The sequence below is a fragment of the Sinohyriopsis cumingii genome, chromosome 7, assembly GCF_028554795.1.
Source record: "Sinohyriopsis cumingii isolate HCF-2022 chromosome 7, ASM2855479v2, whole genome shotgun sequence".
In the NCBI taxonomy this organism is placed as follows: Eukaryota; Metazoa; Mollusca; class Bivalvia; order Unionida; family Unionidae; genus Sinohyriopsis; species Sinohyriopsis cumingii.
The window spans coordinates 46363801-46435889 of NC_142967.1; the positions used below are offsets into that span (position 1 = coordinate 46363801).

At 36.0% G+C, this 72089-nt stretch overlaps 1 long non-coding RNA gene across 5 annotated transcripts; it reads left to right on the plus strand.

Moving 5' to 3' along the window:
- Positions 1–4979: 4979 nt before the first annotated feature.
- LOC149795140 (uncharacterized) lies at positions 4980–31636 on the plus strand. Of its 5 annotated transcripts, none has more exons than XR_016422265.1 (9): positions 4980–6067; positions 6581–6702; positions 11607–11721; positions 28504–28629; positions 28948–29064; positions 29917–30113; positions 30614–30771; positions 30967–31073; positions 31526–31636. It is a non-coding gene; the product is annotated as an uncharacterized LOC149795140 (long non-coding RNA). The 5 variants fall into 5 exon arrangements; XR_016422264.1 differs by having other exon boundaries at positions 28975–29064; XR_016422263.1 differs by having other exon boundaries at positions 28504–29064.
- The last annotated feature ends 40453 nt before the right edge of the window (positions 31637–72089 follow it).

Genomic DNA, 72089 nt, shown 5'->3' on the forward strand with positions numbered 1-72089 from the left:
AAGCGAAAGCAGACAAAATAGCCAAAGAAACAAACTTTGAGATAATAATGATACAAGAAACACACTATGGAATTAAGCCAGAATTCAAAATTTTAGTAGAAGACAAACTTAACGCAATAAAGATATGCAACAATTTTACAAACAATGATATTAGAGTGGGTTGCAACAATAATATTTTTTAATAAAACAGGCAGTAAGCTAGTAAAGGTTTGAGGTGGGGGAATTTTTTTAAGGGACGGTTGCTACATGTTAAAATGTTGAATTGCCATATTATAAATGTGTACATGCCAGCTAATAAAAATAAGAAACTAATTTTAAAGAAAACTTACATACCTACCTACAACAATATTCGATGGAAAATCTAATCATAGGGGAAGATTTCAACTGGGTAGGGGACGAAATTGACAGAACGGCTGACCTAACAAGTAACAAAATATACCGAACTGAAATGGTAAATTTATTAAATAAACACAATTTACATGACATTCATAGAAAACTGAACATTTTAAGAAGAGAATTTACCTTTAACTATAAATAAAACCAGTCTAGCAGGTTTTATAAATTTTACGGGAATTTTTATGATCCATTAATATATATTAATGCTGCAATAACCAACCAAAAACTATCAGACCATTTCATGTTCACTATTGACCTAAAAATGAAAAAAAAAATAATAGAAAAATATGGGCCAAATAATAAAAAAAAGAAAGAAATTGAAACCTTCAAAAATGAAGAAAATATTAATATAATAATTGATTGGGATGTTTTTGAAAAACATAATGAAAAGAATATATATTCAGTACTCAAATAGAGGGCGGAAAAACAGAAAAAAGACAAACACGAACTCAAATTTGAACTAAGCAAAACAACAAACGACGATGGAGAAAAAAAACGATTGACAGACAAAATTATAATCGTTGAAGAAGACGAAAATCAGGGGGGAATAATAAGGGCGGGAAAATTTATAGAGATCTACAACAAGGCAAAAAACTTATATAAACGAGAAGAATTTAGAAAAGGGGGTGATACAATTTTAAACAAAATCAAAATAAACAATGTAACCCATACTGTAAAAGAAGATATCCTAAATAATATTTCCCAATATTATAAAGAACTATACACCACACAGAACATATACTTCAGCACAATCGACAGCTACTTAAAAAATGTCGACTGTGAGATGACATCAACAGAACATAGAAACCAATGTGATGACGTCATCTCAGATCAAGAAATCACAAAAAGTATATCTACACTCACAACAATCGCCAGGGAACGATGGACTCACCGTGGAATTCTATCAAAAGTTCCACGGTGAACTGACCCCGATCTTAAACGCTTTGTATAACAATATATTTTTAAGTAAAAATAAAATGACTAAATCTATGAGGGAGGGAGTTATCACACTTATATACAAAGGGAAAGGGGATAGAGACGAGATTAAAAACTGGAGGCCCATATCACTTTTAAACACGGACTATAAGATTTTAAGTAGTATTTTAACAAATAGAGTAACGGGTAGGATAAACAAAATAATTATTGTAAATCAAACTTGTGGGGGAGGGATATACAAAACAAAATTTTAAACATTAAAACTATAATTAACTACATAAATGAAACATGTATGATGAGTGTTATGGTACTCTTCGACCAGGAGAAAGCTTTCGACCGATTTGAACAAAACTATATAAAGAATGTTTTTAAAAAATTTGGTTTCAGACCCAGTTTCTGAAATGGACCAAAATCCTACAAACTGGGATAATTTCATGTGTACAATTAAACGGGAAATGCACGAAATAATTTGAAATAAAACGATCAGTGAGACAAGGATGTCCACTATCAATGCTACAATACGTAATGGCAATAGAAATCCTAAGTCACACGATAAGAAACAACCCAGAAATACAAGCAGGGGCGTATTAACCATTAGGCAGACTAAGCACTTGCTTAGGGCACCAGGGCCAAAGGAGGCACCACAAAGTTGAGAAAAGGGTGAAAAGAAAAAAAAAAGCGAATGAAGATTTGTAAAAACAAATTGATAAAACTAGTGCCAATTGATCATAATGTTCTGTTTCTTGATCATGGTACACCCTAGGGTTATCTTCCCAGGTGTACGTTGAAAGGAGGGGGTCACCAAGATTTGTCAGTGCTTAGGGCACCAGTGAGCCTTAATCCGCCCCTGAATGCAAGGCATACAAATACCAAACCTAAAAAAGAATAAAAAATGCTCTAACATGCATATGATTGCACCAACTTTATAAGAGAGGGGAAATGCTATATGCATCTAGTAGAAGAATTTGAAAAATTTGGTAAAGCGTCGGGTTCCAAAATAAACCACAACAAGCACGAAATCTTAAAAATAGTTAACTGGAGGGGCAACCACCCTGGATTGCCCCCCCCCCAACACACACACACACACCTACTGAGAGACACGGTAAAGGCTCTAAGGGTTTACTTTGGTAAAAAAGAAAAGAAGCTGTAGAAAACTATGAACATATTATCAACAAAATAAGAGAAAATATGAAAATCTGGCCATGGCGCCATTACGTATCATGGAGCGGGCCCAAGTGGCCAAGACTTATTTATACTCAAATATTAACTACATAATTAAATCCATATATACGGATAATACTATTTTAAACAAAACAGACAAGGAAATAATAGATTATATATGGAATCATAAAATGCATTATGTAAAAAAAGAGACATTATATAGGGCCAAAAGTAAAGGGGGCTTGGGGTTGCCGAGCCCCCTACTACTATAATTAACTAACATAATCAATAGATTAAAAAATTGCAATCAGACCCGGCTACAGCGTGGGAAGCACTGTACATCTACTGGTTCGGCTTCACCTTGAGAAACCGACCAGAGATATACAAAAATAACAAATTAATATAAAAAATTGAAGTGCCACGCAAATTTAAATATATAAGAGAACTAATTTTAAAATATAGAGACAAAACAGATTTATGGAAAATAGAAATAAGTAAAAGTGACGCTTGGATTAGAGAGGAGGTAACCAAAAATATAAAATGTAGATTAGAGCAGGACAACTGGGGGGTAAATTGGACAAACACTTGGAAAAATTGGTGAAAATAAGATCTGTCAAACACAAAGTATAATTTTTTAAATACCTGCACAACACCTGGCTAACAGACGAAGAAGCAATCAAACGTCGTATGCTCAGGATAATGCCGAAATGCCCTTTATGTAAAACAGCGAACTTCACCAAACTACATACGATTGCCCAATGTAAAAAAACTAAACATAATAGGATAAAGTTAATAATGGAAATTTGCAAAAAAAATATAAGTATAACAAAAATAACATTTTATTCATAGATGTAGACTACGAAAACAAAATCGTTCTAAAAATGTATAGACTATATAGTAACTACGATGATATCCTGTGAACAGGTGATAAAGATTTTTAAATAGGATACGCCGTAAAAATAAGAATATTAACCACAATACGAACTCAGTACGTCTTACGACGAACAGATACTTACCGTCAGGCTGATATAACGCAATTTATGTTGGAATTGGGGGAGAGAGGAATAGGTATGACAGACCGAAGGGTCGCGTAGCGCAATTGCGAGCTGATGCCATACCCATACCCCCTCCTCGCACCCCACAACAGCCATATTTTAAAGAAAATTTCAAATTATATTTCAAATATTTCAAAGAAACCCATATAACTTTTTTTTTAAAGAGAAAAGGGAAGAAAGGAAGAAAGAAAACAATAAAAGAATTTTGTAATTTTTTTTTTTTTTCTTTCTATGAAAAAAAAATTCTAAAGACATATATAGTAAGGGATACAGGGAAAATATAAGGGGGAAGTAAATAGCGATGACATCATGGGGCTAAGTCACATGGCGCTAAGCGAAGTGGACAGGCCCATCAAAAGTCTTTGAAAACACGCCATGTAGACCATAAACAGACAAAACAGAGACACAAATACATACTGTATAACACTTAGTTTAAAACCCTACTAACTTCTATATCTTAAAATCCATACAGCTCCCGCACTGCATGGTTGACCACTGCACAATAATGTGGTCTCATACATACGTTTGGATCTTTCAATAAAGCATAATCAGATAAACTAAATGAAGGAAGCCTAATGCGACCCAGGAGAAACACATAAAGAATAAAGAAGCGTGAACCTTGGATCGAGCGTAACCTACCTATCAACATCTTTAAAACCTATTATGAGGAACGATCATATTATCACTCGAATAATAAAATGAGAAATTATTTTTTTTTTAAACAAAATCTAAATAGTACACCATTCCATCGTTAAAATTAGAAAACCATAAAACAAATTAAAAGATACAATATAACATCATAAAGGAAGAAATACAACTGGGAAAGATAGTTGATCTATACTTGCTGTCTCAAACATAAAGAAAATATAGCATACATACAATATAGCACCATTACATATAGCAAACACTGAGACCTAGGCGACATATAGCAAAGGTCACAAAATATTTCAAGGGAAGGAACTTCGAGCAAGGTGAGGGAAACCAGACTCGGACGAACAACCCTTTAGATAACACTATGGAAACATAAATACCCCATCAAAATATCTACAAACTAAATTTTTTTATATAAAATTTTGTTTTAAATAAAACATACAACACATCTGAGGGGGAAAGACACAAACATAAAATACTTTTTAATTTTTTGGAAATGGGGGGGGGGGCATATTTCCGGCGCCCCCCCCCCCCAAAAAAAGTGTGTTTGTGTGTGCGTGTGTGTGTTACTATACCCATTACATTACTTGCAAAATATATATGGTGCTGACATTTTCGGCAAGAGGGAGACATACCGATATTCTGCATATAATTATTTTAATGTTTGTCAGAGCGAGAGTATTGGGGCCTGATCAGTTCAATATATTTCTCAACTGATATAGCGGGTATAATAGAGCCCCCCCCCCCCCCGCGCCGAGTTCGCCACAGAGCGCTCGTGTAATATACGGTTTAATACAAAATACATGATCGTGGGCAGGAATATACAAATTTTGGTCGATATACATGATCGTTGTTATCTATTCAAACGAGGGCCATGAAATACATTAGCAAATCCCTACAGTATTTAAGGCAGGCGATTACGAATTATTTAAACCACATTCTTCATCTGTCACAGATTTTATAATCATTTTGAAGTGGCTGCTTTATCTCGAGGAAAACGAGCGGTAAGTGTTATATAAAACAAAATCTTAATAGCAATTTGATCACTTTTGCGTCATTTTACAGTAAGAATAGTAACAAATAGAGGATAATTTCTTTTCCTACGTTAGGCCTAATACCTGGTATGTTTCTTAGTGTGATACACACACACAAAAACCAAAACAACACCAACAACATTTTAAAAAACCCACAAAAACGAGTGGCGCGCCGAAGCCACGGGCTAAAATGTTTTTTTAAATATTTATTTATAGTATCAATCACAAATTGAAATATATCCAGTATTAGCGTTGGAAAAGAAAGTTTTATTTTTGATATATTTTTTTAAAAATTATCTCATCCTAGCGAAACACTTTCTGCAAATGACCTTAATAAAGGAAAATAATAAATTAACCTAAACCACTTTGAATGTCGACCGTAACTTGTATTTACACGGCATCATGCGCGGAAGAAAATACCAACTGAACCGGGATTTCAGACAGCAAATGAACTTGATTCATTGAACTTCATGAGCACAATCAAACAAATGCAACAGTGAAAAAGTGGAACTATGAAAAATCGAGAATGTTAGATTTGCGGAGGATTTATTCCGAATTATTGTCTGCTAATAAAGGATTCATGTCAGTTGCTGTGTCAGGGATGCCCACACAGCACGCCGTCCAAATGTGAAGTTGCGTCGTGCTGAAAGACATAACACTGTGCCATAATTTATCTTATGTCATGTAAAGAAGCTGCTTAAATTATAGTATTTAAAATTTTCTTCATTTTGTAAGAGCTCAAGAAATTAATTCTGGTTTGAAAGACAAGATGACGGTAAAACTCAGAAGACGTAGCTGTACAGTACCGTTGGTGTTTGAGACCTCATAAAAAAGGTAACTGCGTTAACTTCGCTTTTTGTTTGGTAATATGTTGGAGATCATCTTTTGCAGATCTTCTTTGAGCTTGGAGTAGCTTTTACATTCTAAACATTTTTATTTGCACTTATCTGCTTAACATGTATTGCTGGGATATCATATAGAATATGAAGTCAGTATAATGGTACTATATTTTAAATATTTGAATGATAAATTACTGATAAATGATATAATGATAAACTACAAAATAAATAATTTGCCCATTATCCAAAATATGTTAATTAAAACAAACATTGAATGTAAATTCAGATATAATGAGCAGTTGTAAGAAGTCAGAAATAACATTTTATCAATTGAACCAGTTATGTGTTATCATCATCAATTGTAAAATAAACACATGGAGACAAGTATGCTTAAATTCTAAAATGAACACACACACACACACACACACACACACATATATGGTATTTTAATTTAATACAGAAAAGGTGACATTGATATATGCAGACCAATAATTTTTTTCTTTTTCAGATACAAATTAAAAAGCCTAATTCTGAGAGTTTCACCTACAACATTCATGATGGAAAAGGGACACTAATTAAGAGCTGACATATGTGGAAGAAAAATACCATCCATGTTGAAAAGGGCTAGAGGTAATGTGAGAAAACATAATTTATCAATCTGAATTAACATTATTGTTGCTATTTTATCTCAACTGGTCAAAAGGCTAAGTGGGTTTATGTAATGGTCCAGAGTGTGTTATTTATTTCACATCCCTTCTGTCTTTCAACAGTAAGAAATTAGCTACTTTGGAGTCCATAGTTCTGATCAATTTGTTTATATAAAACTTGGTTTTGGGCTTAAATCAACATCTTGGATAAATCTAATAATGAGCAAAATCCAAGTTTTTTTTTTTTTTTTTTCTTTTTTTTTTTATTAACCCCGTAATATGTTGACCACTGGGTCGGGGAACCATCCCAGGATCACCTTACAATCAAACATTTCTGGTTATCAGATAATCTAGGGATAATAAATATAATCTACAGAGAAAGTAAAAAAGAAAAACACACACACACACACACGCATATACACATGCATATGGCCAAAATCTAGGTGACATGGCTTTTGTGATATTACAGTATTTTGTTCCTGTTTACCCTCAAGTCAGAGACAAGTTAAATGTTCATTGTTGAGGTCCATTTTTGAAGAAATTGGTCCTCTTTTTTATTTACCTTGGCAGTGTAATTTTCAATGTTCTTATGCATTGCAACTATTTGCTTAAAAGCAAAAATAGAAGGATTTTTCATATTGAATCTGCAAGTATAAATATAATATTTTGCCAAAATAAGCAGAAAATTATCCAAACTGTCCAGTTGTTCACTTCCTAAAAATGTTTCTTTTTTGGACAGATGTACAATATTTGGGCAAAAAGGTGCAAAAACTTCATTAAAACGGTACCAAAACTGTGAAGTAATACTGCAGTCATAAAAGAGATGCTCAATACTTTCAGTTTCACTCTTACAGAAAGTACATTTGTTGTCATCAAATATGTTAATTCTTTTAAGAATATCATTAGTAGCGATTATTCTATGGATTAATTTAAAGTTAAAAGAGATCAACTTGGTATCCTTGGTACAGCATTTTGCCCGGCTATATATATCAGACCACTCCTCACTACTTATATTTTTATTTAATACTTGCATCCAAGTTTCTTGCTTCGCAGTGTGCTGCCTTTTAGCTTCCTGTCAAAGATCTTTGTAAATAAACTTGAGTGAATCTTGTTTTCGCAAGTTCGTTATTTTATCATCCTGCTTATCAAAATTATTATGTACTAGGTGGTTTTTTATGGCATCTTTCCATGCTTTAGGAATTCAGCAAAATCCAAGTATATACACGAGGTGATCATGTATAAGATTAGTTGAGTTCTTTTAACCAACCTAAAAGCCATACTTCCACAATATAGACTAAAATCATTAAGTTGTCCTCGAAGTTTGATGAGTGTTAACCATTAATAATAATAAAGTGATCTTTCACCTGACTGAGCATGTTACCACCGCATGCAGTATTTATGCATATAGTGCAGTTTTTACTAAATTTAGAATACATGCTTATATAAATGAGATCTAGATTGAAGAAGTGAAGATGCATACAAATACACGAGGTTATAACCACTACTGCTGATTCAAGTTTGATCATACTTGGCCATTGGGCTTCTATAGTCAAGCTTCACAATGATGCTTATTATGAGTGTGATAAAGGTATGTTAATGAAGTGACCTTGCATCTGATTGGCAGAGTTTCTTACGACTTGCACAACAGTGTTTATGGTCAAATTTAGATCTGACTTGTTTAATTATTTGCTTGTATGTCTGAGGCTGTAAGCAAATTCTATGCAAATAATGTGGTGGTTCTACATCTCACTCGCCATTCTTGCTACTGCTCTTAAAACTATTTCTCATTAATTTTATCAGACTTGGTAAATAGATTTATCTCATCAAGATATAGCAAAGGAGCAATTTTGTAAAAAAAATATTCATTCATATTAAACTCAAATTCTGCATCTGATTGGTTGACCTTGCAAATACTATAAGGGCTCTATTTCTGACAAAAAGATTATTTTGATCTAATGTAGCAGAAATGCTTATATGATCAAAACATCTAACATATTTGATAACAAATAAGAAATAGTTTTTCATGTAAATTTGATAAACATTGATAAATCGGTTCATATCATTAAAAGCTTGGAAGAGTTTGATTACATGCGAGACCTTCACATATTAATCATGCTTTATTTAGAGAATTATTTTTGTCAGGATTTAGTAAAATAGGTAAAATCAATATGGACTGGTTTTGTTATGTACAGCAACACTAGTTGTTTACTGAGTACTGAGGGAATTGGAGTAAGGCAAGGGTACATTGTAGTAGGTAACCTGGTTGACTTGATAACAGGATTGTAACACAAACATTTTTATCAGGAGTCTATCATACATACCATTGATTCACTGCAGATCCTGCCCCCATTAGTTACCTTTTAATACATAAAGCATTTGGGTTTTTTATGTCACAAATCCCATAGGATTAAAATTAACATCATAGGTCTCACTGGATAATTTTGTATTTTGACATACACCTAATTTTTAAGGTAGAAGGCATGAACCTAATTATCACAAGCCTAGCATTTCTAAATTCACACATAAGCTAAATCTATAATGTGGTTTAGATTTACTTTGAGTTAGGCATGTAAATAGGTTGGCTTGTTAGTGACTGCCTGTCACAGTTAGATGAGCATTGGAGATCAAATGCTTGATCTGCAAATGAGCTGCTGACCTTGATGTGTGTCTGCTACAGAGGCAAATATAAAAAAATCTAGATGGTTGAGGGTTGATGAAAAAAGTATGCTAATTTGTTATAGTACTAGTGAACTTTATTCATGCATAAGCCACATACTGATTCTTTTAGCTGCCTTGTCACAGAAAAATATTGAAAATAGCTATTTCTTGTCAAAAATGAATGTAAAATTTAGGAGATGGTGGCAGTGATGGTTCAGTATAGAAATCAATAGCTGCATCAGGAATTAACCTGATTACTGCAGTCAAAATCTCACATGTATGCTTTCTACAAAAATCATTAGTTTGTTTTTGTTAGTATCTTCAGTGTAAAATTATTCTCATTTTTCTGTAATTGGTCATTGTCGGATGAAAATTCACCAGATAAACTGTCCAGTGAGACCATAAAATACACAATTAGAAAATAAAATAAATTTATTCTAGAAAGAAATATTGCATGCAACTCTGTGACACAAATGAAATTAATGAGAAAACACTTAAACAAATGGCTAACATTACTCATCTGGCTTATATAACTTAACAGTTGGCCATTTCACTGTGGAGTAGTCAGGTATATCTAGTATTGTAAGAACAGAGCCTAAACAGTAATCTCAGAACTTTTATCAGATCAATTGCATACTTAGGTTTGGAAAGTATTACATGGGAATTATGTTAATTTTTAAAGATCAAAATGTACCTGCATGTTTTGACCCTACCAGAACCAAACTAAAAGCTCAAATGTGTGCAGTGCTTTTTGCTCGTCACAACATAATTGGGATTATAACTGCTAACCCTACCCTCTAGCACACATTTAAGATCTTTAGAGTTTTTAAATACAGCCTTCTAATTATATAAGTTTCATTACATTGGTTAATAATTAGTCACATGTGATGATACTTGTAACTAATCAAACCACAGCCACTGAGAGCAGACTAAGCACTGATATTTATGTGGTACAGTGGCAATATACAGTCCGTCTGCTGCACATTTAGTTACCTGCCCATTAAACTGACAACACATGAAACAAACTGGACAATTCTGAAAGCCTTGAATTTGACTTTATTTATCTGTATGGTAGAACAGAACATGAGTTGAAAAGCTTTTAATGAAAGACCTTGATATCAAACCTAATAATAACTGCAGGAGTTATATTATGGATAATTAACCATTCTCTCAGTTTCAAACTGGGCATTCCATCCCATGGGGTTCTAAATGTAAACCAAGTGTAACTGATATCCTAATGAACTGTAAAGACCATAGCAGCACAACAGCAGGGGGCCAGATATGTCCAGATCCAGGAATCATAGACCAGTTTCAAACTGATAATGAGCCACATAAAAATGACACATCTGCTAGAACTTATGTGATGAAGATAACTTAAACTGCATTATTATTAATCCTCCTCCTCCACATCATCATAATTGAGATGCATCATATATGTTTTATTGTAAAATAGTTTATGCAACATAATTCAGTGAAGACCTTTACTGCCAATTTACCAGTGAACCATTTGTTTCAATGAACATATTTTATGTTGTAACAAGGAGCATCATTTAAACATTATGATACACTTATCATACCTGTATATGAAATCTTAATACTAACACTTATACTTGCAATACTACTACTAATAAAAACACCTGCACTGATAATTTGATTATGTTCAATTGGACTTGTATCTAAATGATCACCAGCTGTATGAAAAGACATATTTTAATATATAGATATTGGATGGAATACTAGTTACCACAATTGAATAGTCATATGATAAATGATATATTATTATTTTAAACAATTTATATTTGCAGTGAAACATACTTTTACATTATCTTCCCATAAATTTCATTTATAGAGCAGTATACTCTGCATTCATTAAATTACTGAAATGGTTAATAATACAACAACAAATACTGCAACTTCCAGAACCACAAAAATCAAAAGATATAAACAAAAACTTCCCTACATGTATCAACAGTTGTCACTTTATAGACAGAACCATGAAGATTTAGGACAGGATGTTAACAAATTAGGTATTCAAGTTAAAAAGAAAAAAATACCAAGTAAGCTTACTACCAAAAAAATCAAACATTAACAGTGAATTTTAGTACATTCCCAGGAAACAGAATATATAATTTTTCTTAACTTGATCTGATACATCTTAAATCTATAGAAAATGATTCATATTGTATGACTAAAATATTATGTAAACAAAAATTCCATCACTTTTTTCAGATGCAACATGCATACCCCAACCCATCCTTCTTGATCATAAAGTATACCAGCATTCCACTATAAGATGGGGAGCTGTAGTTGCTCAGTGGTTAGCTTTCTGGACCTGTGAAATAAGGTAGGTTCAAATTCTACCATCGGACCAACCTGGGTTAGCTACCATGGTGCGTCCTTGGGCAAGGCACTATACTTAAAGTGCCTTGGCACTAAATAACTTACTTGTGTTGCTTTACCATAAAAAGCCAAACCAAACACAAAACAACAACTTTAAAATATGAGTTGTGTCACTACTAAGTAAAGGAAAATCATACTGAAGAAATGTTTTTGTTAATACAATTTAATGGATCTAAAAATCTCTTTCTTCTGCAGGAGTTTAAAATGTTAAATTAAAAAGGTCATGGTACGCATTGCTTTGTTCGTACACATCAGGCTCCGTATCACATATCCAGCTAAAATTTTCAGTAGAGTCTGAATAAAAAATATTTTAATCTGGATGATAATATTCTTTCTCCATTCATATATTACACCAGCAAGATTGATCCAGATAAGATTACATTTTACTATAACACTGATGATGAGTATGCCTCATAACAACTGACAAATGTGGAGAGAATGGAGTTAAAATGAACTCTGATTTCTTTTCAGCCATAACACAAGATGATCATTTATTATGAAAAAACCTGAATAAAGTTGGAGTTCATAACCATGACAGTCTTGATATAATATAAATTCAATATATTATTGTTGTCTTGAGGTATAGTTCTGTATATTACAATCTCACACAAGATCAGGGTATATTTTAGTACCATACAGTTAGTTCAGGATTGTATTAATACCTATTCTGGTGAATGAAAACTGAATAAGTTTTACTATTTTGGAACCAGTTGCAATAAAGTTCACTACACAAGAGAAAATATGACTTTACTGTAATATCTAAAATGTAAAATCTGCAAACAGAATACTCGCTTGACTTTACACTTCAACTATATCATAATATTTATTTGAAATGAATTTATACAAATGGCATTAAATTGGGTTTCAGGCTGGTAATGACAATGGTCACACTGACTTAGACCCAGGGTGGGCAACCTTGTGACCAATTGCCACAAGTGGCAAATTGGCCATGTAAGTTTGGCTCAGTTGTGGCATCGTATGATGTTTTTCACTTCTCATTCGCCACACCTGTGGCTACATTGAAAAATAGTTTGCCCACCTCAGACTTAGACAACTAGTAAATTATGAAAGAAAAATGTCATTAAATTATGCTTTTCTGGATTGCTAGATTAATAAGTTATTGTTGACTTGAAGTTAGAATATTATGTCAGTGAAGATAACACTCACAGTGACTTTGACATTTTGAGCTTTTTGTGAAGACATTGGAATTATGTGTGTGAAGTGCTAGATTAAGTGTGTGTGTGTGATTTGGATTTGTTACATTACAAAAGAATGTAATGTAATTTAAAAAATTACTAGTTTAAAAAAACCTCAATCATATCATGGATTAAGTAATGATTAAATTGTATTGCAAAGATCAAATCAGCAAGGATAACACTCACAATGACTTGGGTATTCTATATCCCTAAGAACATTTTTGGACCTATACTGTATAAGAAATTGAATCATGTATTGCAGCATAAGAAAAATTTCTCAGGCATGGAATTAGAGTCTTAAATACAGAAAATCAGTACATACACGTGTTGGTATGTGAAGATAACACTCACTTGACAATATAGCCAAGTTCTTATAACAAATGATATAACTATATGTAGTTTGCTTGTAAAATAAGTTAGGAATGAATATTAATTATATAATTTAGAATAGAGAAAAGCACATTAAATTCCATCAATAAATATTTTGTGCTTAAATAAAATCTTAAACAAAAATGTACAAGTCCAAAATATTTTGTTTTAGTGCTATGTCTTACTACCCAAATAACGGCCATGTATATGTGTTCCAATGTCAATTGTCATCGGAATGAGTAGTCCAAGTTTCAGGAATAGCTCACACACTTGGCAGCCTATATCGACACTCTTCCACTAATTTATGTGTAATTAATATACTTGCAGTGCTGTCTTTATCCTGGTGGAGTGAAAATATGACACTAGCAAATGGACACATTTTCATGTTCCATTGACATACATTTGAATTTGTTGCAATGCAATGGTAGTCGAGGTACGCCAAAGTTTGTTTAAGTAGGTTCATGTGGGGAATATGTTTCTTGAATGAAACAAAACATTGCTTACAGTTCCAATAGGCAAAACATATTTTTATTTGTTTCCTTAAAGAATAATGTTTCAGCTTAACCCGATTTTGGCATTCCTGACTTTCATCGCTTTCCAGCCAACTGAAATGTGGGCCAACAAAACTTGAAAACAGGTCCGGTTCTTTTGTGAGAATTTGAATTTATTAGAGAAAAGACATCAGGATAAGTGAAGTCTGACAAAAACATTATAACTTTACTTTGTAGAAATGCATTGTTATTGGTTACCAGTTGTGTGTGATATTTCAGAAAATTTGACTTTCATTACACTGTTAGTCGACATCAAAACGCTCCACACAGCACCCTTCGTTAGGCAGTAAGACCCATCAGCCCCCCAACAAATATATTGGGTGATGTGTCTTATGTTATCGGACTAGTCCAAAATATTGCTTAAAGTTTCTAAACTATATACAGAACAGTAAGAAACAGCTTAAAAAAAATAAATAACTTTTAAAAAAGCTCATAGTAATTGCAATATTAGTTAGAAAGCTGCTGAGCTGTCTTCATACATGCAGCCCACAACACCTTATATACTTATGACATATTGCATAAAAACCCCAGCTTGTTAGAACCTTTAAACAAACATGGGACTTAGTATCGCAAAAGTACATTTAGTAAATCTGCACAATAATTATATTTAAAAAATTACCAACTTAATAGTTTACACATTAGTACCTAATGATTTTATAGCCAAGAAGAAAAAAAGTTGATTTCTAGTGGTACATGCCATGTTTACTGCTGCTGCTCATAGCAAGAGTTCGAAACCTGTGTTAAGCTATGCACTTTTACAGTATGATCGAGATACACCACATGACAAGATTAGTCAGCATGTGTTTGTATCAAGTGAAATAAAACAGAGAAAATCAAAACTTAAACACAGTGACATACAGAAACTTAATATTGGTATAAACACATTGAGAGTAGTGAAGTGGGACGATATAGCCTCAATGGGACTTACCATTAAAAACCACCCTGGGACGATATAGCGTCAATGGGAAATTTAACATTGTGGAAACCCCTGGGATGATATAGCATCAAGGGGAATTTAACATGGGAATATGGGACTGTTTAGCGTCAAGGGGAATTGAACAGGGTGGGACTGTATAGCGTCAAGGGGAATTTAACATGGGCAAAAAAAAAAAAAAATCTTGGGCCTGTTGAGCGTCAAGGGGAAATGGAGCAGGGTCGGGACCCTATTTTAATAAGGTCCCGACCTGATGGGTCTATGGAAATGGAACAGGCGAAAATTGAAACAGGGAGGGGTCTCTATTTTTTTTTTTTTTTAAAACAAAAAAAAAAATAAAAAAAGGGTAGGCAGTGAAAGTCAAGATCTTTTCGAGACCTATGAGTGGCCCTGAAAAGGGCCTTTGGGTTTATGTTAATATGCCCTTAACATAAAGGGCATCTGTGACTTCTTCTTGTCCTTAGGCTTCGCCTGACTGCAGGACCATAGACTAAAACTCTTTTGAGACATCCTTGCCTCTCCACATAGATCCTACGTATCCATAGGCTGGTATCTGTCCTATGGACAAGTGTCCACTTGGATCGGACGTACATCGGTATGTCTGTCCTGAACATCATCGAAGACACAAGCATAGAAGATTGAACGTTGGTCCACATGTTGAGGCGCCGAGAACAGGTGAAGGAATGCAGTGAACTACACTTATTTATAGGGAGAGGAAGGATTGAAACGGAGTTCACTGACCAATCCAAACACGCCCACATCCAATCCGAAGAGAGCAGTCTGTGACGTCATGTGGTCTATATAGATTTGCTAGCACCTGTGTGCAGTCAATTCATGCGACAGTTTTTCAACATGACGGAAACTCAGAAAACGATAAATTGGGGTGCACCAGCTGTGGAGACTACCCAAGGGAAACCGGACTTACTTTCAGAAGAGGTGAATTGGGATTTTGTGGATTTTCTTACCTCGCAAGAATTTGTTCCGGAACCTTCGTCACCTTCTCCTTCATTACCACACGTGGAGAAATTTAGACAGAGACAGAAAGAAGAATTGGAGAAATTTATACAACAGCAAAAGGAAGCGGAACAAGCTTTTCTCCTACAGCAACAGCAGCAAAAAGAAGAGGTAAGAAAAAACAAGAAGAAGAAGAAGCAGCAGCAAAGAAACAAGGGTGTGAAAATCAAATGGTCACGGTACTGTTAGACATTTTAGCGGAGTTAAGAAGTCTGAAACAAATGTTATCAGACTTCTTTATTACGACCAAAGAGAATACGACCTTCCCAAGCTAAACACTCCAACCCTGTGACTAAGCCTCCCGTGCCACCCTTAGTGATTTCAACCAAATCATCATCATCAACACTACGCAGTCCAGAAGTAGGCCTTGGCCGTGGCAAAGGCTTAAGGCAGTTAAAGTTGATTGCTTAAACTCACCCCTACACCAAAAAAGGCCCTTTTCAGGGCCACCCACGTCTGTCGAAAAGAGATAGACTTTCAATTGCCAACATCCATTCAAACTATAAAAAAAAAACATTTTACCTCTGTAGTACGTGTGTATGAGTGTGTGAGTGTAGGTTCTTATTTTAAAATCAAAACCCAAAGACACTTACCTTTTAATACCTAATTTATTCTTTTATAAATATTTACAATCCAATTCACAATTCACAACAGAGCACTTTAAAAAGTTCATAAACTTCTTCTGTCTCATTGTTCACTCTCTGAGTTTTTTGAATTTCTTCACCACCACAGTCTTTTCCTCCTATTCCTCCTCACTTTCTTCTCTTCTTCTTTTCTTCTCCTGTTTCTTTTTCTTCACCTGTTTTCTTCCTCTTCTTCCTCTGAAGAATCCCTCTCTTCTTCTGACTCCTTGTTTCTTTTTTGGGCAATCTGGAGACCAGTGTCCTTTTTCTTGACAATAATAACAGATATCTTGACTTTTGTCTTTTCTAGCCCCTTTTTTTCTTTTTTGACGGTCTGGACACTCTGAAGACCAATGCCCTTTCTTCTGGCAGATATAGCAAGTATCTTGACTTTTATCTTGAAAGGAAGGAGAGTAGTCCCTCGGCTGGTCTGAAGAGAATTTTTGGATGACCCCTCGCAAAGCTCTGATGAAACGTTCGATCTGGGTAGTCTCTTCCATCGTTGTGCTCGGTTTGAGAGTGAAATGAATAGTGAAAGGACAAGACACATACCCTTTTATATACTCTGGTCTGCTATGACTATAAATTAGTCCATGGTGTTTAAACTTTAGTCATTTGACTTTTTGCTATCAAGATGAAACGATTCAATTCATTTGAGAAGAAGGAAGAAGAAAGTAAGAGGCAGAAACATGCTTTATCGCCTCGTACCAGGGCTGAAGTCTTGGCACAAATTCATGCCAGTGATTTTGAAGAGGACATGAGTGAACCAGAATCCAAACCCTCTTAACAAAGTTCACCACCCTTAGTCAACCGTGAAAAGTACTATTCCATTCAAGAGACGGAAGAGCATCCCTCTAGAAAATTTAGAACTACAGCTTACAAATACACGGTGAAGTTTAAAGATTTCAAGTCCGAAGTACTGTTAGAGAAAGCAGAAGGGTTCATCACCGAGATGTGGATTGAAATGCTCAGCATGTTTGGCCTCTCCACCCTGTCTGAGCGAAGGACAAGAACGAGTGCATTGTTCAACTGGTCTGCGCACGTTTGTCAGCCCTGCCTGTTACCAACAACATTTGAAGATGCAAGGTTCACAGAAGAAATGTGCTTGTCAGCTGCTGAGATTGTGCCCTACCTGTGGACAAGGCATACTTACCAATAATGCCAAGGCACACCTGTGTCGAGGAAAGAAAAAATGTCACATTTGCTGCCACATCGTGGACTTGGAACACGAATGCTATGTGCAAAAATACCAACCCCAACCAGAGAAAGAGATCGGTCACAAGAAGAAAGGCAATTTCATCTTTTTCGATTTTGAATGCATGCAAGAGACTGGTATTCACATTCCTAATTTCTGCGTGGCTCATCGAGCGTGCGAGAAGTGCATTCAAGAACCTATTTTCAGTCATTGCCTTCACTGCAGCAAGATTTCTGGAGGACGTGAAAAAATCTTTCGAGGACCGAACACGCTAGCTGATTTCGCTCGATGGGTCTTACACCCCATCGACAAGACGTGGATCCAAGAGGACATCGAACGTTACGGAGATTGTCATCGTCATGCCACAGTGATGGCTCACAATTTCTCCGGATTCGATGGACAGTTTCTTCACAGATACTATACAGAACATGGCATCGAACGTCCTAAAGTCACTTTGAATGGAGCCAAAATCATTTTCATGCAAGTGGGACAAGTACAGTTTAAAGATTCGATGAGTTACTTAGCCATGCCTTTGAGTCGAATGCCTAAAACGTTTGGAATGACAGAAATGGCTAAAGGGTGCTTTCCACACTTTTTCAATACGGAAGCCAATCAACACACCGTTCTACCCCATTTGCCTGAGGCTCACTATTACGACCCTGACAACATGCGTACCGAACAACGAGAAGCTTTCTACGCTTGGTACCAGGCTCACGCCTCTGACCCTTTCGACTTTCAGGAAGAAATGCTAAAGTATTGTCGTTCCGACGTGGTCATTTTACGGTGTTGCTGTGGAAAATTTCGAGAACTGTTCATGGAACACGGAGGGGTCGATCCTTTCAAAGAAGCTTGCACCATTGCCAAAGCATGTTCCTTAGTGTACCGGCAATGATTCATGCCTGAAAACACCGTGGCTGTCATCAGTCCTCAAATGACCAACTATGTCAAACGTCAATACTCGGTCAAAGCCCTACGCTGGTTACATTACTTGTGTGACAAGGAAGACAAATGGATTCAGCATGCCCGCAACGGAGGGGGTGAAAAGACCATCAGAATGCATTCGGTCGATGGTTGGGACTTAGAAAACCCCAAGATTGTGTACGAGTTTAAAGGTTGCTTATTTCACGGATGCCCCGTCTGTTACCCTGACCGTGGCACTAAAAATCAGTTTTTACAATGAACCATGGAAGACTTGTACCAGGCCACATGTCAGCAACGCCTAAAGTTAGAACAGGAAGGATACTAAGTGGTGGAAATGTGGGAACACGAGTACCATCACCGTTTGAAAACCGATCCAGAGTTTAAACACCTCGTGGAAAGTTACCAGTTCATGGACCCCCTGAACACGAGGGATAGTTTGTACGGAGGAAGGACCAATGCCACCAGTTTGCTGTACCAAGCCGACGAAGAGAAAGGAGAAGAAATCAAATACTTGGACGTGTGTTCACTGTATCCCTACGTGTGCAAATATTGTCGCTTTCCTGCAGGGCACCCACAATTGTTGACGGAACACATCGATTTGAAAAACATTCGACAATATGAAGGCTTGATCAAATGTAAAGTTTTGGCTCCCACTGACTTGTACCATCCCGTTCTACCTCACCATTGTCAAGACAAACTGATGTTTCCTTTGTGCCGTACTTGTGCTGAAACGTGCAACCAAGACCAACCTTGTCAGCACACCCAGGAAGAACGGGCCTTGACGGGGACGTGGGTCAGCGTAGAATTGTTCAAAGCTCTGGACATGGGATACCAACTGTTAGAAGTGTATGAAATTTGTCACTTTCCCAAGACAGAACAATACAACAAGGGTGACCCCACTCAGAAAGGCATTTTGGCAGACTACGTGGATGCCTTTTTGAAACTAAAGCAAGAAGCCAGTGGTTATCCGTCCTGGTATCACACTCCCGAAGACCAAAAGACATTCAAAGAGAAATACTGGGCACAAGAAGGCATTACTTTAGATCACATCGAGAAAAACAAAGGCAGGCGATCGTTTGCCAAAGTGATGTTAAATTGCTTGTGGGGTAAAATGGCACAACGACCGTGTTTACCCAAGAATATTTGACAGAACCTTCCTGCTACTTCCAGATGATTCACAACAAAACTAAATTCATCAAACACGTGGACGTCGTTCGCGAAGATTTGATCTTAGTCAATTACGAAGAAGATCTGGACTTTGTAGAAGCCGATCCTTTTGGAAATGTCATCATTGCAGCTTACGTGACAGCTCATGCTCGCTTAAAACTGTACGAAGCTTTAGAACTGTTAGGGGAACGCGTCCTGTACTTTGACACGGATAGTTGCATCTACATCGATCACCCGAGTCAACAGCACTCTAACATCGAAGGAGACCGTTTAGGAGCCTGGACAGACGAGCATTCTGACGACAAGATTCTAAGTTTCGCCAGTGGCGGTCTTAAAAATTACGGCTACGAATACTGGGACAAACAAGGAGAAGTGCACACGAAGTGTAAAGTGAAAGGATTGACTCTGAATTATCGTACCAGTCGAGTGGTGAACTTTGGCGTATTGAAAGAAGCTTTGCAGTCTAGAGAAGATGAACACTTTAAAGTGACCACCTATCAACCGAACAAGATTGTACGTTTACCCACTCACCACATCGTCAGTCGACCCTTGGAAAAAGTCTGTCAAATCGTGTATCAGAAGTGAGTGCGGCTTCCCAATCACTTTATATTGCCATATGGACATGTCGGTATAAAACATTGGTTGTAAGTGGATAGCCACTCACCAGAAGCATGACTACGCCACAGCAAGAATCAAGTGAGAAACCTGATGAGAACTCCAAGTTCAAACCCTACCATTTTCCAGTCTTCTTACCTGACTATTGTGATTGTGCCCGTCGATTGGACACATTTCAGAAATAGTTTACGGATAGGGAAGGATTACCTTCTTCGCATGTTTTAGCTAGAACAGGATTTGTCTACTTGGGACCTGAGTCAGGATTGGGATACGAAGTACAGTGTTTCGCTTGTGGACTGAAGTTACGAATGGATCTATGTATCTATAAAGGTTCAGCTATTCTGGAACACACTCGATGGTCTTTGCACTGCCCTTACCTTTCTATGGCCTTTCCACCCATTACACTACGGTACAATTATGACGGTACCTTAGAGACAGTACCTTCAAAAACTAGATATAAAAAAGGAACGATGTACAAGCTTGAGACTGCATTGTGACTAGTATAAAAAGGGGCTATGGTCAAGATCGATAGTTCATTGTGACTACCAAGACCAAGCGAACAAGATGAATCCTTTCAGAGAAACACAAAACAAATTCAGAAAGGCACAATTCAAGTTTGGGGCTTCTGAAGTGGAATGTGATTGTGAGCCTTGCGATGGGAACGATGCTGTACGCTGTGACCTTAGCGATGCCGTAAAGCATCACGAGAACTTTGTTCTCACTACCCCTCTCATGGAAAGTGATGCTGTGCGTGTCAAACCTGAGGGATGCGAAAGCGATGCTGCTCGTCCTCTTGGACACTTTACTGGGTTTCATTTTAAATGTGGATGTTCACCTTCACGTCTACCCCCCTACGGATGTCATCCAGACTTGAGCAAACTCCTGTCCATGTCACCCAGCCCTCATCGAAATGAACCTGTGAAAGACGAATATTCGTTCCCTGTGTGTTTGTCAGAATACTGCGACTTTGAAAATCGTCTTCAATCATTCAAAGGAAAATGGCCTAAGTATCTGGGAGGACCGATCCCCAAAGAATTAGCCAGAGCCAGATTTTTCTACTTGCACGAAGGGGATAAAGTCAAGTGCTTCAGTTGCGGTGTGTCACTTCACCACTGGGAACCACAAGATTCGGCCTATCTAGAACATGCTCGTTGGTCACCGAATTGTCATTACTTACCCTTAGTGGGACCGAGAAATTGAAGTAACTTACCATGTCGTTAAAGAAGAAACCAGATTGGTTAGGAGTCAAATGTTGGACATCATCGAGACCAGTATTTAAACTTCATTTCAAAAACGATATTGAATCATTACCTAAAGAACTGCAAGAGAAGATTTACAAGGAAGTTTGGCAGGGGCTTGCCAGAGTGAAATCTCAATGGATAACTGTAGAACTTTTATTCCGAGAAATTCACAAGAGATAAGTGAAAAAAGTCAACCAGTGTGTTAGATTTCTCTGGGTCAAGGGTGCATTCATACTATTATATCGCTTTAGACCGTTTACATCAAAAGAGTTCAATGAGATTCTTGAACGTTACCCTGAATGGCAGTGGTCTGAAATTACTTACTATGTGGATTACTTTTGCTCTAGGAGAAGATTGTGAATTGTACGTTTTAAGTGATGATCTTGGTAATATAAGATTTTAGTCTTAGGGGGATGTTTTCCTTCAGGTCTGCGCTTTAACTATAAGAACCTACAGTATTCGTCATTCAGACCGTGTGATCGACGAGAGAATCTAATCCGAAACCGGCTAAGCAATGAAATTATCTAAATTACACTAATAAATACTTACATAAAATATATATATATCAAATTTGGACCAATGGCGAAGACAAGGATTCGGTCTCCCCGAACTCTCCATTTATGAGAGGCGAGTGTGATCGACGAGGGAATCTAATCCGAATCTAGCCAAAAGTATTACAAAATAAATACACTCACAAAACAAGTACCAAATTCTGAACAATAGAAAAACTCATTTTATCAAAACTAGCCCACTGACTGATAAAACTCTACAAACAAATATCATTAAATTAAAAAACACCTAGTTCAAATACCAGGAAGAAATATACAGGGGGTGGGTGGTGGGAAAAACAAAACAAACCTTCTCCACTTCTCCTAACTTAATACTCACCTAACACCCTAACTAACAGCTCCAAAAGTCTATCTTCTACATAGGTGACAGCTAAGACAAAAACTAGGTATAACCATATAGTCCCAAAATAGAACGTAAAAGGTGGTCGCAAGAATAGACCATCAGGGATCCCCCGTATTAAGACCCTAAACTTACACATATAAGGTAGTCAAAAAAACCCAACGACTATCGGGCCCGGCGGCACAATGCTGCAAATATAACAAATATATAGAATACCACCCCAAAAATTACTTGTATAAGGTAGTCAAAAAAAACCAGTGACTATAGGGCCAGCAGCACAAGGCTGCAACCAAAATTTACAACTAGATAATTAGGACCCAAAAACAATTACTCAGTAAGATGGAAAAAACACCAACTCCATCCAGGGCCAGCAGCACAAGGCTGCAAAACCAATCGACAAATACTGTCACCTAAAAGCTAACATCGACCTCAATAGACTCTATCTCTCTTAAAAACAGCACAGAGTTTTTATGATTCAAAATTCCAAAGACGGAAATTTAGAACAAAAATACCCTGGATCGGAAAAACCCTGCTAACCTGTGGCAAGACAACTCCGCCCGAGCCTGACCACTTTCGCCCTTTGCGACGGACAGACATCAAAACACATACGTGCAGTGCACGCATCATAAATTAAAAATACGGACTAGATCGGGTCCAATCCCACTAGTCGCTAATCAGTGCAAATGAATGACAGAGTGTGTGCTGGGTCCAATCCCACTCAAACAAAACATAGGCCTTACAATCAGATCGATGTGTACACAAAAGTACCTTGACCTGACGGCCCAATCAATTAGTGTTCTGTGAACACAGATATGCCTGGAGGAAGTGGCTCCATTCCTTCCTCCAAGGAGTAATCAGTTAGGTGCCTGTGGCATCATAAACCAGTGGTACATGCTCAATGCGAAGTGCACGCCACTATAATTCAACTCAACAACAACAACAATCGTTCAGACCATTCCACGGAATAAACAAAGAAGATGGAGGTGACAAAATTATTCAATCTATTAAGAGATATCTATTTTTGGATAATGGATGTTGAATATGTTGTAGGAAGAATAGAAAAGGAATGGAGTGATGGAAATAGGCAAGACTTGTTAACTATTCAAGTCAAAGGACTAAAGGTGGCCGGAGATCTCATCGCAGGGATGATAGAAGAAGAAGTCAACAAGTCAAGCGGATTTACTGACCCACCTTATGTCAGAGTGGGAAGTTTGAAGGAAGCACTGGACCATGTCATCCAAGTCGGGCGCTTCCTGGAAAAAGTATTGTATTGGATGGAGTGGTGATACGTAAAATGGGGGTTCGACCAGTTGACAAAAATGGAAGAAGTAATGAGGAAAGTGCTGACGGAAGAGGTAAAGAACATCAAAGAAAAGTGGTCTAAGGAAAGAAAAGAAGAAGAAAATAGAAAGAGAAAAAAAAGCTTTGAGAAACTCAACAATAACTGGATAAGAATACAGGAGAAATTCCGAGTGATAGGTCATCCTGACTGGATGCCTGAGTCAGAAATAAAGAAGAAGATGACAGGAATATTGGTAAAAGTTAGAAGATGGTTGAAGAAGTGGAAGAGTTAGAAGAAGAAGAAACCCAAAGGCCCTTTTCAGGGCCACTCATAGGTCTCGAAAAGATCTTGACTTTCATTGCCTACCCTTTTTTTTTTCTTTTTTTTTTTGTTTTAAAAAAAATAAAAAATAGAGACCCCTCCCTGTTTCAATATTCGCCTGTTCCATTTCCATAGACCCATCAGGTCGGGACCTTATTAAAATAGGGTCCTGACCCTGTTCCATTTCCCCTTGATGCTCAACAGGCCCAAGATTTTTTTTTTTTTTTTTTTTTTGCCCATGTTAAATTCCCCTTGACGCTGTACAGTCCCACCCTGTTCAATTCCCCTTGACGCTAAACAGTCCCATATTCCCATGTTAAATTCCCCTTGACGCTATATCGTCCCAAGGGTTTCCATAATGTTAAATTTCCCATTGACGCTATATCGTCCCAGGGTGGTTTTTAATGGTAAGTCCCATTGATGCTATATCATCCCACTTCACTACTATTGAGTATATATTTATAAATCTGAAATGGTTAATTAAAAATAGTTATTAGTCAAATTAACAAGGATGCCAGTTACTAGATTTGATACTCTGTTTTTGTTAACTGAAAACATGTAGACTCAAGCCACATCTGTAATGATAATTTCTGGCACTTTCAAGGCTGATATAGCCCTTTCATTAAAACCTGCAAACATTTTTGACAATTTTATCTGCACACATTGCTGTACATTTTATACACATCTGACTTGCCAGTATTTCTCCCAACCATTGAGCTACCATTGGCAGAAGAGATCTTTTTGCGAAAAATATTTCCAAATCAAATCCTGTTTGGTTACTTGTAAATCGACATGGAATAGCACAACCCTAGCACAAATATTACTATCCCTACTTCGTGGAGACATTGAGGCTGTGACATTGTAGCTACTCAACCTTCTGTCCTATGACCATTTTGAATTTTGCGCTAGATATGGCTGTTACCAAATACCGGTGTCTAAACAGTACATAGGTGCTTTCTGGAAAGATTTGCATGCAGTAAGATTGCACATCAGATCCACAATATTTCCATCAATATCAACACAGATTGGAGGGGGGCCTTTGAAATTGTTTCTACATATTTAAACAGGTTTTCAATGAATTGTTGCTTTTTGTTTTTATTAGCAGGTATTTATACATTTATAAAATGAGTGTCCTGTATCACAATATGTATCAATCTTCCTGCAAAAAAGTTTCCCTTGTTTTTTTGCTCCCAAGTTACTCCCATTTTATTCTTGATAAAAGTAGCTACCCCTCCCCTTACATCTCCTTATAATCATTTACAATTATAACCCCATTTAATTTTTCCTCATATGAAGTTATTAGTTCTTTAGTCAACTTATTATGTGTTTCTTGTATGAAAATCATATCATAATTTGTCTTGTTGTTTAGTTTAATTATTTTTTCCCTATTTATTCAGTTTAAATTTGCTGAGGCTATATGGAAGTTTTTTATATCCATTTTCGCCTCTCCACCAGGTTGTCGCATTTTTGGTTATACATTAAGTATTATTAGTTTTAATTTTGAATTGAAATATCACCTAGGGGATCAAATAGTAATTTATTAGTCAACATGTAGACCCACTCCATGACCTTCTTGAATCTGTAACCCAGAAATTCCGATTAACTATGCATCTTTTAGAATCATACAATACATTATATAAAATATGGTAATGTATACCTTAAAACAATACTGCATTTTAATCCAAGTTTCCAATTTTGCAAGAAGTTGTCCCGCACATGCAAAATCATCTGCTACCCAATATGTAAACTTGTCGCCAGAACATAAATTCTCAAAAAATTCCCCAGCGTATAGTCTGTTTCTAAATTCTTTAGTAATTTTCCCCCATCAACAAGACGCAAACACATTGCATCCTATTTCATTGTTGTTTCTCTTCCACATAATAGCTTATTTTTTATAAAATGTTAAACTTTACTAATCTTTTTTCAAGATCACTTTAGTTTGCAAAAATATATCTTGTCATTTATTGGCATTCTACATTGAATTTTGTAAACTAGCTATAAACCTGACCTAATTACTCAACTTAACTGCTGACAGAAACAGTCTACAGTAAATGTATTTCATTTCTATAGCTCGATGGATAAACATTACATCTTTTAAAGCTGTGCACAGAATAGGCCGACATATCACGAGTCAGGAAAACATGGGGGTGGTATCCCCTGTGTCCAAAATTAATATCATTTTGAATAGAATATTCTAGTGACAATTGCCTCTTTTCAAATGGTAAGCATTGCTTTTTTTTATTTTCGTCAATCTGTCAAATTTGGTATGCATTTTGCTTTAATATTTGAGATGGAAACCTTAGGTGCATAGAAATGTCAGACAGCATTGTACATCATGGATGGTGTCCAACATACTTTTATGATCATAAAACAAAATCCCATTGTTTTAGTTATGGCCACTGATTTAAAAAATATTCATCCAAGCTAAATATAATAATAATAATAATGAGGACTTTGTATAGCGCCTAATCTTTAGAAGCTCTAAGCGCTTTGCAACATTAGACAACATAAAAACATACACAATGATATGATTACAAAAACAAACACCATGAAATTAGAAAACATAAAAAACATGCTGAGAATATTTAAGGTAGTTAACATTATTAAGTCATTAAGTTTGTTTTTGCAGTCAGAATAAGTAGTTTTGAGAGCACTCTTGAATGGGATCACTGCGTCTTTGTGTCTAAGTTCAGTGGGCAATTCATTCCATGTTGCTGGGCCCTGGTATGCAAAAGAATGCTGTCCATGTGACTCTGTTTTCATAGTGAGAATAATGAGTATATGATTGTCGGAAGAGGAGTGTAAGTATCTTGCTTGTGTGTACACATAGGTGAGGTCGGATAGGTATGTTGGACTAGAGTCTGTCAGTGAAACGTAGCACAGAGAACTAATGTTGTGTTTGATTCTGGATCGAATGGATAGCCAGTGTTGGGTACAGAGCAGCGGGGAGGTGTGCTCTGATTGTGGTACTCTGAGTATGATCCAAGCAGCTATGTTTTGAACTTTTTGAAGTCTCTGCAGTAGATATTAAGATGAACCAGACAGAATTGAGTTACCATAGTCCAGTCTTGAAAGTAGTAATGAACACACAAGTGTTTTAGTGGCATCAACTGAAAGATATCTGAGAATGGAGCTGATGTGTCTCAGCTCAAGATATGCAGCCTTGCATATGTTCATGACATGTTGGTGCAATGTGAGAGTACTGTCCAGAGTAACACCTAGGTTTTGTACTGATTGTGTGAATTTAATGTTGGTGTTGCTGATATTTATTGTGTGAGGTAAAGGACGTGAATGAGAAAGTCTTTGTGTTGTAATCAGAATGGCCTCAGTTTTATCATCATTCATCTGCAGCTTGTTACAAGTCATCCATGATTTCACATCAGAAATGCACATCTCTACACCTTGGATGGTAGCATCAACTTCAGTTGGGTGGCTAGATTTGTATATTTGGGTGTCATCAGTGTACAACTGGTGAGACACTGGATGATGATCTATGACACTTGAGAGCAGCTGAGTGTATAGAGTGTAGAGAACAGGTCCAAGAACAGACCCCTGTGCAACACCACAACATAGATCAACTGGGCTGGAGTGTAATCTATTTGCAGACACAATTTGTGTCCTGTGGCAAGGGCGATATGCAGATTGTACATTGCTAAAAAGACTGTTTGAATTCAGACAAGATGCAAGCTGGGATTGAACAACCTTTTGTAAGATTTTTTATATGAATTGGAGATTAGAAACCGGGCAGTAGTTCTTTAAATCCTTATGGTGTAGTGTTAGTTTCTTCAGCAGAGGTTTTACAATGGGAGTTTTGAAAAATGATGGAAATTATGCTGATGAGAGAGAGGTATTAATAACATCAGTTAGTGAAGGCAATACTGGATCTAAGCACTCAAGCAGCAGTAATGTTGGAATTGGATCAAGTTCACATGACTTTGGTGCACTCTAGGATGATTACTTAAAAATGCATTTATTGGTGGTGAGAGACTAAATACATGACTTGATACTTGTGTTTAGCATTAATTGGAAAGCTGAAGATTAGTAATCTTTTGACATACATATCTTAATTGTACCATTTAATTTACAAAATTCAATGTAATTTGCATTGGTAAAATGTGTAGCACAAGAAAAGTCATTATGAATCAGAGATAAATCATATCTTTGTTTTGTCTGGAGCTTGACTAATTTATTGCACATTTCTGTACACTATTTTGTCTTTAATCCAGGATTATTCACTGCATTCGGATGCATTTCATGGTGAAAATTCACCAGCTGGATTTAAAAGTGGTGAATATTGCTAGCGATTGTTCTGCAAACCCTGTATGTCACAAGGAGTCAGTGTATTCAAGGACTCATACAGTATTTACAAGTTCTCATTGACATTTCAGATGAAAATGAAGAACTGAAAAAAGATGAAAATCTCAAGTGGAAACCTTTCTGGTCAGCCATCTCATCCAAAACCTCCTGAAATGGAGAGTATTTTGCAGACTCCAAGATTTCCTCTTATCCTGCTGGTATGTTCTATTTAGTTTATCTGGTCTCTTTTTATTTTTTATCAATTGCTTTTATACCATGCCACAATTGGAAATTCTTTATCAAAAGTATGTATAAATTTCATCATTTTTCTGTCTGTTTAATAAGATGTGTTTAAGAGTACTTACTTACTCATGATGCTGTATATATGAGATTAGATGTTTTGTTAAAAAAGAATGCATTTTGTGATATATTGTATCACTGCTTTATATACAGTGGTCATTGCAACCAGTATGCATTTTGTTTACATGCCAAAAAATCCAGTCTGATTTCTTTGTTTCTTTTTTACTGCAATTAAGGAGTAGTGATAATCTTTATACTCTTAGCTGCATCCAGAAGGACAACACCATCACCATCCCCATCCACTCTGGAGTGGAGAATATAAAGATTTCTCTCTGCCAGTTCCTCTGCAAGTAGTAAGTATTGAGGATGGAAAAAAAATGTACATTATAGAATAATGAAACAAATACTACAGGTGTTGACTTTTATATAATCTCTTATTTCATTTACAGCTCTCTAAATACGAGTAGGTCAATTATACACTGTATTTATGAATTTAATTCTCATCTAAGGTAGTAGAACTGTTTTATGTTTGACAAAATGTTGGGTAATTTGTGGCCATACACTAAAAACACATTTTATAGCATTTAAAAATGCTTATGTTCAATGCACGTAAAACTCATTGGTTTGTTGTCACTTCAGTTGATAATAGTCTTGTCATCTTGTAGACATTTTGAATGTTAGTGTTCAATGCTAAGGTCATATACATTGATTCAACATCAAAATTTGTTTGCAAAATGGAAGATTATGACATGAAAGCACAAGCTCTTGTAGCTTAGATACTGTTATTTCAGAACATTGTGAGATGTTAATTAATTAAATTATAGGTCATAAAACATACTGTTCAAGACTTATTTGTGCAAATAAACAATGAATTGTTTTTCATTGATGTGTCGACTGTTCATCATTCCATTGGTTTTTTTTATTTTTCTTTCTGATGTATACCATTGTCTTGTGTAAGTCAGACGCCTAAACCATCTACATTGAATGCAGACTTTACAGACACCAGCAGTGAAACAACATATCCAGGGAATAAAAAAATAAAGGATTATGGGAAAAGTTTTCATATAAACTGTACAAAAACCATGTATTTCATTCCATAAATATATTTCATTGTTAAACCCATGTTCACTGTACAGATCTTTTTAAGGAGTTTATAATAATGATCTTGATCTTTCAAAACTAATTTCATCACAAATCTGTTACAGATTTCCAGTTCAATGTACTTATGAAACTGGACACAAATATTGAGAATTTGTTGGAGCAGCTGGCCCTCCAAGTTCATACACAAGGCCCAGACACAGAATATAGAGAAGAAATTCTTGCAATGCCATGTGATTCAGTGGAGGAACTAGAGGGCCTTTGCCAGAGGTTGGAGGAGAATCCCAAACTCTCCAAGAAGATGGTAAATTGGGGCTTTATTTTCTATTTAAAAAAACTGTTATAACCTTTATTTGCTGTTGTGAACCTCAAAATAATTTATGCAAGTTCTGCAGTGCCTGTATAATTATTTTTGGGGGTGGGGTGAACATGTAGTGGTCGGCTGTTTTGTCTTACGGATGTAGGCCAAAACATGTTTAGAGATGAACATGTAACAGGTATTTTACTACATATACACTATTACATATTATGTGGCTACTTTAATTCAATCCTTGAGTGAATGTCATTTATGAAGTTAATAGATTCACGGTGGTTAATTTGGTTTATAATTGCTATTAGTACATTGTGTTGCATAGTTAATGTTATCAAATTTTTTTCAAGTTAGAGAAATTAAATTTGCTTGCAAAACCATGGCAAAAAATAACTATATACAAGCATATTTTGTCACATCGATCATGAAATACTACTACTAATAATAATATCAAAATCAAAAAATAGTAATATTATTATTATTATTATTTTCAGATATGCTACTTGAGCTCCCTTGGCAGGTTTACAATTGGGGATAGTGTCTGCAGGATGATGAAAAAGCTTAAAACAAAAAGACTGGCCAGAGTATAGTCCAAAGGGACATAAAGGGAAAAAAGCATTTCAAGAGCTTGTGATATGTCAGGTTTTGATAAGTAAGTATGGCTTGATTTAAATTGTGTTTTTCATGTGACTTGCCAGAGATTTTTAAATGAATTGATAAAGTAACTTGAGACCACATTTCAAAGTACATGTTTTAAAAATATTCCATTGATTATTGCTGGCATTTAGAAAAATGCAATGCATCCTTTGTTGTGAAACTTTTTTAAAACATTGTATTACTCTTGCAGAAGCCTGCTTGAAAACTAATGGCAAAGCAAAGGCAAATGGAATGGAAGAGACCATATCAGAGACCCTCAAATATGCACCCAACCAACGCAGAATGATAAAAAACAAGGTAATCCAAATGACTCTTATTTCATCAATATTGGATTCAGTTTCGTCTTTTAAAGCATAGTATTTGCAAAGCGGATGCATTTCTAAACTGATAACAAAATCAGCTTATCCTATTGCCCAGGACTATCAAAGCTAGAGTCCAGCTAACTACAATATGCATATATCTTGTCTGATCGGACAAGTGCCTCCATTTGGAATTTTTATTCACATGAAATATTTGGATGAAATAAATTCATCTTTGTGCAAATTGATTGCACCATCCACTTGCCAGAAATGATAAGTAAGTGCAAAGTTATCTTGTATCATGGCTTAACGATAGTAAGGGAAGCACAAGTGCAGTGAAGAAAATTTCATACATTTTTATAATGCTGATTAACATGACTTCTGCATATGTAACTAGTGCTGAGATGATATGACTTTATTTAAGCATTACAATTTTGTTTTAATTTGCAGGTGCCTGAGCAGAAGAAGTAATAGATAAACTTTACAGTGGAGTTGGAGACTGATTCTGATTCATAATCTTAATTAAATCTAGAAAATAAACATTAAAGTCATATTAAAATATCTGTTGTATTGTTTCCTTCTTTCATTTTTCTCTTAAAAACAAATGTCTGAACCTTTAGTCTGTAAATTCAGTGGATTCCTTATCAGCCCATCTACTTTTACTTTACACCATGCTACTTTTAAAAAAAAATGAATTATCCCCATTGGGGTAGGTCCCCCCAACCCCCCACCCTACTTTGTCAACTTACCTGCCACATTTAAATCTAATGGAAGGCCCTGCTGTAAAGCCTGTTAGTAAAACTACCCAACAAGAGGATTTCATACATTTGCAACTCCTAGGTGGATGGTAATGTTTTCATTTTTGTAATGTAGATTTGGACATTCTTGCCACCAGTATGGAATATGTGTTTCAGAAACACAAGCAGCTTTCATCAGATTTGCATAAAGGTTTTATATGTTGTGAGTATGTTGTAGGAAGTTTTTTTAAATAACATCATATGAGATGATGCCAGTGGAAATGGCAGAAAAGTGTCTGTATTGTTCACACATTCCCATGATGATGTCACTGACAGCCATCAGTGAGGAATGCCCCAACAAGCATAATACAAATTGCTTCCATTGTAATTGTTACAATTCCATTCTGACCACTCCAGTGTCCTAGTGGTTAGAGTGTCCGCCTCAGAAGCGGGAGGTCATGGGTTCAAACCCCAGCCAAGTCATACCAAAGACTTACAAAAATGGTATTAACAGCTACCTCGCTAGACGCTCAGCATTAAGAGGTTAGTGTTAGGACTGATCGGCCTGGTGTCAGGATAATGTGACTGGGTGCAACATCATACTACATGTTTGCAGCATGATGCCCCAGTGCTATACATCACTATAAACTGCCACACTGCAGACATCGTAGCAATATGACTGAAAAATTATTCAAGCTACATTAAAAATCCAATCACACAAACACAATTCCATTCTACGATCCAGAACCAACACTAATTCCGTACTACAGTTCTTGCATTTCAATCCAATTTTGCTTTTGAAATGTAGTGCCACTCAATTCATAATGAACCCATTCATTTCAAACACTCGCAAATACATATTATTCCTGTCTACAACTGAAAAATATCTATATAAAAAAACGTGTAACTGTGTTTTATGCAAGGGCATGGAGATGCACAAAAACTTGCACCTGAAGCTTGAATAAATCCCCGACTGTGGATAAGACTTTACCCATCGATTACCCCAGCTTGGGGATAAATTCCGACCGTGGCGATTTATTATATATCCTATGACTGCTCCAGCTTGAGGGCAAAATCCAAGCACATCCCTAAAAAGATAACAAGTATAGCGGCTCTTTACCTTCTGTAAATGCCACTTGAGCTTCCTGATGCTGTTGTATCTGCCATTTGACAGAATCACGAATGTGGATATATTTCTTAATTGCCTCTAGTTGTTGAGTTAGTTTAGCTGTATGAAATTCCTTTGTGCAGACTCGCTCATTATCAATATTACAACAGTGATTTAATTACACATTACCTGTCAGCACACCGATGATAAGTCAGTTATTTTATAACACACCAACAAGCTTGCCCCTTGCACCCCCCCCCTTTTTTTTTTATTTGGGCACCTGTGGACATGAATCTGCAAGGCTCAAACTGTCATTTTTAATATAAGATCTCAACATTTTTAAGGCCTTAATTTTAAAGACATCCTTAAAACCCCCAAAAGGTTATCAACTGGATCACCAGCCTTCGTTTAGAGTAACAGCAAGTATATATATATATTTAGATCTAAGGAAACACAATAAAAATGTTTGATTTAACAATGACATATTTGCCTCAGGTCTGTGATCCTGAAGTGAATATTAACTGTCCATTTATTTTCTTGGCTTTTCTTTACTAGGAAATTGATTATAGAGATTTCTGCGATGGTGAAGGCAATGTAAAAATTGGTTACTATAACATACTTTTTACGCCATGTTTGAAAAAATAAATCCAATGGAAAGGTTATAGTCTGAACATCTTCATTAAATTAAGTTAATATAGGGGAAAAAACTTTAAGAGTTCATAAATATTTTTCAGTACTGAATAAAGATATAACATAACACTTTCTGCTGTGATTTTAATAGTTTCTGAGAGCATGAAAAATTTCTAGAACTATAATGTATAAATGTTTTCAAAAGATTATATTAATATGAGGGAAAAATCTGTTATGAAATAAACCGACAAGATCTTGTATGAATTCATGTTATCTTTAAATATGATATTTGTGTGAAAATATCTGGAAGAAAAAACAAGATGGTGCCACTCACACATACAATGTGGTTGCCACAGTAGCCATATTAAGAAACTTTTTATCGCTACTTCTGAATGGATAATTGTGTCAGCGTGTCAACATGTGTACAAAATACTTATGTTGATGTCTAGCAGGTCCTGAATGAGAATTATGGTGCTGTACAGACATCCTATAAGGCCACCAATGTGGCCATCCTGAAAATCCTGTTATAACTACTTCTCCTGAATGAATCGTCATATCAGTGAAAGACTTCTTATGTCTAGTTGGACGTAAATGAAAATAGTGCCAATCTAACCTCCAATATGGCTGTTTTAATGGGCATCTGGAAAACCCCTTCCTTACTACTTCTCCTAGATGGCTGGTCATTTTGACATTGTGCTTTCACTAGATGACCTATTTGATGTCTGGTTGGCCGTAAATGGAACTATGCATATGGTTTTGATGTCTAGTTGGTCCTAAATGTGGTTTTTGCTGCTCATAAACTTCTAATGGTATTATAGTTGGTTCCTTAATGAAACTGCTGTACAAAATTAAAAGGCCTTCTGACTTTCTATCAAGCTGGATACAATTATCTTTACTAGCTAGGATTTCTTGATCCTCTTTTTTATACATCAACCCTTTGCATATGTAGTTAGCTAAAACAGTATTTTGAACAATTAATTGCCCTCTTGCAAATAAAATCCCAACTGCATGCTTTTACCAGTGTGAGAGCTCCTTATATAAGTAGCTAAGTATTCAGTAACTGAATTTCCACATCCACATGCATCAACTCAGAATTAAAAGTTGCAAAACATATACAAATTTGAAAATCTTGAGACGTGTCACTTTGCATGGTGGGTGTTATGATTTAAATGCAACAAGGAAATTGAATTAGGGTTAATTTCTTTAAGCTGTATTCAATCATGGGGCCCTGGATTATAGAATGGTCTAGGCATACACATCACTAATCAACTCTCTCTAGTCCAACCAATGTGTGTATATGGGAAAGTTTGCCAGTAGCGTTATGTGTGTTGATTTCTTCCAATAAATATGTTGGCTGCCATGTAAAGTCTATGATGTCCTGAAAAATGGTGTTAAGCTCCATACAAGCAAGCTAAACAATCAATGATATAATGGAACAGTAGACACCATTTTAGCTAAATATGCCAAGAATTGATTTAGAGACTTGGTTAGTGATGATGACTTAAAATTGGCAAGGGATTAAAAAGATAAAAGAAATGACCTTTCATGGCACTGTAATATAACAAATGAGGAAAAACAAAAGTTTATTGCATTTGAACCTTTTGTTTTTTCACAGTTTCAATTTAAGTCATAAGGCCCCTTATTTTGCCTTACCAAACATATAGCAAGTTATTACCTCAAACCCTAGCACTAATAATGCCTCACAAGTAAGCAGTCTTTTATGAAGTCTCAGGTCTGAGTATATGTCTAGCAATACTTATGTCCAGTTTCTTTATAAAATTCTTTCTCACATGGTACAGTTTTCAGAGAGACACGATAAATTCAACAAGTGTGGTAATGAAGGAACAGGCATTCTTTATTTATGCACACATCCCAAAGGGACATTGCTATGTTTGAATCAACACTGAACTGAAGAATGGAGCATCAGTTGCATCAATTAAAATATTGTGGCCCATACAAAATACTGCAAGGACTATAATCAATTTATGAGTGCAATGGGCATGAATTACTGTAGCAGACTGGAGGAAGTAATCCGAATTTATTAATATCTTGAAGCTAAATATAGTAAAGTTTTCATCTATAATCTGTGGAATCGTTTTTGCACACAGTTTGCAGGATTTGTCTTTGGGTCATCGTTTTTCTTTTTCTTCATCTTTCTAGCTTATGGTATCTTGATAAGTCTTATGGTGCCGTGCAACTGCACTTGATGATTACCACAACCAGTGACATTGTATCAGATCTTCTGGGATCAGATGATTCAATGCAAATTCCACATAACCTATCACCATCCTCATGTTTGCCATCTGACTTACTAAGTTATTTTGCCTAAATAATAATAAAAACAATCTGGTCTGATGTATTGATAGCGTTCTGAATGACCATAATATATTCTCTGTATCTACCCTAGAAAATCCTGAGTGGATCGCTGTTTGGTTTTAATAAACCAAAGTAATCCAATGAAAGGCATTTTACAGACACAAGTGTCTGTTTCCTGTATGCAGTGATTAAATGATAGTATTATGTCTTTATTTTTTTAAAACTGATGATACATATGATCACCTTCAATGTGCAATATTAGTTATGTTAATTAACGAGTGGGCAATATTTGAATTTCAAAGATAAAAGTGTATGCCATGATCACTTTAGTAGGATGATTTGTCAAGTGAGGTTATCTTTTCTGTTTGAATAAATATTGTTAACTAAACTATTTTCACAAGTTATGACATAAGAATGATTCAAAGAAAGAAAATTCATTAAATTGAACATATAAAATGTAATACTGCAACAGAGTCTAGATGAACTATTTCTTCAGAGACACAATCCAGACTCTGTGGCAGCAAAATTATCAAATAGGACACAACTAAGAGACAATCACATTTTCAGTCACAATGGTTTGACAATTATCAATGGCTTGAATTCATTGACTGTGAAGGCAAAGTGATTTGCAGTTACTGCAAAAAAAGTTCCCAAGCTGTCACAGATTTTAAATTCTACCAGTGGACTTGTAAGTGTAACTGACAAATTCAGGATTTAATCAAGCAAGTCTCATGATAGTATTATACCTAATAAAGCAAAATGTAGCACAGTATATTCATGACACTTAGGCCAGCATGTACAAAATATTCCTCAAGTTACAGTTGCTAGCACTCCACTAAGAAATGTCATTTTATAATAAATAAAAATGTAATGGAAAAAAAAAATCGATAAAGTGATTGCACTCTTTAACATAGCCTACTACCTAACTCAATAATGAAAATGATTTGGTTCATTATATCTTTGTGTTTTATGGAATAAATGCATACATCTGATTGAATTTTAGGCAAGAGACTGAACTTTTGGGTTAAGTTAAAATGTATGTGGAACAAATGCATTTTCTAAAACTACTTGTATCAGTGTGCATTGTGACTTTTCTTTAAGATAACTCTAAATGGTACTGGGTATATATCATTTTCTTCAACTGCACACTGTTGTCTTCCATTTGATTTGATGACTTACAGCTATACTGTCTACACAGTAGGCCTCAGTATCAGGAAAAATTCTGTATACTTCAGTTACAGCTGAAATAAGTTTTGCATTAGTACCTGAATCAGACAAAAAAGGTTGTGTTCTGGTGTGTGAATAGAAATGGCTAAAAGTAATATAGACAAAAGCCATAAGAGTACACAAGTTACATATGAAAACCACCAATTCACTTGCATGTGTGGCATACAAGTTCAAAGATTTGCTTTATGTTTATTTGTGTACACACATTGTTCAACTCCTAAGATATTTTAAGAGCTATTTCTCTATTGTATGCATAATTCATTTACAAATGTGATTAGTGGGCCACACCGAAGGCCATACTATTAGTTCACTTGGCAATATGGTAACGTCAGCTGAAAAGCATAATCATCCATTAAAAGAGCATTATGATATGAACATTAGGTATTTAGAACATATAGATTTTTCTTTTCCAAATGGAGTCCAAGTAATTATTGCCCAATCCAGGTATAATTTTGTACACAAGTAAAGAACAAAATAAGATAAATCTTCATTTATTTGCAATTGACAATACACTTCTTAATGAATATACACTTTTACATTTATTTTGTATCACTTGAATAAACAATATTTCTTTCAGTTCATTTTAAACTTTTATTTTATATCACTTGAGTAAACAATATCTCTTTCATTTCATTTAACACTTAGAAACAGGTTCTTCAAGTTATAATAATCAACTCTGGAAACAATAAACAAACTGGAACTTTTGACCTAATTATATTACATTTACTAGGGTTAAAACAATAAATTCCTTAACATAATAAATTAACAGTTCCAGTTAATCAAACACAAAATCATCTTTTATACAGGGTGTGAACTGTTAATATTTACAGGATAAAGCTTATAGTTTCCAAATTGATTGAAGCTTACATGTTGCAGTTGCTGGCACATATCTATTTCCAGCATGGTTTGCATACATTCCACCTTTAATAATTTTGTTACTTCCCTACCCCACCCCATTCAGTAACAAGTATCAAAAATCAGGCTCATTCTAAGGCAAAGTCTGTAACTTGTGTACCACAGTCATCAGAGTGACAAAGATGCAAAACTTTATGATGCCTGTCAAAGGAAGAAAACAGTTTGTTGTTTACCCAAGTTTTGAACCAGTTAACTTGAATTCTCAGACCATCAATTGCTACAGCCCCACTAATTACAATTGTTAGGGAATAATGAGAACTCACCTTCAGTTATCTGTGTATATATATAATTTTAATAACCAAGAATACCGGATGTCTGGAAACATTATAGCATTCAATGGTAACGTCAGAACTGAGATGAGAGAATTAAACAAGCATAGTACATGACATAATATATCCATAAACTATTGACTGGGAAAAATACTACAGAACACCATTTCTGCTGGCAGTAAGATGTTGAACCTATATGTCATAAATATCAGGTTGGACATCTAGGACCAGTAATATTCATAATGGGCAGTACCCACCCCCCACCCCCCAAGTGAGAAGGGCCTGATTTGTAATCTAAGCCACCCAACCTATCACAGCCTTTATAGTACTTGAAACAAATATTGATTAATAGTAAAACAAACTCTGAAAGTTATTAAAACCAATTTGTTATATTTCCATAACTCTGCATAGTTAACTGTGCAAGCAGACTTAAACATATCAGTGTATGACAGTTAAATTGAGCTATAACATCGATTAACAGAAGCTACGAATTCATCAACAAGCAGTGAACAATCATCTTCACAATAAATGTCAAACATTAGCATCCATAAGCTGTCAAGACAAGTTGTTACACTGGATATATAATCATCCATTTATTTCAAACAAGCTGTGAAAAACGAACCTCACGTCCGCTATATGTACGCTGGCCATTGCAAAGGATGCTTTAATAGATTAATGTTTATCGTCGTGTCTTGACAACCATTTTGCGCGCGCACACCGGAAAGTCATGCTATATATTTGTTACTTGTGAACGTATTCGTGGGCAGTACGCTATATATTGTTCCCGGGGCCGTATTCGCGGGCAGAATGCTATATGTTTGTTCTTCGTGAACGTATTTTTGGGCAGTTACTTTGTCATCTTCAACCTAAAGGTCAAAACTGCCCATGAAATTTATATATCTGCCCACGAACCGAAAACATGAATAGGACTATAACATAAGTGTATATACTTATTTTCAACATATACATAATTACTATGTAAGAAATACAACCTATGTATATGTATTTTGATTTGAAATGTAAACTATATCATGTCCTTCCCGTAAACCCACTTTCGGGATGACTGCCCACAACGCACCTAAAACGTGTATATATATATATATATATATATATATATATATATATATATATATATATATATATATATATATATATATTGTAATGGGAAGGAAATCTAGCCTTTAATTTTTATTTAAAACAGTTACAAATCAATTTCATTCGTCGCAAAGCTTTCGGTGGTAAAGCAGCATGAGTGGTAGTACTAATACTATTGTTTCTACTTCGTAGACGGGGTTACGACATCGTAGCCAGGTGGGTGGGTGTTGTCAACATTGATGGACAATATTAATTTATTCATTAATACCTACTGTTATTCAATACCAAACGACAACTGGTATGATTCTCTGGTATATTTCATATTCGCACATAAATTGTTAATAAATCATCCATTTACCTCTTTCATTTCACGATGTTATCATGCTAGGAATGCATGTATAACTTTCCTTGGTATTAGCCTCGTTTCCAATTTTGGCACATTTGGAGTGCTCCCGTCGGTATCTCGCATAATTATTAGGGGTCGCTTACGACATCACTAATTTTTAAAGTTAAAAAAAAAAACATTTATTCGTACTGCAAATTTTGACCACTGAGGAATAAATTAGTCGTATGCACACTTTACTAACACTCTGGGTTATATAGGTTTTCAATTATAGTTTTTAATTTAGGTGTAGTTTTGTTGCTATCGGTAGCAGAGTACGGTTGCCCCTGCAAGCGCGCGCTCGCAGAATTTTCTTTGCGGTTGCTACCCAGCGAACGGCAGAATTTTCCCTGCCAAGCGCAGAATTCTGCAGAATTCCGCGGCAGGTATAAAAGGCTTGTGAGCGTCTCCATTTCGGGTCAAGTTACGAGCTCCGTACGTTCAGAAAGAGCGTGGGAAAATCTTTTACTATTATTTTACTACGAATACCATATAAGGAAGTATGCAAAGATAAGGTAACTCTTTTATTTATTATTTTCCGCGAATCAGAATTCATAGTTATTTCACAGCAACTACCTATATAAATGCAAAGAAAATAATGTTTCTTTTATAGAACATTTTGGATAGATATAAAACTAAGTTTTGAAATCTACATCTGTGTACAAAATACCTTTATGGATATTTATTCATTAATTGTTATGTTTTAAATCATCAATTTCAGCTTACATATCTGCTTATCAGTTAAATAGTATTCAGACAGTATTTTGATGATCCTGTTTGGTCAAGTCAAGGGTTTCTTGCAGACCTTGTTTGAATAATGATGTTTATTACAATTCAATAGAAATAGGATATCAAATAATAGTAATAATAATAATAATAATAAGTGCATGTTTCAAACGAGAGCAAATGATTGTTTCTCAAAGCTCTCTCTAATAGCTATTTGTTAAATTGTAAAGATGCTGAGTGTTTCTCAAGTCTCTGTTTAAAAATTAACCTATATGAATTTAGTGAAAAGTTAGACAATGTTTCGAAGTCTATAAGTAAACCATAATTTTAAAATAACATCTGAACACTAAACTTTGACATTGAGAAATGTCATTATCAACTTCTGTCACGAAAGCTGTTACTTAATTTACTTATGTTTGTCCAACTGCACACTACCACTGTGATGTAAAAATTAATGAGTTATTATTTGAAGTGATGTACCTGATGTTTCAGTCATAAACATTTAACACCATACAAGTCTGTGACTTAATAAATCACATGAAACTTAAATATGAGTCTGCATTTCGTCACTAGTCCCATTCTTATTGTAAGGATTCCCCATTTCATCAGAGAATCAGAGACCTCTTGGAGTTAAGGTCTAAGTTCAACTGGGCCTTTACTCTAATGAGAGCTTATCAGCCCTAGAGAACATAGGGAGTTATATATATATATATATATATATATATATATATATATATATATATATATATATATATATATGTGTGTGTGTGTGTGTGTGTGTGTGTGTGATTGTTTCCCTCCCTTTTGGCTTCATATTCTGACATTTGTATTTACTAGTGATATAATTTCAACGGCCTGTACTGAAATAAATGTTGTTTTTTTTACAACTAATTATTGCAATTAACTCATGATTTATTTTTTCTTTTGTTAGATTGTCAAAATACAGTTGTCTGTTCTAGACACTTTAAGCAAAAGGACTATAGATGGACACCCAACAGACGTTGCTTAAAACGAGATACTATTCCCTCAATTTTTATTTGGACAACTGAAGGGAAAGCAATAAAACCACCTGCAGTGAGACAACCAATTTCAGAGAAGGTGGATAAGAACATTTTAGAAGAGACACCCGTGATGAAAGGACGCCATATTTTTTCTCTCAATGTGCCTATCTTAGCCTCGTTTTCGCAATACATTAATATTCATGAGGATCTCATTAAGAATGGTCTATATGTGTTGTGCTGTCCTTACTGTAAATAGTGCAAATAGCTTACTGTAAATACTATACGTGTTGTGCCGTCCTTAGAATTAAGGATTACTGTATCCTTCTGGACTTGCTAGGATGTCATATGACACCCCAGGTCTTCACATATATTTACATATTTAAATACTCCAAAACAGAGATGTTCCTGAACAATATGCCAAGTTACATCTTCCTTATTAATGAAGGTAAGATAGCCAGTCAACGTTGCATTTTTTATATCAAGTAAACGATCTTTGTATGATGGGGTAACTTCGTAGTATGATTGTTTGTCTGAAGTAAAATCAGATCGCGCTGGTTCAGGTAACGGCGGAGGTAATGGTGGGGCAACATCAGGCCATCCTAGCACTGATCTGATTGATGACTGATAGATATCCACGACGTAATCGGGAGAATGTATCTCTATTGCAGATGATAATGTTGGTTCTGTCCTGAAAAGCAACAACTTCATCTCGGTCAACCCCAGCCAGGTTCATGAGATCATTAAGATCATAATTTGACAGATCTATGTCAGATTTGTTTTACTCGCAGTAATACCACCGCGTAATCTTCCGTAAATATCCACCATTATTCTTTTTTTTCTGATCAAAATCAATGATTAGAAATCGCAGATTTCCAGCGCTGACTTGTATAATTGTGCACAACTTTGTGAGGTGGTAATGATGATTTTGATACAGACTTAAGTACAGTAATTGCTTCACGGTCGCATATTGGCGGATCGGTTAATTTTTGTGTTCGTAGCGTTGAGTACCAAACCGCTACTTGTAGCGGCGTAACATACTTGATAAATTCTTGCAGTGGGGTTAACCCATACGAATCCAAATAAACAGTTCCACGAGGGTCAGTCGCGTATGATACCCTATGAGTTCCAGGTCCATTGCTGTTATCGAGATTAATAATACCGGTTTCAAAGCTGTTTGGATGTTTTGGTAATTGATCTCGCATAAAAACACCTCTAAAATATTTAATTTTAATTGTTTAGCTGCATCAAGTAAATCAAAATTTGACATAGGTGTAAAACCCCATTGGGGTTTAACGTACTGTTTCCGGAAGTCTTAGCCCTTTCCTCGATAAGTTTCTGGAGGTCTTAAGCCCTTTCCTGTTGCTTTTTTTAATGCATTCCAACAGCACATTACGCAGCTGCTTTTGCGACGACTGGTGCGGCTGTGGCTATCAACGCTGGTATTGCTGCGAGAAGCGGAAATATCCCGCCTGTCTTAGCGGTGTCGCTGATGGCTCCGGCGGAAAGTTTAAGTCATTTCCAGTCTTGGATTGTTTGGCTTTATTGACATGTTTAATCTGACGTTCTGTCACTGATAGTTTATTTTCACCGCCTGTGATTTGATTGTGCTTTAGCGTTATTGTGGTCCCACATTTTTTTGCTGATGCGGATTGTAGTTTTTAGTCTGACCAGGAGTCAGACTAACACTAACGTGATGGTAAGACATTTTATAAAATATTCGTGTTTCTAAATAACGTGGATTAAGGCAACACATTAAGATTTTCCACTGGCGCATCAATGACTCTCATTCGACCACCAACACCTTCAAGTAACACTGCTTTGTCGCTAAGTATAACCGCAATTGCTCTGTAATTAGCACCAGCACCTGGATTCAAGTTAGCCCTGAAGTGTATATCAACGACAGATTGCCTGAATAAATCTAAATGTTCTAGTGAAAAATAATAGATTGGATACAATGTTGTAAAATCCAACTGTGATATTTGCAAACCAGTATCTACATTTTGATCACGTCCCATATATGACAACAATCGATGATACGCGCGCGCAACATAAAGGTTTTCAAAATTTAAAATGATATCCTCGGCTGGTTCCTGATGTCCTTTTATCCTCAAAAAACCTCACTGACTCTAAGGGTGTCAAATATCATATGGAAGCGTTCTTGACTACCCTGTTAAGTTGCTATTTGTCACATGAATAACCCAGCAACATTACTTTGGATACTATCGGTGGACATTGAGTACCACGACAACAGAGACTTACCACCTGTGTTCATAAAAGAAAGTAATCGCTGTTCTTAGCAATTGAGGGGGTCATTACTGGCATCCACAGCGATAGTTTAAACAGTATTACTTTACCAGCAGCAGCGGCTGATCGCCAAATGGCATCGTTATCATTACTTTTTCGTACAAACACAACTGTGTTTCGTTCCAAAGATAACTCTTCGGACATTTCTGCAAAATCCAAAGATATGTGATAGTGGAATCATACATGAAAATCTTCTACGGTCACCTTTTAGCGATAATTTACGTGTAGCAAATCCTGTATTGTAATTAGGGTTGTGACTATGTGGCATCAAAAATAAATCAGCGGGTCTATCTATAGCTCCAGCTGGTTGTGGATCAGTCGAATTATTACGTGTCACTTGTACATAACGAAATGGGTTGGGGTCAGGACTATTAGAATTATCCTTCGCAAATATCATTGATGGACCGGTTGATCTTGTATAATCGTCAGAGTATCTTGCTAACCCTACTATTGTGGTGGCAACGTCAACATCTTTTTGAATTGTTTCCATGTTTTTCCATCAATCATGTATACCGTTATTAACAAAACCAACTATGGCACCATCCACATATGGTATGTCAAGAGGAACATCTGTTACAAGCTCACCTTCTACTTCAATAAACCCCCAGCGGGTAGAAAATATCTACTTGTATTATGGACCTGCAATGCAATTCTTCCTCGTGCATTGGGTACACGTGTTTCATAAGAATAATACTGATAATCACGCACAGATTCGTCTTTTTGGACTGGTTCATCCATGTCAAATGCTGTATCGGATATACGTTTTAGTGTTTTATTATGACTTTCTGCTCCTGCTGAATAAATTTTATAATCAATATTTTCTTTGTCTATATAATCAACATTTTGATTTTTTTAAAACACCCAATCGTTCCATACGTCACTATTTAATTTTTTTAACGTATTCAGGTTTTAAAAATTGATCTCTGAAAGGAAAACGTTTGGCAGCAAACTCACCAATCTTGGCTTTATCCTGTCTAGTTTTCACTTTTATATTTTTGAATTTCTTGTATACCTTTCTTTGTAAATTTCTCCCTTAAATCAATTCCTCTTTTTCCTTTTTTTGTTTTGGTTTTTCACCAACAGCACCTTCAAGTGTTTCTTCACCTTCATCTTCAAGTAAAGGAAATGGTTGAGGTTGAGTTGCAGCTATCTTTGCAATTTTTTCAGCAGTTTGTTTGACTGATGAAAGAAGACCCTCTCTAATGACTGTTGTAACTCCCTCGGTAGCTTTCGTAACAGGTCTAAATAATTGTTATGTGCCTTCTGCATATTCAGCTTGAGATTCTTGTCTTGCTTGTAGTTTTCCTTAACAGCATCTCTCAGTGGTAGATATTTATTAATTGCTTCTAGTCGCTCTCGAGCTAGACGTGCTGTATAAGCTTCTCCTATTGTCATCATTTGATATAACTTTTTTTTAATTGATAGCAGCAACGAGGGTGCGACCTCTCCTCAGGTAACCCGTATATACCTTTTTTGCCTGACCCTTACAATAATGCTTTCCTTCTTGAAAACTTTATTTTTCAAAATGGAACTTTCCTCCGTTAAGATAATCCTTATAGACTTTCTTGCTTGGATTTATTGAGGTGGGTTCGCCTCATCTGCTGCTTACGGGGTACATTAATTTTTAAAAGTAAGTGGTTTAATTCTAACGCAGGCATTGTTATTCAGCGGGAATTGATGCGATGTTCAGTATATATAAAGTCAGTATTTGATATTATCTGTTTACTCTTAATTTATTTATGGTGTTTGTAATGGCTATGCCATATCCAATATATATCAACTGCAACATAAGTACAAATGATATAATGAAAGAAACATTTAATTTTGTTCATAAAAGAGATATATGTTTCCAGTAGTTCTAAATCATCCAATGTGATACTGCTACAGCCTTGGATGACTCCAATCTCCAAATTTGAACTAATATTATGCGTATCCTTCATCTTAAAGCAACAGCTACACAGGAAAAACAGTCATAAGAATATAGTCTAAACTCCTACTACTGCACCTAAAACATAAATCCAAATATCTGAAGAAGAAAAAAATTAAATATAATTCGTATGTACTACGGGTCTTGTATTTACATGGCTCGAATGTTTACCTATTGTGCATGCTCATTATCATCATCATTTTCCATTAATAAATCATCATTATTTAATTGACACATGGAAATTAATTAATCAGTCATCAGATCATTCAGTCTATTGATATATCTTATCTTAAGGAACGTGACCAAGTTGTCTAAAGCGCTCGCCTCTACCGAGCACTTCCATCTCACCTCTGTTCGCCTGGGTTCGAGTCTCGGGCTCGGCTGGTGTGGGTATGTGAGAAAGCTTGCCAGTAACTCCATGTGGATCGGTATTTTTCTTACCGGTATATACGAGTGTTATGGACATTGATTTAATTTATATTGCTTATATGGCAAGCTTGGAATCAAATTACCCATCATCAAAACCAGAGAGGTCAGATTTTAATAATTTTAGCAAAACAGGCTATGGGAATTACTGCGAATTAAACTGATACTTGAGCATTTCACACTCTTCAAATATACCTTTTATAAGAGTAAAATCGTAGACATTTTCAAAAGTCACTATAGTAATGCCTTTCGTTTTCATTCTTTCTTTACTGCCACAAGCGAATACATACATTAATTTTGTGTGTGTGTATGTTTCAGAGCACATACAACATGTATGATTTTCCAGTTCGTTTATTCACCTAAACATTTCTATTGATATCACTGTACGGTCTTTTGCATAATTATTTATATTGATATCAGTGTAAATGATATGGTCTTTTGCATAATCAATTATATTTATATCACAGTACAAATTATGGTCTTTTGCATAATCATTTTATTGATATCAGTTTACAAAGTAGGGTCTTTTGCATTATCATACGTGTCGAAATAGTCTTTTCTGTAAAATAATCTTTAATTAAATTTGTTTATTGTAGATATCTTCATTTGTTTATTGTAGATATCTTCAAAAAGTCATAAAAATTCATCGTAACCCATTAATTACCTTTGTTACTAAAGAACTACAAGAAGTCATTAAATTTATATCATTTTTGGCATGAAAGAGCGATACAAATTATAAATTAAAATATACAAATACCATGAATTAAGAGAATGCAATATAATGGTAACTTATATTAACATTATCGTAATGATACCTTACCGAATATAGAGCAGTTCAATATGTTATGGATATACATAGTGTGTATGAACTATTTTCCGTTATTGTGGATTGCACGTCAAGATAAAATAATTTGTTAACATGTTTATTAAATTTAACTGCAAAGTCTGTATTTATTTATGAATTATTAAATATTTCCATTAGATATTATCAGTTTTCCAGAATATTTTGTTGCGACATATATCGGGTGACTGTTTGTATATAAAAGACAGTTTTCATTCATGTTTCATATCATTCTTTGATAATCTATGATCAGAGTTTGTACTTTTACTCAGATATTGTTTGTGAGGATTTATTTATTAAAATTATTCACTTGGATTACAAAGTGTTCGTTGACTTTTTTGACAGGAACAACAATACTTCGGGATTATTGAGGACTCATTTCAAGACATTAGGGTTATATCATTGTGATACATCACAACATTAAAAACTGTTGGAATTTATTCGGAACAGTCCATATTTTTGGACATTTAAGAGTAGTTAGGAGTAGTTTTGAATTTTAATTCACAATATTGTAAGTGTCTTTCGAATGTTCACCTTGTGTATTCTAGTGAAATAGTTCGTCGAATTGTACTAAACTTGTTGGTTTTGCTTCTTTGTGTTACTTAGTTTGGGACCATAGACTCTTACAATTAGCTTCTATAAATTTGTCTCAAATGTTGATTTTACTTTCATTCTCATCTTTGTGTTGGAATCTAATGTTTTGTCCAAGCTTCGTGGTAAAATACTACTACTCTATGTATTTGATTTAGTTCCCTTCCTACCTGCAAATGAAGTTGCAGATTTCAATAATGCAAAATATAATGGCCCTTGTCATCTCAAGTTGTTACTACGTTTTCACTTTAGGTCATTGAGGGATATTTTAATCTTCTATGCCATGGAAGTGTTTCCGTATCTTTTTAGCGTAGGGAAATAACATCTAATTTCCGATGTTTCCTCTCAGCACATAATGTCAAACAATTATGTAGATATTCATGGTGTCTCAGACAAATATAACCCGGAAAACATCAATTTTTGTTATTTCATCATTATCTAAAAATATATAATAAACATTCGCAATCTTTCACTGACCTCTTTTGCAAATTGTAACTGTCTAAATATTGTAAATAAGATGTTGATTTAATACGGATCACGATTTGGACGGAGTGATTTTATTGCACATTTCTATCGATCAGAAATCATTTGAAAAGTTCCACCTCATTCGTTTTGCTATGGATGTTATTGTCCTCTTTCTTGTAAAGCCAGTTTGCACAGGTAAAAGAAGTTTTGTACTATATTCGATTGGATTCTTGATTTTACAAAAGCTTTTAAACTATTTTATCTGGCTATCATGTAATTCTTTTGTTTTAAAAAAGCAACTTTTTATGATGAAATTCTTCCTGTACTTTTGGCAATTTCTAAGGAGATTATATCTTTTCTTTCAAAGGCAAACACCGTTAGAAAAATATTTGAATTCTGTCTTTCAAATTTAACAAGTTCAGACAACTCTAGTATGTGGTGTATGAGTTGGTGACTGTTTCATCGACATAATTTACCAATTGACTCCGCTTGAAAAATGAATGACTCTTTGTCCAATAAAGACATCACTGTTCATTTACGACAGTTTAGAAGATCTTTTCAGAATATACCACTGTATCGAAAAGAATGCTTTGCCAAGTGTTTTTCAAGATTAAACTCAAAAGAACAATTGCATCCAAAATGGCATAAACTGTTTAATCAATGGTAAAGAAGACCGATTAGTTTGAAAATGTTCAAATGCCAGACGTTGATAAACTGGGAAGACATTATAAAGCTTGCCTGGCCACAGCTTCCATGGAAGGAAGTCAATGTCCGCGTGTAGAAGAGACCACGTTTCTTGGAATTTGTTTACCAGCAGATTCTTTGTGGCCAATGTATGAACAGTACATGAAAAGGCCTGACGACCACACCTACCATCTGTATGAAGAAAACATTCGTCGCACTATATAACCTCTTCAAGAAGTATGTATAGCAGATGGAATAAACCAACCGATTTACTACTTGGAAAATGTTCGTGACTGGAAACATCTTGGATTCGATGCTTATATACAATAGATGAATGACTGATGAAAGAAAAAAGATATGAACTCTTTTAGAAATGTGAAATATTTTTGTTACTGTTATATTGTAAAGCTTAAATGTATAAATTATATAAAATGTCATGTGTCATTCATAAAATGTTTGAATTCCAAGCACAACTCGAGAATTATCGCTACATTCTCCATTGTTTTCTCACACCATCAGTCTCATTATACACTTTGTTTTGTTTAAAAGTACAAGAGATATATGCTACGTTCACGTGTAAGCCAAACAATTAGGAACTCCTTTTGTACCATCATTCAACTCAATTACCACATGCCCATATTTACTCGTCGATTTAAAATCTACTACTCAAGATTACCAGATTATTTTAGACTCAGTACAAATTTGTTTCACGATTGGTGTCAAAAAGGAGTTATCTCAACGTCGACTTCCTCGTTTTCTAATGTCTAAAGAAAAGTAAAAAAACACCGCTCACTTTTTTTCGTTCTCACAGTACTCAACATATCAGCCTTTCAATCTCTCCTCACACAAAACTAATTCATGCACTGTATATCATCAGTCGCGCAACATTGCACAAATACTTTAGAAGTTAGTCACAAAGTAGTGTTAATAAGGTTTACATAGCCAATACTTCACTTACGTCAATGAATCATTCCCTTTCCACATCAAAGAAAACGTTCGTCTGGAAAACAGATGTCAAACCAACATTAACCCTATTGAAAATAGGTAGCTGTAAATCATTACGATGTATAATTATTTATTCACATAAAAATGGGATCCCAGTACCAAATGTTAAACGCCAGAAATTTCTAATTGATAATTAACTTAAAAAGTACACAGAATTCTCTTTTATAGTCAGCAATCATGATGGCTTAAATCCTATAAGCAGAAAGCGAGTTGAAAGGGTGAAAATTTATATCGATCTATCAAGAGCACATTAATTTGGGCAAGAGAACAATTAATTAGGTTTATGGGGACAGATGCGTGTTAAATCGCTATAATGCAATGACTTCTAATGTATGTGTCGTGAGAGGAAGTGATTCTTAATTAAGCTTTCGTTTATTTAATAGTCAGACAGACTGGAAGGAAAAGGTTAATTTCGATTCCTGTATCGAAAAGGTTGAAATTGTCCAGAATCAGTTGTTTGGAAATCTAGAACTCAGGCTGACCGCAATTTTGTTGTCTAATTTTAAAAGACGGTAGATATATTTAATTTGGATTGGATGCTCTAAATAAGGGGTGTGTTTCCCACATGCCATTTCTTGGTTTTAATATGCCCCATCGCAAAATTTAGTCAGTCTACATTTTCCTGCAAGAGGAAAAGATATAGGAGAATCCGAAATTGAGTTTAGAAGAAATTCTCTCGTAAAACATTTATCCGAGGGGCTGAATGTCTGGAAAGTCGTCGGACACAATTCTGGCGGTATAAGCGAGCAAAGCTTGAAAGCACAAGTTATTTGCATCAATATCATGTAATTCGTTGATACCAATTAAATGATTTGCTTGAATGTTTTGTTTATATTTGCATGAACTTATTTGTTTAAATCCGTAGATTTTCTTGTTATGTGTATAACTGTGTTTGAGTTCATCTATCTGAATTCGTACAATGATCTTCTTTATATAAGTTTGACGAATTGTTTGAATTTGTCGTCTTGATTGTTATTAGGAATCAGGTATTCTAAGAATTTCATGCATTGCATCAGTTGTTATGAGTTACGAGAATCCGTAGAAATCCTCCTATCTTAGATGATTTCACGTATGATAAAGACTTGAGTGCGTATTGACTGAAATTAACGTTGTTAAGCCATGAAGTGAGATTTCATGTATGCTAAAGACTTGAATGTGTGTATTCGCTGAAAATAACGTAGTTAATCAATGTAATGAATTTTATTCATTCATTTGTGTAATTGAGACGAGAACGGAACTGTTCGGTGTTATGTATATTTGATTTATTTGTATCTGATTTAATATATATTTATTTCAATTTAATTGTTTGTCAGTTTAAAAAATATATTTTTTATTACATGCTATTGTAATGTAAATTTATTTCCTAGAGATGATACTTTTTTCAGACAATAATTTGTTATTAGGACTTCAAGAACTTTATTCGTTGATTATTTTTGGATTTGGTTCTACAAAACCGTAAGTTCATATTTTTTTCTTCATTTTTACAGAATTTTTCCAGGGAAATAAATTATTGTATTTTTTTCAAAGCTTGTTGTTTTCACTCTTTCTTGTGTTACTGTTTATTCGAGCCTAAACACGTGACATAAGATATGTATCGTGCGATGTTAATGTGAGTCAGTGATGCAATAGCCGTTAGGAAGTACATTAATCTTATGAAACTAGGTTTGTTTATGGTTCTGCCATGTTTGGTTTGACCAGATAGCCTTGGTATCTGTTTGAATTTCAATAGCACAATATCTGACATAACGAGAGGGGGGTAATGATCTATTCCCAGTAGGATATCTGACAGAAGATTTAGTTGCTTCTCTGTTTATTTTGAAAGGGGAAATAACTCAGCTGACGTATCCACATATCTACTTATCCAAATATATAGGTATCTACGTACTTACGTAACCACCTACCTACACAAAGTTTGATGACCGAAAGAGGCGAGACAATATAGAGTTTGGAGAAGAAAAAAGCGAAAGCACAAAGAAGACCAGCCACAGTGCAGTTGGAGTGAACCGGAAAAAAGCAGAATATGAAGTTGTACAAGGCAATGACTTCGATTGTTCACTCGATGCTATGATGAACCAATTCTTTCATTTAAAACAGATCGGCTACTTATATATGTATATATGTGTTTATTTCAAAAGAAAAGTGTGTCTTCCTAATGTAACGTAGTATCACAGTTGTTTATGCAATTGATTAAATTGTTGTATTTCATGTACGGGCTCGTGTCATTCTGTTCTCTGTATCTGCTCACTTAAATTAATATTTACTCGATCCGGGCCACAATACCAGGGCGATCACCCTCTAGATAACGATAACCAAATAAAGCGGACACCTTGTAAGAAGGTACAATCCGCCAATCAAATCATCCCCACCGACACCTAAAGCCCCCACACAACGTTTGAGACAAAGATAACGGATTATATATATATATATATATATATATATATATATATATATATATATATATATATATATATATATATATATATATATATATATATAAGGAGGTGTCTTTATTTTGTTTTTATTTTGTTTCAGAGTATACAGATGTATTTAAATAATACGGTTTGCTTCACAAACGGGTCACCATTTTTTTCTTTCTTCTTTGCAGCAAGAGACATCCGCCAAATTATGTAATCTCACTGAAATCAGTGATTACAGAGTATTACCTTTCTTTGATCACCCACACTGATATTTTAAAATATCTATCGCCTAAAGCTAGTTTGCTAAGGCTAGTTGCTTTTTTTTAAATCGTAAAGATTGCTAAATCATAAAGAAATGATTGGTTTCTTAGGACATATCAACAGTATTCCAATCCAGACACTTTTGTAACACAGAATAAATTACAATCCTATTTTCATCTTTGAATAACCACGTCGTGTCGTATGTTTTATTGTACATAAATTCTGGACAAGAATGAAGACTTTATCAAACTCTTTACAAACATATCCATTCCACAACTGGTCACCCCACAAATTTGTTATGATATGTGGAACTTTAAGACATGTTCTTCTATTCCTGCGTGAAACACAATTATTATTTAATTTATTGTCTTAGATCTTTACGTGAGTATTAACTGAATATCAGCCTCCAAGGAGTCGATTTCCAACATGGAGTGAAACCTTTCGAAAGCTTTTGTAACCCATGGGTCACCTGAAAGTGACGGCAGATGCCAGTCTCCACGGCCGCCTTTCGTATGCCTTTTGCTATCCGAGTGGCGCTACGTTTCCTTTTCAATCGATAAACAACTTATAGATCTGTCTTATAAAATTATGCGTAATGTCGTTTACTGTTTGCTTTCTGAAACTGGATCAATTACAGCCTATAACGGTCGTGCCCTTAGCATATTTGCTATCGTATTCATATATACATGAACAGTTTTGTTTCGTGATTACCATTTCGTAATACAACTAGCCTAGAAATAAAATTATTATGCCTTTCAACATGTTCAAACCTATCCGATAAAGCTTTGGACGTCGTGTTAACGTGACTTATCGTTATCTTCATACCGTTAATGTTACTTATATGCTAGACTCATGAATCAGGTGTGTCACCTCTCTGGAAACTGTCGTATTCAATACAATATGGCTTGAGGCCATTCCTTGTGATTTTCAAGACGAGAACAAAATTAGCACAGCATTAGCGGTGCGCTTTAAGCGTGCTGTTTTCATAACATTTACCTATAAATGTATACTACACTCATTGGATCTAGGGTTTTGTTTTCGTTTTAACAAAAGTCAAAATGCACGGTCATCCATATTTACGTACACTGCAGTCAAAGAACATCGAGATATTTTGGTTGTACCGAAATACGAGTGATCCCTAAATGTTCTTCAATAGAATACGAGATTTAAAATTTTAACTTGTATACGAAAAGCAACATCTCTACGATCATTCCTGAGATCATTTGAATCTTTACTGAATAAAATTGGTCGTTAAGTTTGGGATATTTAACTGCAATCAATTAAAATAGGTGCCATATTTACTTTTTCAAAATTCAATATATGTGTTTGAATTCAGACTTTCCTCCAAGGATCTGAGACGACCACTGAATATTTATTCTTTGCATGTAATAAATACGTGCAGATATCCGATTACATAAATTAAAGCAATATTCAAATTTGTTCATTGAACGAAAATTGAATGAAAAGTTCGATTTTTTCAAACCTTTCTTAGTAATGCTAAAACAATGTCGTGGATTGTCGAGTTGTTTTGACATCACACAGCAGCAGAGAGGGCGAACAGTCTCTAATTGGATCACCCGTATTTCGCCAAAATAAGCCCTCCTGGAAAATCGCAAACCCCCCCCCCCCAAAAAAAAAACATCGCGATATCCCATCCTATCGCTGATAAGTTTTTCTAATCGCGATACATCGAAGGAAAGTACGCAATTGTGTCACGTTGGAGGCAGCACCCTCTCTGCTGCTATAAATTAAAAATTGTATCAAGACCAACTCGGTATCGTGTTTGAGGATCATGTATGTTTATGGTTATAAATCCGTGTGGGTTTGACTGAGCATGACTAAATAAATTTTTGAACTTGTTTATATCCATATCACCGTTACACCAGGTCTGATGAACATTTCTCAGTGTATGTGTATCAACTCCATTAAACACAGCAAGAATATTACAATTATCCCTGATCACTTTTGGTATTTGTGTATACCGCTGGGTTACATAAATCACATCAGTGTTTTTGTGTCTACCTCTGGAAAATATCCGAACAGGGTTTGATTGTTTATCAAGAAAAGTCAGTGATTTCCATGTTATAGAAATATATAAAAATAATATGGATTTATGTTGTGTGAAATGCAGGACACGTACCCCAACAGGTGATCTAACAACTATTACAACAAAAAATAACAGATCAGCGGTTACGGGTAAGTGTGAACGATGCGGTACAAAGAAATTTAAATTTATTCCCGCTGACAAGTCGGTGCAGTCGGGTTTTAAAAAAAACGAGGAGGTGATATTGCAGCAAAATTAACAAAATTACCGGGAGCTCCGTGGGCTAAATACCCAGGAGAAAAACACCTCCCAGGATATAATTACTGTGGCCCTGGAACCCGACTTGATATCAGACTTGACAACCAAGACCAACCAAAACCAGGTGAGTATCCGATAAACGCTATTGATAAAGCGTGTCATGCTCATGATGTAGCTTAAAAAAGTAAAGATGTGTAGCATAGACACATAGCAGATGTGAAATTAATTCACGCGCTAAATTCCATTACGAATAAATATTTCAAGGAATCATTAGCTAATTGGTTAGTAAGATCCGCAATGAAAGGTAAACTAGTATTAGGAGCTGGTAAATAATTATAATGGAATCGATTTATTATTCTCCAAGAGGACACTGGAGAAGTAAAACAGCGATTAGTAAACTCGCCGAAGCAGCAAAAGGTACACGTGCCACTGCTGAAAAATGGTTGGCACGACAAGCAATATGGCAAATTTTATCTACCACCACCTAAACAAATTCACTTTCCACATTCTGATGTTGGAGTTCCTAATGAAGTTCATCAGGCTGATATTTTATTTTTACCACATGATACTATTAAAATCCAAAGACGTCAAATAACATACAAGTACGCGCTAACTGTAGTTGATGATGCAAGTAGATATAAAGAAGCAGAGCCGTTGTAAACAAAGACAGCAACTGAGGTAGCTTCTGCGTTTGAACGAATTTATCACCCTTGCAATGGCCACAGATGTTACAAGTTGATCCTGGCAAAGAATTTCAGGGTGCAGTATCGTCGTTGATGAAGCAACATAACGTCACCATCAGACGAGGACGTACTGCAATTCACCGTGATCAGGCAATTGTTGAACGATTTAATCGAACACTTGCTGAGCGGTTATTTGGATATCAATACGCGAAGGAATTCATTCAAGACAAGAGATCTCGTGAATGGGTTGCAAGATTACCAAATGTGATAACGGCGCTAAATAATGAAATAACTCGAACAACTGCGTTGAAACCAATTAATGCAATCAAGCGCGCGCGTATAACAATACAACGACTTGATTTTTCAACACAGCCAGTTCTGGGAAATGACACTGTGAGATATTTATATGAACCCGGTGAACTTGAAGGTAGTAATAAAAGAGCAACTGATCCTATTTGGAGTATTACAACACACAATATATCTAACATGAAAAGATCCACAGGTAGACCCGCAATCTACAGACTGGATTCAACTGCTCCTCAGCGCGGATTGACATGTGAACAATTACAAGTAATTCCCGAAGACACACAATTACCACCGCGACCACTTAACTAGTACCCCTACGTCGATTACATTCAAGACAGGTCAACATCGTATTTTCTCGTGTATGACCGCGACTGCTATCTTTTCTGTCCACGGTAAATTTTTTTGGATTATTACTCGAGTACTGCCACAGCATTATACAATTACAGCTCTCACATTGATTATTCTGCAGTTGTTTCAGCGCGTTAATAAATTCAACGTCGAGATCAAAGTCGCGTTTATTTTTTTTTTCACTTTGTTTATAACCAGCCAATTTTTTTCTTATTATATCGTTCTCAATATCATCATTAATGGTTTCTGACGAGTCCATGACAATTCTCCGCAGTTGAGATATTATTCTGACTCGAGACACCGCCAAATAAACTAAATTCGAGCATTCGATACGATCATCAACGATCCAAACAACTGTATCAGTAATAGTTAATCCCTGAGATGAGTGAATCGTCATTGCGTATCCTAGCGTCCACGGAGATACGTCAGCGTGTAGAGCATCCTCAACAACACTGACATCAACTGCGACAATATCATTTAATACGAGATTCTGTTTCTCGGTTTGTCCTGGTATATCAACGTCAATATTCTGCCGTCGCGTATCAGTGGTCGATAACACAGCTGCACTGGCAACGTTGGAAATTTTTCTTTATGTAACTGAAACAACCGCTGTTGAAGTGTGTCTATGACTATCTTTCTACTTGCCACTATCAAATCGTTTGGTCTCCACGTTTGTAGAAACTCGTTCATAGAAGTTTCTGAAATTATTTTACGCGCTATTTCACATTGAATTTTGTTCGGTTGTAGTCTGATTAATTTCTTGAACTCGTTTAATTCTGCATCAAGAGATCTGTGATCATCAGTTATCTCCAAGTAATAATCAAAAAAATTCTTCAACCAATTGTGTGGAGATGGCCCAACAAACGGAGGTGGTTGACCGTGATCGGCGCACATTATCACAGCTGTATTTTTCAATAACGACCAATCGAGAAATGTTTTTAATATTTCCAACGATACTAGGCACACTTCATCACAAATGATGTTCTTTGGAATAAATTTCTCTCCCATTCGATCTGGAGTCCATGTGCCACCGCTGTATTTGAAAAATCCGTGATAAGTAGAAGAATTAACTCCTCGTTGTTTCATCTCCCTCGCTAGTCTGTGTGTTGGTGTTAGCACAATCATATCGTGTTTCTGTCGAAATAATTCGATTACCCGAGTTGTCTTACCAGAACCCCCCGGTCCGTTCAAATAAACCGTTTTGTGTCTGGATACTGGATCATACACGGATGGCTCCGACGATAATTCTGATATCTGATCGCGGCGATAACTATCCTTAACCACAACATCCACGGATTCACAATAGTAATGTAACATTTCCTTTTTTATTCTCCACGAACCCCATGATTCATTAATGCTTGTGAAACGAGCCAGTAATTCTGAATATTTTTTATCCAAGTAAAATGAATCCGTTGCAACTCTAACTGCAGAGTCAGGAAATCTATTTATCATCGATAGCAAATTTATAGAAACATAAGCGAGCATTGAAGATCTTAGATGTGTATACTGAGGAGATTCTCCATCAGTGTAACTAACAATTGTGTCCAACCGTGTTCCGTCAGACAAGTAAGCGTCTTCCCGATTACAAAATATATTTCTCTGAGCGGCATCAGCAATTATAAAATCTAATTCAACATCATCCATAATCAATCTTGCACAAGGCCGTTTATGATCATATATATGCTCCACCTTGAGTAAATTTACCGATTATTCTTCTACTGAGATCTTTTGCGGTTTTCTGACTGTTGCTGAGTTTAATCCTGAGAATATCGACGATGACATCAACAGGAGCATTTGGACATTCCTGCTTATATTCTTCGATGACCTCATCAACACTGATACGCTCCGGTGCTGGTAACCAAACGGAAGTCTGCGTCTGATATGATATAATTGCTTCACTGACCGTCAACGATATTAATACGTTACTGTCAAGCATATATCATAATAACACTATTGGTGCCCAGCGTCGCTCCGAGAAGTGTCTACCAAAACCAAACATAACAACACGAATGAAGATTCTTAGCGAATTCAAACGACACTACACGAGCGAATCCTGTCAGGTCAAAATTGGGTAATGACCACTCGTGTCATCTCGTTTGTAGGATGTCCGAATCTTTTAAAATATCCAGCACAAACGCCCATCCCGAGAAAACTTCCCGGATAACATGCGACCACGTCCACGGATATCATCTCGTTGTGGTTATATTCGGTATTCCACAAACCGCCATGTCCATATTCAATACATCTCGCCTGAACATCTTCGAGGAACTCAGCGCGTTTTGGTCTCCATGAATTTCTCTCTCTCGCGGCGTGGGCAGCAACTGACGGGACTGTAAAACAATTTTAATAATTGCTCAGTATTTTCTGAATATCCTTCCGCGAGTTTTCTCATTGTGAGTTGGAGAGATTCTTTTCGACATAAATCACCGTTGGGTCTTACAAATTGATCGTATTCTTCATCTTCGGAACTCTTTAACAACCACACTGACACGGGATCGTTGTTACTTATCTGTTTAATAAAATCAAACATACTTTCTGGGGAGTAAAATCTCACGACACGATCTTGTGGAAATATTGTTACCGCGGAGGTCCAAGCATGAGCGTTATGATCAATAATTTCAATTGGTGTCCCTCTCGATTTATTCGGCGATTCATGTAAGACCTCTCCGGTTAATGTTTTTACAGTTACTGGAAATTTTAATTTACTTGATAACTCAGTGACATCGTTTATTGACGCTCCGGTATCCTTGACCGATTCAGCCCACTTGGCTATTTTTTCACGTCGTAGATCGGTTAAACCGTTTCCACGTTTCGCATTTTTAAAATGTTCTGTTACTCGTTCGGCTACACAATTCAATTATGAAAATCTCATCGGGGCAAGATCATTAATATTAGGTCTATCATTTAGTTGATAAATTCCATAAATAACCGCGGACACAGGATACGATCGAGCCTAATATGGTCTGTCAATCCCAGTTAACATTCCTGGTTTGGAATCTTTACTTAATACAGCAGTTTTCCATTAGCAAGGACAGGATCACGTTTGTCACGGATAATCCACGTATCGGAATCTGCTTGCACAATAAACTTTATTCTGAAAATATATTTCTGATTAAGGTATTCGATAATCGTTTTCCCTCGTGTATCGTACATTGTAGCATCAATGACTTCGTTCTTGAGTTTGTCATCGCGTACAATTTTGAATGTCGACCACACGTGAGATGCTCCATCATCACGAAATTCTTTTCTGGCATCCCTTATAATATCAATCAGATCAGTCAGAGCTCGCCTCAGCAAGTCAGGGGTTAGTCTGTCAAGATCGAGTCTAGAAGCTTTCCAGGGCTTGACTGTATATAATCTCTCAAATTTGTCCATATATAATTAAGAGAAATATTTAAATAAAAAATATTATATATAATGAATCAATGTAAATGACTTATGATAGGGTCTGTGACTCCATGTGGCAAATCATGTGTAAAATAATTATGCGGGCAACATTCACAGTGTGTTCGTAATGGTAGTTTAGGACCAATACCGTGTCTGCGATGTGGTGTCGGAATTCGGGGAAAGACGCAGTTATGTGCTCGTTGTGGTGGTAAGCGATACAGGGAACTTAAAAGATATTATGATACAAAATGACAGTGACAGAGCTATGAAACGTGAAGAGGATTATTTAAATAAGTTCTCAGACAAATTATGATTTAGACAAATACATTATATATAAATGAACCAAGAATTTGTCAGACATCCCATCATCAAGGATTATGAAGGATATTTATGGTTTCTAACTTACAAACAGAAAAAATAACTGCGGTTACATTGCACAACAGTGAGTTATTTTTAGATCTGTTACGAGATACATGTATATTTTCAGACCCGAATTTATCAAGGCAGAACACGCTATTGTATCTATATTCTGTTCAGAAACCGCTATTATATATATATATATATATATATATATATATATATATATATATATATATATATATATATATATATATATATATATATGTATGTATGTATATATATATATATATATATATATATATATATATATATATATATATATATATATATATATATATATATATATATATATATATATATATATATATATATATATATATATATATATATATATATATATATATATAACCAATCTGTGGATAATTACATAATAATTTTTAAATCATATACCAGTAGATTAGAGCCATGGCGCAGTGGTAGAGCGGCTGATTTTCGTTCTGCAGTCAGTGGTTCGAATCTCGTAACGGGCATATTGTCGACGGTACCGATTTATAGGGTTTTTCTTTATTTAGTGGGGGTACCAGCATGTGTACATCTATCATCACGTCAAATACGTGGTGAGTGAGTCTTTTGCACTTACTCCGGGATTTGATATTGGGGGTGTGTACATGAACTGAAGTGCACAGACAATCTTCAAAATATTCTAACATGTCGTTTCGTTTAGAAAATTCGCTGGAGGTATGTTTGTGACGCTCCCAAAATAAGCAGTAGCGTAGATGCATAAGCTCTAAGTCACATGGGTACCCCACAAAAAAAAAACATTTAGATAGAATGTTTGGCTAAAAGAAACGGTCATGAGAAGACCATAAGAAATGTCTCTAGACAAAAGTCTCAAATAAAGACAAAGTCTCAAACAAGGATCTCATGAAAGACACACAGGCCAGTGCAGGGACCAATGAAATGATAACCGCTCATCATAGCTACTGTTTATTTTTGATCTATTTAAATGTATAATATTCGGTATAATGAATTACGAAAATATCAATGCTGTAATTGTTGATATTAAAAAATTAGAACATGACGGCATAAATATATCTGATGAACTAAATCCTGAAAAAATTATTTCTGATTTTGAAACACTACAGGAGGCTAAACACGAAGGAAGACTTATTTTTTCATCCCAAAGTGGATTTATAAAGAAAATTCAGACGGCTATGTGTCAATCACTAGCCACAGTAGAAGAAACGCTGATAAAGGAATTTGTCAGTCTCTCTCGTGCAATCGAAAAAGTTAGGCCGGAATTGTCTCTCGAAAATGAAGCAAAGAAGATAATTAATTCTCGTGTGAGGCAACGAAGACAAATTATGTCAGATCGTGAAAACGAAAGTTAGACTCGTTGATATCGAGGAAATGAAATCGAAAGTAAAAAATAAATTTCTGATTACTACAGATTTCAATATTCAATATACAGATTTCAAATCCAGGTGGGTCTTTTGGCGTGAATGAATAAAGAATAAATCCTTGTTGGGCTTGATTTGATATTGTTGTGCCCGTGCTGTAGCTGTTATCAATTACATCACACACAAGACTGACCACGACCATAGAAGGTATATTTACGATTTCCGGAGATACATGTCGTCCTTGCCCTTGTGGATCATTATTGTACCGGAGAATAGTCGCTGTTGGTAGTGTTTCTTTGTACCGTGTAAATATATCATCGAAGGACTCATCGATGATATCGTTAACGGATTTTCTTAACTCGACTGCGTTTTACTCGGGAAATTTAAAATTTGGTAGATTAGCTTCTGTTATCGCATACGCGTTTAAAAACTGTTGTTTGTATCTATTTATATTGCCAGTGTAATCAGTTGTTGCCTGGATTACTCGCTGGTTAATATATTCCATGTCGGATACAAGCTGATTTAAAATTTCTACTTGTTTTTTTTTTATTTCGCTGCGTGAACTTGCTATACCAAAAAGATGTTCTTGGAAATTTTGCCGTAGTTGTTCTCGTTGTCGCTTGTGTTCTTGATTAATACTTTTAAAATATTCAATAAAATCAATTATGTGAATAGCCATAGATTTAGTTCCTCCTCTACCTTGTTCGTAAATAAAATACCACTGAATATGGTTCTTATTGCTGAAGCCAAAATCCCCGCCCAAAGTTGCATTTTTTAAAGCGAGTAAATGTTGTTTGTATGATGGGGAAATTTCGCGGTATGATTGTTTGTCAGTGACATAGTCGGGTTCTGGTATTGGCAGTGGTGCCTCCGGAGCAATTTCATGCCATCCTAGCACTGTTCTGATCGAACTCTGATATATATCCACGGCGTAGTCGGGAGAGTTTATCTCAATTACAGAAGACAGCGTTGGTTCATGGACTGTTATTGCTATTTTTGATTCCACTGGACAACAAATTTTTACAAAAGTCATGTTACTGAAATAAAATTAGTCAATTCTTATCAATTTTTATGTGCTGAACACGAATATGACAGTCAAATTGCAAAATTGGCTCTAGTTTTTTTGTAATCTGCAAGAAATTAATGTTTACATAACGAAATGCATTCCAATAGTAAAAGGTCAACTGTAATAGCCTACCTATAAAAAATCAAGTCATTGACTACATCTTAGATTTCTTCGCCTGTCTCTTGTACAGGTGTTCGGGAGCATCTCTGAGGAGTGTCCAGCAGTAGTCAGCCAGCATTGTAGTGGACCATTTTCCCTGGTATCTTTGTTCCATTGTTGCGATATCTTGATGAAAACGTTCGCCGTGTTCATCACTAACAATACCACAGTTGCTAGGAAAGAAATCCAAATGGGAATGAAGGAAGTGAATCTTTAGAGACATATTGCAGCCAAGTTTCTTATACTTCATCAACATGTCTTCTACTAGTTCCTTATAGTTTTCTGCCCTAACATTTCCGAGGAAGTTTGTAGAAACTAGGCGAAAAGCATTCCATGCTTGTTTCGCGTCACCTTCCAGCAAGTTGTTGAACCGGTCATCTTTGAAAAGCTCTCGAATCTGAGGACCCACAAAAACTCCCTCTTTAATCTTTGCTTCGCTGAGTCGAGGGAATTTTTCATGCAGGTATCGGAATCCTGGCAAAGTCCGGTCAATGGCTTTCACGAAGTTCTTCATCAAACCTAGTTTGATGTGAAGGGGTGGTAGCAAGATTTTCTGAGCCTCAACCAGAGCTGGGTGTTGGATATTCTTCTCTCCAATGGCTACATTCTGCCTGTGAGTCCATTCCTTCCTCATGTAGTGCATTTCCCTTGCTCGGCTATCCCACTCGCATAAGAAACACATGTATTTTGTATATCCTTGCTGCAGTCCCATTAAAAGGGCAACTACCTTCAAATCACCACAGAGGTGCCAGCTGTACTTGTTATACTCAATGGAATTCAGTAGCTGCCTTAAGTTATCGTATGTCTCTTTCATGTGGACAGCATACGCTACTGGAATAGATGGAAGAATGTTTCCATTGTGCAAAAGCACAGCCTTGAGACTCAGTTTCGAAGAGTCCACAAATAGTCTCCATTCTTGTGGGTCATGAGTGATTTTTAAAGCATTCATGAGGCCCTCAATATCGGAACAGAATATCAGATTACTTTCCTTTCTGAAGAAAGGCTCCAATTGCTGGTGGCGCTTTCGATATGCAGTAATTGTGACATCTTCTTCTAGAAGATTCCATTGTTGGAGTCTTGATCCTAGCAATTCTGCCTTGTTCTTTGATAAGTCCAAATCACGAATCAGGTCATTTAGTTCTTCCTGTGTTATTCTGTGTGGGGTTGATGATGCACCACAGTGAAAATCTGGATCACTGCATGCTGATGGACCAGGAGAAGAACAGGTCGACTCACCTTTGTCTTCGTCAGATGAATCAAGAGAATATTCTGCTGGAGGTTCTGGAATAGGAAGTCCCTCACCATGTGGAACTGGTCTCAATGCAGACGGAATGTTTGGGTAGACTATTCTCGACTTCTTTCGCTTCGTTATTCCGCCGGAAAGAGGAGGAACCAAGCAGAAGTAACAATCATTTAGGTGGTTGCTTGGCTCTCTCCACACCATTGGGACTGCAAACGGCATTGATGACCTTTTGCAATTCAACCACTGTGAAAGCTGTGTTGTACATGTAGCACAGCATATATGCGGAGCCCAAGGCTTGTCTTGGTCACCAACCTTGCATCCGAAGTAAAGATGATATGCTTCTTCACTTGAGAATTGATACTTTTCTTCTGGTTGGCAAATGTCACTTCCCCACAAATATAGCAAAAATTGTCCGCGGTATTAACACACTTTCGAGGCATTACTGTTCTTTATTGTACGTAAATGGATAAAATAATAAGTTTTATGTAACAGTAGCTTGAACTGTCTCACACAACGTCTAAAATATTTTAAATGCTGAACCTATCTGATTGGGCTTTATATAGTACACTGCTTACGTCAGCTTCAGCAGCCGCCTGGCATTAGTATAATAGGCCTACACATGTATAGTACACTGCTGACGTCAACTTACTTCAGCAGCCGCATGGCATTAGTATTGCATTGCATCAGAAAATGATGCAATCAACTGTGGATGATGTGAGCATGATGGTATTATGCAATGTTACATCATTATTCCGGATGTTGCTGCAGTCCTACTGGAGAAATTTACACAGTGAAACATAGAAAATGAGGTATATGAATATCTTCAAAACGAGAGCCAATACAAATTTTTCACGGTTATATTCGTGTTCGGCACACCAAAATACTACAGATTAGGGCCTTTTCAAGTCAGTAATGATTTCACTGTTGACCAGTGTTCTTTCCCTGTGATATTTTTTATTTGACGTTCCAATTCCTCATTGATTTCTTCGATTTGATAGCATCCGGTTGGTATTCCAACAACATTCCAGTCGGGTGTACCATCTTGTTTATTTTTATTTGCGAACACAAACGAATTATTTGCTGGTAATCCGCCAAATGATTTTGATCTGATATATGGCCAACTGTGACATACTCGCAACTGTGCCAGCGCGATCAGGCTTGGTTGAGCTTACTGTTATCATCGTGGTCCTTGCTGGAGTTGTATTTGCGGCTATCTGCTGAAGTAATTCTGTCATTCATTTTCGTTGTTTTCAAATGGTGGACTTCATTGTATGCCTTAACTATTGACGCGAATTCGGAATCTGATATTTTATCGTCGCTGAGGCTTGATGATATTAGCGACGATAATTTTGAGTATGCTGCTGCTGCTGTGTTTAATCGTGTAACCGCGTCATGGTATTTTGTGCTCGTGTACGTTGATATCTTTTTCGCGATTATATTAAAAACACCTGCAAGTGCCGCTGGTGATGAAACGGATATTGTTACCGCGATTGCAGTTGTTTCCGGGGTTAGCGCTGATAATACTACCCCAGTGGACACAACTAACGCGGATACTGAATAAACTAGTGCATCAAGCGCGATTACACGTCGCTGGTATTTTTTTTACTTTTGTTGTGTATTTGTCTATGATGGTTTTTAACTCTGACTGCCATTCACGTCCTTGATGGTATCTATATTGTTGCGCATCCGTTTTCGTTTTCCTTAACTCTGTTAAGGGGGCCATTTATTATTTTACGCAGTGACCAAGTGAGGTGTTTCAGCTACGAATTCCAAACACCACCAGTAAGATGTTGCGGTTAATTTCTTATCGGCTGCTTCCAGTATAAATGTTTCTAAGGTTCCGCTATTTAATATGATAGTCACAACCCCGGAAAACTTATCAGTTGAATGCCTCCAAAGATATGTTGTGAAATTCTCAAATTTTGCAGCACTGAACACAGACAGTCTGTACACTCCAGTGACTGTTGCAGTATATTTGATAGTATTATTTTGTTTTGACCATGTTGCGAATCCAGATGATACCGTGTATACGATGTTGGTTATATGCCCGGTAGTTACTCCGGGTGGAATTTTAATCAGACTAATTTTATTAACGATCTCAGGAATTCCATTTACGACATCTTCTGGTGTTTTTTTGGTTGTGTCAATGTTAGTTTTGATATCAGAAAGTTTCATATAAGCGGTGGGCGGAGTACCAAAGAATTCCTCTGCGGTTTCAAAAATTTTTCTAAAGTTTCTACGGAGATTTGTAAACGCGCTTACGTGCACATCATGCTCGGCCCGCAACGTGGATAATTTACCGTCAACGGTGCCATAGTTAACGTCAACATACTTTTTCGTTGTGGAATCTTCGTCGGATCTCTTAATACCACTATTTTATTTCCGTTCATGTTGAGTTCACCTGTCATTGAGTCACCGGTATTTTTTAAACGACTAGCAACATTTTTTGCAATTTCATCTTTGATGGTTATAAACGATATATTTGAGTCTCTGATTTTTCCGCTGTCAGTAAACACGGGGATGTTATCCGTGACCGCACCGAGTACTCGTCGAACTATGTCATTCCATTTGATATTGCTGGTTTTTAGTCTGCCATGCCGGTCCTGAAAAATAACAACCTCATCTGGGTCTATTCCATATAGGTTTAAAAGATTGTCGACGTCATCCTTGGTCGCGTATTTTGATAAATCTACGTCGCCGCATTTTTTTGTTGTCTTTGTTTTGATGAGAGATCTTCCGTAAATATCTACCATTATTCTTTAAGGGTTGTTTAAAATGTTAAATCGTTCCGTGGTATACTCGTGCACGACTTTGTGAGGTGGTGTGGTTGATCTCGATAACACGTCAAGTACATTAATTACTTCACGGCTGCATGTTGGTGGATCAGTTAATGTTTGTGTTGGTAGCGTTGAATACCAGACTGGAATGGGAGTGCTTTGCACTTTATGTACGTATTTTAGAAATTCAACTGGCGGTGCTAACCCATACGAATCGAAATAAACAATTCCACGTGGATGTATCGCGTAAGCAACCCAATGAGTTCCTGGACCATCGCTGTTATCGAGATTAATAATTCCAGTTTCTGGATTATTTGGTTCACGAGGTAACTGATCTCGCATAAAAACACCTCTGTAATTTTTTATATTTAATTGCTTAGCGGCATCGAGTAAATCAAAATGTGACATCGTCGTCAACGGCGCCTGGAGTACCATGAATGCGGAGTTCCCGGAAGTCTTAGACCCTTTCCATATGGAGTTCCTGGAAGTCTTAAACCCGCTCCCTTTTTTTATATCCGCGCCCAGTTGCTTTCTTTAATGCCATTCCAGCGGCGGTTCCAACAGCACCTAATGCAGCTGCTTTTCCGACAGCTGGGGCAGCAGCGGCTATTGGTATTGCTGCGAGAAATGGAAATATACCACCGGTTTTAATCCCCGTTCGCGCTCGCGTTTTTCGATTGTAATTTTTTCACCTGACCGGGAGTCAGAGCGACATTAAAGTAACTATATGACATTTTTATAATTAACGCGATTGGTCTAATTGTCTACATGATTTCCACTGGGGCATCAATGACTCTCACTCGCCCACCAGCACCCTCAAGTAACATTGTTTTGTCACTGAGTATGACCGCGATTGCTCTGTAATTAGCTATAGCTCCTCTTACCACATGAGCTTGAAAGTGTATACCAACGACAGATTGTCTAGTTAAATCAAGATGCTTTAGTGAAAAGTAATAGATTGGATAATATGTCATAAAATCCAATTGTGATATTTGCAAGCCAGTATCGATATTTATATTACGCGCTAGATATTTTGTCAAGCGTTGATATACACGTGCAAGATGATTATTATCAAAATCTAACAGTATATTCTCAGATGGTTCTTGATGTCCGTTTATTCTTAAGGAAACTTCAGAAACACCAAGTTTATCAAATATCATATGACTCCGTGTTTGTGAATTTGTTCGTGTAACATCTTGAAAATATGTCGCGGTGCAGAAACCCCCCACTGCGATGCTATATGCCACGTAAATAAACCATTAATATTACTTTGAGAAATATCTGTGGTTACTGTAAGCTATGATAACAACGATTTACCACCTTGATCCATAAAAGAAAGTAATCGCTGTTCTACGGAAATTGCCGGAGTCATTACCGGCGTCCACAACGAAAGTTTTGTCAGCGCTACCTTACCAGCGTCACCTATGGGTCGCCATAAAACACCATTATCATCAGCTTTTCTAAAAAGCACAACTGTGTGTTTTGCTCCAAAACTTACTTTTCTAGCATCTCTACAAAATCCAAATGATTTATTACTTTACTTACATTTGCGGGCATCACTTCAGTGCTTGGTAATTTGACCGGTTGTGGTGGTCTGCGTATTAATCTGCTAGTCTGTCCTTGATTGCCAAGAACGCTTTACTGGCAACGTTACCAATAGCACCAAGAGCTTTATCACGAATAATATCCATTGTTTTCATCGATAATTGTTTTGCAACTGGCATTGCTTTAGGGGCCATCCTCGTAAATAAACCCCAAACAACATCACCGAATCCCTTTCCGTAAGTCATCCTGTATACTGGTAATCGTGAATTTACTACCCTGACCATAACTGATCTACGATGAGAATTGTGTACGATCATTTTTATTTAATTATTTATTTATCTAATCACTGTGACAATTAGTCACTATGATAATCATCAACGAGCTCATCAATAATTTCTCGGTAAATATCAGTATCCATGATACCGCCTTGAAATAATCGTCGACAGATATCAGCTGCCTTATTAATTATTTCCGGTGAGTTATTTCCAGCTCGTTTTCCTCCTATGAGGATATTATTAGGACAGGTAATAAAAACCACTTCCGGTTGCTCCAGGTGCATCATGATGAAATTCTTCTTCTGGAGATTGCGGCTGAGTAGTTTGTTGCTGCGGTGGAGATTGTCGTTGAGTAGTTCGTCGCTGCGGTGGAGATCGTCGTTGTTGTATTAGTATAGAATATTCATTTATTGGGTCAATAAATTCAATATATTTAGTATCACTGCTTCTAGCTGGATCACCTCCATAATGTATGCGAAAAATCCATTTGTACCAATTCTCACGACTCACGGGATCATTGACATACTCGGATTTTAAAACCCTATCTCGTTTATCATAACTTCTCACAGCAAAACCAGCTAATTCACTTACGTTTCTAGATCCTCTTATCTGATCAATACTGCTGTAGTTAAATTTATCGGTTATGTCAACCCTGGCCCTTTGCTCCGTTTCTGATACACGATCTTTCATATCACCTATTTCAGTATGAATTTTGTCAATACCTTCAAGTATTTTTTCATCGGGTGGAGGTTGAGCTGCAGCTATGTCAGTTGGAAGATCTCGTAAAATCCTTTTTGTCTTTTTAGTTGTCGCTGCTATTTTTTCAGTCTGCTCAGCGGTTTGTTTTAATATTGGAAGAATACCCTTCTTCCTCTTCTCCTCATCCTTAATATCTCCCCATATAGCTCTTTCAGTAACCGCTGTAATGGGTTTAAATAACTGTTCTGTACCCGTAGCAAATTCAACTTGTGCTTCTTGACGTTCTTGAAGTTTTTGTCTTACAGAATCACGAACAGAAAGATATTTCTTTATTGCCTCTAATCGCTCTCGAGCTAATCTAGCGGAATGTGCTTCTCCGATGTTTGCCATTATTGATATAATGATGATTTAATTTATAGCAGCAGAGAGGGTGCTGCCTCCAACTTGGTACCGACACAATCGCGTACTTTCCTTCGATGCATCGCGATTAGAAAAACTTATCAGCGATAGGATGGGGATATCGCGATTTTTTTATAAAAAAAAATTTGCGATTTTCCAGGAGGGATTATTTTGGCGAAATACGGGTGAACCAATTAGAGACTGTTCGCCCTCTATGTTGCTACACATACCTACCTGACTAGCTCTCTAACTACCTACTTACCTACCTACCCACCTACATGCATGCATGCACGTACTTACGTACTCACACACACACACACACACACACACGCACGCACGCACGCACGCATACATACATACATACATCAAAACTTAAACACATCTACACGTACCAACTCTCTCTCTCTCTCTCTCTCTCTCTCTCTCTCTCTCTCTCTCACACACACACACACACACACACACACACACACACGCACACACATAGAGCGACATATATATAGAGAGATGAAACATTCGTTCAAATGGTTTTGTATACCGGACGTAATGAAACATATTGGTATAAAGGAAAGGTATGTTTAATAAGCATATCTTGTTGTCTAAATAACAATCGCTAGGGTTTTACCGGTCGCTCGTCTGCAGAGTGTTTAATTTATACGAAGATGTCTGATTACCTTTCTTTGTAACTATATTTAATGTAAAATAATTGTTAGAAACAGCCCTCCTACTGCTATCTAGCTTTATTGATGGCAGACAAACATGCGCTAAGTCAGTGATAAGATGGAAGGGAGTCGAGTCATTTTCATTAAATCTTGACCTATAAACGATGCTGACATGCGCAATAAAAATATAAATGGCTTGCAGTTTTGCATTATTAATGACATTTTGTTTAGGTGAATGCGATCCGAATCATACCAAATGCTTACTGGTTCATTAAACTTCATACTCACAGAAACAAAGGTCCGTACTTATTTTAATGCAAGCCTTAATGCAAACTTTAGAAATTAAGTTGTTCAGCAAAATGAAGAATTTAACTGCTATACCCCATATTTGAAAATGTGTTGACGTTATTTCAGTCTAATATTTTTAATTACCAATTACCACAAATTGCATAAGATCACAAATCGGTTATAAAGCCTCTTTCATTCATGGAAATCGTGTGATCAAGTAATTGTAAAACTTAGCTACAAAGGGGTAATCGGAATGTCTCAAACAGAAACTCAGTCTTTGTGACGAATGGTGGAAAATTATCATCCTGATTATAAATGACAGACAAGTTGAACTAATAACTCACAAGCTATAAGGTTGGGACATTTGATTATGGCCCGAGGGCAAACATAATATATGACCCTAGATCAAAAGCACAAATTGATCACCTGCCAAACTCGGGATTGCGGAATACTTGGCGGTTTACATGGCGAAATATTACATACAGCGACAAGAATTTGGTGAGCAAATATTACATGTGAGGAGTTATTACTGATACAGCACCGTCGCACTCGCTTATAAGTCGAATCAAACTGCAAACAACAAAGACAATGATCTGTAGCACCATAATACGCCTAGAAATCAGAGTCTATGTTGTTTGTTGTTTTGATTACTCCTATCAAACTGGACAGACCCAGATCTGCCGGCTCATTGTACAACAACGATCTGGGTCTGTGGAGTTTGCAATTGGGATCGACATGTAAGCGAATATACTACAGTATCTTTGTTAAACAAATCGTTGGGAAAACTATTTTCCTAATGTTTAGAAGCTAAACTGAAATCCCACAGACTGGGTCAGGGCCACTTGTACGTGCCTTGAGTCACAATTATCTCAATGGCTGTGAATATATGGCTGTACCCTCTGGTGCAAAGAACAAGAATAAATATTGCAGAATGTATCAGATTGTAATGATAATTAATATATTTATGTAAATTTGTACAGATCATAATCAAATAGCATATCAAACTACACACATCCTCAGTATAATGCACGATCACCCATTCTAATTCTATTTTCAGTGGCGCATTTTGCTGATCTAGTAAATCAGCCTTACAGAATTGTATCTCTCTCTTTAGCTTAAAAGTCAAAAGAAGCACACATATGGCAGTGGCTGTTGGTTACACGATGTACTTAACGTGTCGTTGTATTACTGTTATGCCATATTCAACACTAAAATTCGGATTGGACTAAACATATTTCGTAAAATAACAAAATACTTTTGAAGTAAGAAGTAAGAAGAAGATATAATTAATTTCCTGTATTTACCATGTTTAAAAAATCATAAATGATCAATGTTAATAATCGATTTCCTTTTTATTGTCAATCAGATTTTAGAATATATCGCTTTTTATTTTCGTTTATTTTTTCTTTATCTTTAATATTACTTTAATTTTTTAAAAAAGGGTGTTTGATTAGAAGGAAAAAAAGAGACAGCAAATACTTCTCTTGCTTAAAATGTAAAACCACGCGCCGCTCACAAAACGAGCTTATTAGGTAAACAAAACGGGCATATAAGGTTAAACTTAGAGGTCTTATACCACAAAACGTATCGGGCTATAAGGTAAAATGTAGCATGTCCTTAACTGTTCACCTAAAAATATCGTTTGAATATTTTTCATGGTTTTCATTTTTCTATTTTTCATAAATTATTCAGAAGTACGCTAGCAAAGAATGAATACTTACTAAATATAAAATACAAAAGTCACAGAATATTAGGTTTTTGTTATGAAAAGAAAATATTTAAAATATTGAT